This window comes from Adiantum capillus-veneris, chromosome 17, assembly GCF_014529385.1.
Source record: "Adiantum capillus-veneris isolate H3 chromosome 17, ASM1452938v2, whole genome shotgun sequence".
In the NCBI taxonomy this organism is placed as follows: Eukaryota; Viridiplantae; Streptophyta; class Polypodiopsida; order Polypodiales; family Pteridaceae; genus Adiantum; species Adiantum capillus-veneris.
In genome coordinates, this window is record NC_140947.1 from 12,491,780 (window position 1) to 12,562,500 (window position 70,721).

Below are 70,721 nucleotides of genomic sequence, written 5' to 3' on the forward strand. Positions count from 1 at the left end.
TTTGTTGCTTCTTTTTGGATAGATTCATCTTTAAGGGCCTTGAACTTCTTTTCCATGTTTCAGATTCTTCACTAGTACTAGTAGTTGCCTCATCTTCTATGGAAGAATCACACCTTTTGAACTTTGGGAAGGGGTATGGTTTATTCACCATATTATACATTTTTATGAAACTGTCATCGGAGAAAACAGACTCTTCTGTAGGTGTAGATTCTAAAGTAGAGTTTTCAGTAGAAGAGTCCGATTCATCAGAGTCATACAAGGTATACTGCCTAATTGGTTAATACTTTTTTAGTAGGACATTGCAGTAAACCACCTTATACTCATACCTATCTTTCAAAACAGCATTTCCAAACTTTTTCTTTCTTTTAGGGTAGTTAGGAGCAATATGACTAGGTTTTCCACATATATAGCATTTGAATTTCTATCTTTCTTCTTTTTGCTAAGCTTTCTCTTTTTCCTAACCACTTTGAATTGCTTACCATATTTGTTTATGTGTTGTTTTACCTTGCAGTGACATTTTTCAGCTTGCTTGCACCCAAACTGCTGGGCTTTAGTTTCCTTGGTGCAAAAGCTAGAATTGAAACCTTTAACCTGCTTGATATCTCGCTTTACTCTAAGCCGAGCACACTCCAAATCAGTAACTTCATTGATGAAGGAATTTATTTGAGCAATTGAAATGTTTTCATCAATGTGCAGACCAGCAGCTTTAATTCTTTTCTTTATCGAATTAGAAAAAGATTCTAGAAAGGAATTAGCATAATACCGTTTGTACTCAGTTTTGAAATATCCACCTGGAAACTGGTACATGAGTTGGGTCATGTGCTGCTGATAGAACCTAAGAACTGCATTACAAGGGCAGCAAAGAATAAGAAAATGACATTGTCAAGGTTCTCCCTGCCTTCAGGTCCTCCCTGCATGATGTATGTTTTACTTTCCACACTCAGATCATCCCACCATGCCCTAAGCATACCCTGCAATCCAGCTACAATCATTGGAATAGATTGCCTCTGTGTTAAATCTTTATATAGGATTCCATAATGTGCAAAGTTATATATGAATTCAAAAACTTTCCAAATTTCTTCTTGGGTGAGACCATCTATATCTAGTATGGTCATGTCACCAGTTTTACTTACCCCTTTGAGACTAGTAGAAGAAGAAGTGGGAGATTCAACCTTCACTTTACTTGTTTCTATGCTAACAGGGTTAATGATCCTAGCTTCTTCATCATTACTAATATCAGAGTCTTCTTCAGAGGATGCTGTCAAGTCTAGAAAGATTGGTGGTAGAAACACATCCATCTCATCTAACTCTTTTTCTTCATATCATACGCATGCATCATTCTGGAACACAATCCAGTCTATCTTCTCTGGCACTATGTTGTGTACCTTTCAGCCCAAGTCTTCTAGCTGCCTTTCAGCCCAAGTCTAGATATGTGCATTTTCCCCCCAGCGAAGATTAGGATTGACGCCGTCAGCCAAATATTCATCTGAGAAAGGAGACATATGGGCTGGAAATTGGTTGATAGATTCAATAACAGGTTCTTTCTGGACTGCAGAAAACATTCTAGGAAATGTTTTATCATGGCTGGCTCCTCCAAAAGTAATGACAGGTTGTTGTGTCATCTTAGATTCAGGAGTAAAAACTTGTCTGGCTAACAGAATTGGAGAAGGGAAAACTGCCAATTTGGATAAGATCTGATATTGTAGGACAGCCAATTCTTTAATAGCACTAGTATGCCAATTTGATGTAGCCTCAATTGGTTGTAGTCGTGAATTTGGAGAAGGAAGGATATAGGTTGACTGGTAGACATATCCTTATCGTTGATGGCTTCCTTTGTTAGACACTCGATTCCATTAATAGAATAATCAGTTGCTATTATTTGATTATAGAGTTTGTATCTAAAAAGACCTTCATAATATTTATAAGTTTCAGGATGTATACACATCATCTTAGGACAAGATTTACTTGAGGAGATCGAAAAGCTGGTTGATGCAGTATTATACTGTGGGGGCACCAGAACAGAATCAGGCTCCTTCTTTGACTTTGATCTTCCCAAAATTTTGTATTGATCAGTGGAGCCTCATCTTTCTATCTCATTGGCTCAAGGTGTTGTACTTTATTCATCAAGGTATTAGAAATATTTATTTTCCATTTTTCGAGAAACTAAACTTCCTTCCATTCTACCATCTCAGGTAGAGTCCCCATGGTTGTATCATCAACCCTCATCACTATATTTTGTCCCTTAGAGGAGTCACCATCCTTAAGATATCCAGCATTATAAACAGAAGGGATACATGTGTTTATGGTGCGGAAAATCATTCTATAGGCTATCTGTAAGTTGTCAAATATGTTCTTCATATCAAGTCCATTGGTCTTGATTAGTAAGGATACCACTTCATTAAAGTACCTATCAGTCAGACTACAAGGAAAGTTGGGGAAGCTTTCGATGTATATCGGTCCGTTGGACAGGCTTCCTTGGAGGATTCTAATAGCCTAATCATTAAGGTTATTTTGCCTAGTGTCCAGCAATGCTCCTATACATGACACATTGAGCCCTTTACAAAACAGAGGTATAATTCCCACGGCTATATACCCTATATGGACAAACTGATGCTTTCTCTTTAAAGACTTCTCTCTAAAGTCAGCTAGCTCTTTGAATAGATGGATTATGTACTGGTCGTCGTTATCACTATCTTTAATCCTGAGTTTACCATGGGTTTCATGGTACAAAGTGTTTGCAGATAAAGGAAAAATCTTGTTGTGCTTGTATACCTGATTAGTAGTCACTTTGGGTAAACACCATCTTGCTTGAGCGGTTTGTTCCTCAATCTCTATGCTATCTGTGAGAAGTTTCTTTAAGAAGAGATAATCATTGCCATTGCTGATAAAAGGTGGAACAGAAGAAGTTTCTCCTTAGGTGTAACTTTGTAGCTAAGTACGGATTGGAGTCCTTAGAGTAAGCTCCTTAAACGTCTATGTCTTAGTGGCACCTTGCCTGGGCAACTGCGAATGACTGAGCTTGAATGGCTCCAATAATTGATGCTTAAGCTAAAGGAATTAGTTACCAGTAATGAAGAGAAACTCTTAATGACAAACTTTTATACAACAAGGGAGACTACTTGTCTTTGATACCAAATTAGGATAGGATTGTTAAAAGTATTACAGATAGCAAGTTAAAGAGGAAAAATAACCTTTAGAAGCAAAATGAATCCTTTGCATCAATTACTCATACAATTTCTCAGAGTTACAAGGTAAAGGCTAGAGATAACGGAAAGAGAGCTTCATGGATACAACACATAGAAGGCTTTCTAGAGTGTGTCCTTTTACATACGTCTTCATTTCTTATTTACAAGAAGAGGGATATCCCTCCTTCGATGCATGGAAAAAGGGTAGCTAAGTGTAATAGGGCTGTATTCGGTGACACATAGTTGACTGTACAGTAAAAGGTTGTAGTATATGGAATACAGCTGTGATCGGTGAACACATAGTGGGCTGAATAGTAAAAAGTTGGTTTATTTATTCTTATTGGAGATATAAAAAGTAACAGTGATAGACTTTTTATTCTCCCCCCTTTTTGATGCAAGAGAGTAAATTAGTAATATTATTTTTGTGGCCTGGCACATATTTGTAGGAGATGTCGAAGTGACTGACCTTGTATGACCATCGGAAAATACGCGTATTTCCCACCTTGCGAGCATTCTTTTCTTCCAAGAATTTATTAAAATTCTTGAGTTCACTTCGAAGGGGGAAAGGTACTCCCATTAAAAACAAGCAAAAGGCCACCACAGAGTTGACACCTGCCAATAGCTCTCTCTAGATGGAATTGTATTTTACTTCAGGATCTTTAAAGGTACTCCCATTAAAAGCAAGCAAAAGGCCAACACAGAGTTGACACCTGCCAGTAGCTCTCTCTGGAGGGGATTGTATTTTACTTCAGGACCACTTTCAGTATCTTCGCATAGTATTCCTCCCCAGGCTTCTTCGGAGGCATCAAAGTAAACTACTAATGGTTTGTCGGATGGGATTTGCAAGGGTGGCAAATGATAGCAAACCAGCTTTATCTGTTTGTTAGCAGCGCGACACACCCTATGGAGCTCGGTGGAATATTATTTTTTGTAATTATTCATTTATTGAGAAAAATCGACATTTCACCTTTGTAAATAGTGGGGCTTACAAAAGCTTCTAGATTGTATCCCATTTTTGACATTTAGATTGAGTAGATGGTTAAATTGGAACATTAGGGTTTGAGATTGTAAGGTATTTATACCACTTTTTAACCTTAATGAAAAAAACCCTTTGTCATTTTTTTAAACGTTATGTCTGTGAGTGAGCGTACTGTGTACGAGAGAGAGTGAGAGTTTCATCTTGACGCTACGCGCGCACCGGTGGTCGGAATCGAGTGCTGAGAAGTGCAACGTGTTGCCCCCGACGAGAGCTACGTGACAGTACCTACATTGCAGGCGTACGGTCTGGTTTTGCGAGCTCGACCCGCGAGCTTCATCTGGTGATTCGGTGAGCATACATTATCCGTTTTCACATTTCAGCATATCCACGCGTTTGCATTGAGTAGAGCTACACATTAGGCACTTTAGTTTTCAGAAACGACGACCTGCAAATTTTGACCAGACATCCTACGTGATTTTGCACCAGGTGTTTAGGGTTGGGATTTTGGTTCATATACCTTAGGGAGAGCGATCTATTGGTGATAGTAGGGTCTCCTTCAAGTTCTGTGGCATTTCGAGAACATTTGATGGGTATTTGGCTCTTGGAAGCGTTGTAGGAAACCTCTTCTTATGCACTCCTGAAGGTTGTAGCTTAGACATTAAGTAGAGACCTCTGTAGGAATTAGTCGAGAGTCGGTCGAGTGTATATTGACACCCTATGCTTGCTTCCACGCACCTGCGGGTCGAGCTTCGTCCTTAGCTGAAAAATCTTGTTAGGTGAGTTCTCACTATGCCAACATTGGCGCAGCTGCCGGGGACGAAAAACCTAGGTAGGTGACTGAGGCTAGTCCTTGAGGATAGGGATTCTCTGACTTGCCAAATTCTCGTTTTACATTTAGATAGGATCAGAGGGTGGAGGACTCTCTAGGTCTTAGAGGGAGTCTAGGGAGCGTATGTCTGGCCTAGATCCTTCGACTTAGGTAGACTTAGATAGTTTTTAGGCCTTAGTTGAGTTGATGAGTAGGAGTTGGAGTGGTAGAAGCGGTGAAAGGAGAGCTTGAGAGTTCCGAGAGGCCAGGAAGCAACCGAAACACCAATATTACCATTTCACATGATGAGTAGGAGTAGGGTAAGTAGGACATCATGATTCATGATCTAGAGCACTTCATGCATGTTATACTTGCTGTTCGGTTCATCACAAGGTTGTAAAAGATGCAAAAGAGTGGTTGAAAGCTAAAGTGAAGTTCAAAAGTTGTTGTGAGTGTTTTTGAGAGAGCTACAGAGCATCAGGAGCATTTCTATCAGGAAAAAAATAAATTTTAAGCCAGGAGACATCCTACGCGTAGGATGTCTACAAGCTGATCTAGTGGGAATTTTTAAATTTTGAGTTGACGAGTGTGTTCAGAAGGTAGGTTTTACCCTACTTTCACCTGGAAAGTGGAAATTTGACCATATCTTGACAGGATAAGGCCAGATAGAAAAACATTGCCAGACATCCTACCCAAATTGTGCCAAGGCATTATTTTAAGACCAAAACCATAGGGTGGCTGCATGAGCCTGATCTGCATGATTTATTGAGTGCCTGAGAAGGGTTTCATCTAAATTGGGTGAGAAAATTGGGTTCTAAGCAGACTTTAGCATCTTTGACTGAAAAGGGATAGAACAGCTAAAATTGGGGTCTTTTGAAATCCAAACCAAAATCTAAGCATAGCACTGGGTTGTGACATCAAGGGGAAGCTGTGGCTCAAGTCTGGGGTCAAATAGGCCCAAAAGACATCCTACGCGTAGGATGTGTTCTGTCTGATTTGGCACTCCAAAGCCAGATTTGAGCATACCAAAATGATCAGCACCTCAAAAGGAGTCTATGCTTTGCATTTGAAGCCATTTTGAGCAATTAGACATGCTACGCTGTCGGGGGATAAGTGTTCGAAACTTGAGCCAGGTCAGCACCGGGCTGCTAGCTGTGGAAAAATTGAGTGTGCAAATTTATCGCGCTGCACAATACAACAGCAATTAATTACTCGGTAATACTATCGACTCACAAAACTTGCTTGAAAATTGGTAACACCAACGAAACTGATACGCAATTGAGAAGAAGTGTCGTTAACGACACCATTAAATAATGCTAATGATAGTTAAGGAGCTTAAACTCCCATTACAGATCACTTTGGGCCGTTAACGGCTCCACAATTCATCAAAAAGAGATAATTAGACTAATTTGCCTGCTGACGAGGAAAATCCTATTGTGTCGATTCTATCTGTTGGATTTGTCTTCAATCAATGTCCATGCCGAAAGTATTTCTTCTCCTATGGCTGCTTACAAGCCCTTGTTGATCTCTCCTTGCCTAAGCCGATGAGAAATAGTCTCCTTGGTTGCCTTGGTTGCAAAGCCCTGGCTTAAGCCTTGCCAAAATCGATAGAGAGAGAGCTCGCCCTTGCATGGCTTAGAGATTTAGAGAGAAAGATCGCCCTTGCTTTGGTTTTGAGATTGAGAGAGAGAGAGCTTGTTGTTGTTTGTGTGCCGAGGACGAGCCGAAGCACCTTCGGATTGGATCTCGAGAGAGGCTCGCCCTTCCTTAGCTTGGATTGCCGATCAAGAGAGAAGCTCGCCCTTGCTTCCTTGGCTTGGAGATTCCAAGAGAGAGCGTTCCTTCCTCCTCTCTTGCTTCAAATTTCTTCTTGCTCCACTCCTTGTTGCCTTGAATTCCCTTCTTGGCTCCTTCAAGCCATCCTAAAAAACTCTCGTTAAAAAATTGCCCCCACCACGCAGTCACGGCGCCGTGACTGACGTGGCGCGAGAAAAGCCGCTCAGTGATGTGGCAGGCAAAAGGGCTGACCATCATAAAATCTACCGACAATGGTCTCAAATGGAGCACCTTCACGAGCCCCGCAAAATTCGTTTCATCATCGAGCCCGTCAGAGCATGCATGCGCCCTGCGCGAGCATCCAAAGTTCATCCTGCTCTGCCGTTCGCTGCCGCATCTTTTCTTCTTCTTTTGCTTACCCACTTAAGCCCTATGGGCAGCCACTTCCTTACCCAATTAAGTGGCCACTAGTCGGGCGGCCTTCCTTGGGCACTTTGGCGGCCATTGAGATGCCTTTGGGCGGGCCTTGGTTGACTTGGGCGGGCTAGCCCATCTAAGGTGTGGCTTATGGGAGGCCTTTTGAGGGCACCACATTTGGAATACATTTCTACTAAAGCATCACCAAGATTATCCATTGGGTGGCTTCCTTGTGATATGTCTTGGGCGATCGACCTTCAGGCTCCACTTACATATTGGCCAAGGCACCGCCAAGCACTGCAACTCTCATCAGCAGCCTTGACTAACAATGCTCAAAAATTGTAATGCCTGCTCCTGCATTGGCCCACATTTGGTATACATTCAACATTGAACTTGGCATGTTACCAGGCCTTAATCTCTGTTGATTAAACATATAAGTGTCAAACAAACTTGATGTGCATTTTTCTAGCATCTTTCTTAGCATGGGAGCGGAGCTGCACGACATCCACCCCCTTTGAACCTGCACAGCCTCCGGTCTGTGCCAACCGTACTTATAAAGCATCTTCAAGAGTATCATCAGCCTCATCGTCTGATGCATACATAGCATTGTCTTCAGGAGGTTGATTTGTGTTGAAGTCTCCAATATTAATCTCACCATCTCATTGCTTAAACAACTTAACTCTTTTCGGCCCACAAACATCACTATGCACAAGCTGCAACCTGTATGTGGCCCGAACTGAACCATCCTTTGGAAATTTAGAACGCTGCATCTTACCCAAAATACAGCCTTCACAAACATGTTTGACAGGTGCTTCAAGAGGTGGCAAAGAAGCAACCATATCAGATTTCTGCAAACGCAGCAAACTAGCAAAATTCAGATGACCAAAACGTGCATGCCAAAGTTTTGCATCTGAAATAGCCCTTGAATCTGCAACAGCATTTGCAAAATTTTGTCCACACTTGTCATACAAAGTGAGCTTATACAGCCCACGGCACAAAAGCCCAGATGCAACAATTTCATCACCAAAACTGAGATCATGAACTGTACATCTGTCATCCACAAATTTGACTACAAGTCTAGCAAGTGTGGATACAGATAAGAGATTTTTCTTTATCCCAGGTACATAAAGTGCATCAACAAGTGTAAAGGAACTGCCATTAGCAGCAGTGAGCACAATCTTTCCAACTCCCTCAACTGGATAAGAGGCGTTGTTGGCACAAGTGATTGAATTCCCATGAGGGACAGACTCGAGAGAGGTAAACAATTCACGATGTGAGGTAATGTGCTTTGTAGCACCACTGTCGAAATACCATACATGTGAATCTGCAGCAACTGATAAGCATGCATCATGGACAGCAGGATTGTAAGTGCACTCTGCACTAAAAGCCCATTCTGCATCAACATCAGTAACACAGTCTCCTTTCACAGAAGACTCAACAATGGCTGCATTTGTAGTGGAACCAGCATTTGCAGTGGAACCACCCTCTTTCTTCTTAGCCTCTTTGGTCTTCAACTTAGGACACGACTTGATCAAGTGATCATTGGCTTTACAATAATGGCAACGCATTTTCTTTTTGCCCTTATCACCAGAATTTCCAGACGAATTGCTGCCAGCAGAAGCATTAGGAACAGAATTTTTCCCACTCGCAGCAGAACCATAAGAAGTGGCTGCATTGTTGTTACCACCCTTTCTTTGAGAAGCAATAAAAGCCTATTCAACTGCACACTGCCTAGTCCTGTTTTTTCTAGAAAGTGACTCTTGCAACAGCAATGTGCATAATGCATCAAACTTGACAACTTCAGGATTTCCTTGGGTCATCAGTCTCCAAGTACTAACAAAAGTCTGGTAGGAATCTGGTAAGGCATCAAGAATAGTCTGCACAAGGGAACTATCTGAAATGACTTCACCTGCAGAAATAAGTTGCTCATTGATATCCTTGACACTAGCAAGGAAATTTTCCATATCATCTTCCTCATGCATAATCTTCGACTCCAGCTCTTTACGTAGCAAAGCAATTTTAGTCTCATTGCGGCTTGCATAAAGACCTGCTAGAATATCACAAGCCTGTTTTGCAGATTTTTTTGAACGGATGTGAGGAACAATGGTGCGCTTCACAGACAACGCAATCAATGCATGCGCCTGCGCATCCTTAACATCCCAACAAGCTTGTTCTACCGTAGGCAAAACAACTCTAACAGCTGCAATCCTTGCAGCAAGACCTGCAACATCCTCAACATCGCCTACATCCTCAGAACCAGGACGTACACCAATGCCATGCACAATGTTCCAGACACCCTTTGACACAAGAACATGTTGCATCATATAAGCCCACATAGGGTAGTTGTCCCCATCCAACCTATCCTCAGTAGCAAACATCTTGAACACATTTGTGTTGTTGTTGTGAGCCATGGTAAATGCTGCACCTGATGTGAAAACTGCCCGAAAATAGGAGAAACGGAGCGGGAACAACCTGTGCTATATAGCACAAACCGTAGAAGACTATAAGGCACCTGTTATGCAGAAAATGGCACTGACATAAATTATGCACAAAATTATGAAATAGCCTGTGCAGTACTGCCTGTAGTGGAAACGGAGGTCGAAATGAGCCCAAATCAAAATTCTAAGCAGACGTGTGCTAGAGCAGCTGGCGACTAAGCCCGGGAGGACGTGACCTGCTCTGATACCAATTGTTGGAATTAGGGTTGCAGAGAAACACACACAGCTTGGAGAAGATGAAGGAAGCTCAAGGAACACAATAGAGAGTGTGTTACTTAGTGTGCAATGGAAAGATTGATAGCCCTAGAGTGATGGGCGTATATACAATGCACGGGGGAAGAAACCTCCTAAAGAGGGAAAAAATGCCCTGGCGGTCCTAGTGTGTTTACACACATCACTACCACATGTATATGGTAACAATATCTGGGATTATGGTCTTTACTTCTAATCCCCATTTGCCTATCACATCAGGGTTTTCAACTTGTAAATACTGAGTTCCATTTCTGTCCATGTACATTTTTCCTTGTTTGTTTGCTCTGATTTCTTCTTTGAACTCAATACCATGGTCATCAATTCGAATAGCATACCTCGTTAGGATCCAGGTAAACCTGAGCTCCATGGCAATTAGTCTTAGAAAAAAAGAGTATATGCTTATAGCGCATTGTCGCTGCGGTTTTCGAGTGAATCGAATAGGAAGAAATTTCAGATGTTGAATCTGAAAAAGTGTCTGAGACTTCTTCAAGAATAGTGTGCAAGAAATTGCCTTGATTCACGCTTTCTTCAGTGGATACTCTACTGGAGGTTTCTCCGAGTATGCCCTGATTTCCTAGTACACAACCAGATCTAAGATTCTTATAGACTTATGAAGCCATGGATAGAGTACTTACCTTTGGATTGACTTGTTGTCAATTTCCACAACTTTCTTTCAAGCTACCGATTCTTTTTTTGCAACCTGATTCCTATATAAATTTGATAAATTTAGCTATCCTTTCACAAAGACTGTATAATTTTTGCTAACTATTGTGATTGGTCTGTGTGCATCACTCCAAATCAAGCTATGGGAATCAACAAATGACTTTCAAGTTCGACTTTGGCAAAAAATCAAAGGCTTAATCTGCAACTTGGAAACTGAGTGAACATGTACGAATCTGGATCCGATTGAACACAAAATTGCCTGGTGGCTTTGTATTATGCTAGTTTAACACTTTACAAGTTCAAAAGTCAAAACTGGTGTCCCTGTGTAGTAGTAGTAGATAATTGTGATTATTTACTTTTGCTAGTTTTTTGCACTTTTTTTCTTGATTTGGCAAGTATACATCTTGTTAAAGTCCCTAGACAAGTTTCAACAAGTTTGGACAAAATTTGTTCAAGTTTATCACTGGTTTGTGTCCGCAGACCCTGATTTCAAGAATCTGGCTTAAGTCTCACTTTTGTGATCCAAATTTCACCAAAATTGATTTGTAGGGTGTACTTGACATGCTTGACCTTCTGGTATACTCAAATTTGCATATTTGTCAATTTTTGAAGCAGATGTAAATAATCGTGATTAGTTACTCCAGCTATATTTTTGCAATTTTTTGTCCCAACTTTGACACAAATCTGTTAAGCACCTCAAGTTAAGGTCTCTAGCCAAGTTTCATCAAGTTTGGACAAGTTTTGATCAAATGGTCATCAATTTTCTGTCCGCAGACTAACTTTGCAAATTTGGTCACAATTTTCAATCCAATGATCCAAATCTTACCAAATTTGGTTTATGAGCTTATTACAACATGGTAAAACTAGTGGTATGCAAACTTGGTCAAAAAAGTTGAAAAATAGGGTAGATATAAATAATCACGATTATTTACAACTGGTAACTTTTTACATCTTTTTGATCAATTGAGCATGTACACATGTTTATCACATCAATATAAGCCTATAAATCAAATTGCATCAAGTTTGGGCAAATTTTTTTCCAATTTACACTCAAGATTCAGAAAGTCAGTACAAACTTTAGTTTTTACCCAGTTTTTTGCCAATTTGGTGATCCAAATCTTTTGTGCCTTTACAAAAGTTGTTTGTACACATGCAATGAGTCAATGGTATGAACCTTGGTCAAATTTGAGCTGAAAGTTTATATTCGTGATTATTAACTTCAAGCTTGAAATGAACCAATTTTTGTGCTTTTTCAAGGACAGTCTCTTTATGATCTATTTTAAGCCTATGAATCAAGTCAAAACTTAATTTGGCTTAAAATGTCAAGAAAAAGTAAATAATCTGAGTTTTGGTCAACTCTTGAAATTTTTACCTCGAAGTGTCCTTGAGCTTACCCACTGGTTCAGACAAATTTTAAGAGTGACTCTCCAGTTAGATTGGAGTCTTTTTGTGCTATTTCTAGCCGTAGACCTGAAATTCTGCAACTTCCAATAGCAACTTACAATGATTATTTCAGAGAGAGAAATGTTCTGAAATCCACCTCGGATCCTACTTACTGTACTCATAGATTCTCATGCAATGGGGTTGTGGAAATTGTCCACAAACACTCGTTTTCTTGTCTTTATGGTTTTCTGCACATTGATCTTAAGACTTGTCTCGTCTATCAATCATCCTCAAAATCCTAATCTATTTCTACAATCCTAAAATCTTAAAGGCACTCGACAAGTGCAATTACTTCCAAGCTACCTCTACACAGCAAAAGACGATAATCTTAGGCTATGCTGTTTCTAAAAGAAAGTTTTAAACTCTAGGCGATCCTAGAGGAAGTTAAAGGATAACTTCATAAGACGCTCGTGTTTTTCTCTAGTTTAGGTCTCTTCAATCCCCGGTAGCGGCACCAAATGTGGGACATGTGTCTAACCTCGCTATCCTATCTTATTGCAGTATTAGCAAGAACCTCGCTATCCTATCTTATTGCAGTATTAGCAAGAACCACGATTAAATTGTCAATCCATGGGATGACGCTAACTCAACTAGTGCATAGAGGCTACAAGAGGTTATCATCTCTTGGATAACAACTAACAACTCGCATCTAACTCAAGTGACAGAAATCACTAAAAGCCAATCGCTCATCGGCAAACAAATCACATCCGTTGCAACATCAAATGAAATCCAAACGTAACGAAACTTCTAGGACATGTTTATAAGACCTGAGCGCACATGCTTATGGTCTCAAACCCCACTTTAGGTCAAGTGCCAAAATTGCGATTATTAACAGGAGTGGATTTTTGACCTAGTCGTTTTCAACCCAGAATGCATCTAAATGCTTAGCAATGATGTCCCAATACCCCACCTATGCTTAGTGTTTTATTTTGAAGTGTAAATTTCTAGTTATGATGAAATTAGGCCGCGGTTCGGCGACGCCAAAAGCTACGAATTACTATGATGTGCTTACGTAAATGCGTAGAGCTCTTACCTACGGTTGTAATGCAACAAACACGACTGCAATGTGACAACTGGGGAGGGAGTAGGAAGCGCGAGAAGGAGAGAGGTGAGTGCCGTTAGCTCACACTGTGTATTTCATTATCCAAAACTTGATAATAACTTACAAAAATTGGCTTTTATACCTTAGCCAAGGTTTTTGGTGGTCAAAACTAATAATTTCGGAGTTCTACCAAAGATGGGTAATGACAGGTTGATACAATCTGAAAGCTTATAGCCCCGGCTCATCAATTACAAGGTTTATCCGAAAACTAGGAGTTACAATATTCTCGATTTATCAAAATAATAAGTATTTTTACAATGAGAACTCCAAAAAATGGTATCCATGGTATCTGTGTTAGTTTGCTGCTAACAAGCATCTATTACCTGTTCCAATTATTTAGCTTTGGTACTGCAGCTAAGAACTATTGTTCGCATCTTTTCTATCATTAGCTACATCTACTTTGCATAGTCTCATCCGTGGTTTTTCATTCTTTAGGTTCTACCTAAGGCTACTTAGAAGTCTCAGCAGATTTGGTTTGTGGCATTGTAGCTGGTTTAAATGAATCTTCTTGACGCTTTGTGGATGTTACAGGTGATTCTTCTTGAGACTTTGTGGTTGCTTCAACTGATTCTACTTGGGTTGTTGTAGAAGGTCCAGCTTTAGCTTTTTCTGTTTCCTTGGACTATTCAAGACTGGACTCTTCTTGTTGTTTCTCTTTTCCCTTTGCTTCCTCGCCTTCATTGGATTTAGCAGTTGGTGAAGGACTTGGACTCAGCATGGGATGGCCTTCTTGTTCTTTAGTGGGTGAAGTGGCTCTTGGAGACATCTTTCCTTGTTCATGATGTGGTTCACTTTGTTGTGCAGCCGACTCTTCTCTTGCTTTCCTTTGTGCTTCTAGAGTTTCTTGTATCTTCAAGGCTTCAGCTTCTGCAAACATTAGCTCAAGAAAATCCTTTGGATCTTCTGGGACCTTCTTCGCATGTTTCTTGGTCCTTGGACCCTTGATCTCTCTCGGACTCCATGATTCCGGGTTTTCACTTGCAGCATGGTGGCTTCTTTCGTACGATTCCTTCTCTCTTTCAAACCCTGCCCTTCTTTGCTGAGGTTCTTCTTGATGGGCTACCACTACTTTCTTCTTCATTTCTTCTCTCCTTGCCCTCATTTGTGCATTGTCTGAGATTTCATTGTTGTGGGCTTCAGATGAGCTTTCTGTTGATTCCTAGTCTGATTCTTATACCCTTTTCTTCTTTGATCTAGTGGTTCATAGAGAAGGTTGAGCTTAGACTATCCAGGTATTTTGATCTGGGGTCAGTGGCAAGTTGACAACCATTCCAATAGCATGGTATGTGATTCATGTTAGAACTTCTGGAGCACCCAGATATGTTACCTTTCCTTCCTCCTTTGTGTTCTTCAGTGGTGAATCACATATTGAGCATCATCTATTGTCTGCCTTGTTGTTGACTTCAACACTTGTGTAAAAGTGGTTGCAACCGCATGATTTAGAGTTGTATATCTTGGTGGTCTCTTTGAGAGGAAGTGGAAGTGTTGATGATAAAGACGGGATGGATCCTCCACTTGCTTTAGAATGAGGTCGGAGAAGGTGGCGACAGTGGTATCCTTGGTAAAAGTACCTATTGTCTTTCTATCTCTCGCTCTCATTGCCATATCTTCTATTGGAAGCCTTAGTGCCTCAGCCACTATGGCTATCCAAGTTTTTTTTGTATAATAAACCTTGTATTTATCTGGGTACCTTGGTCTTTGAACATGTATATGTTCGTTTGTGGGCAATAAAAGTAAATACCTAAAACACACACACACACACTTGTGCACCTTGTTGTTGTTACCTTATCCTTATTGATCCTAGTGGTTCTTTGCAACTAGGTCGACCTTGGCAGCCTATCTCAAGATTGATTTTTTCTCGGCACTTATTACCTCTGCTCATCTCTGAACATACGCATTGAGAAGAATGTCTACAACAAACACACACCCTTTTGCTCACACATAAACACACACACTCACACATATGCACAAGCTCATGCACACACACATGCAACATTAATATGAAGGTGTAGAGTATATACAAAAGTCTTTCAAAGCGACATGGATGCATCCAAAAATGAATGGTGGCATGTCACATTCTGAAACCCTCTCGTCGCAGCTTCGATCTGAAATTTGACAGCAATGATCTTGATGATCACATTGGGATACATATCAGGTAGGTGCATTTACAACTACTTAGAATTGGTCACGGGATGTCATTATATTTTGATTTTCATAAAGACTATCATCTGGCTAGGTCCATTTGGTAAACTTTAAACTTTGAGTCGTAGTTCTGAGATATTATAGGAACTTGACTTCTTGAATAAATATCCAAATAATCGTGAAACAATGCACGTGTTTGATAATGTGATTTTTTTGGTATGTCGTGTCAAAATCAAGCACTTCTCACTTTGAGAGGAAGGTGTAAGAAATGTGGAATACAATAAGGATCTAGTAGAGGGAGAGTAGAGCGAGATACGATGCAAAGTAGATTATTGGTAAATCAAAAACTTTAGATTAGCACACTATTACAAAGTGAGGGCTTCATCCACCCATGCGCTCTCAAGGTAGAGATTAGATAGCAATTTAGACAACGAGAGCAAGTAGGAATACAAGGGACTAACAATTCTTACACAAGGATGTGTTGTGTGCGTCAAGTGTGCACACCATTCTACCGAATTACTCATGAGAAGGCCTCCTTATATAGATGTAAGGGAGCATCTAAACGCCCATGTGCAGCTACCCTAAGATAGCCAAGTCCAAGTACGACTCTCCCATGCACCCATGTGTAGCCGCTTTTGGGTATACAAGTCCTCCTAGAAATCGGCCACCAGCCAAGGAAATCTGGCCACTGGCCAAAGAACACAGACCACAGACCACAGGCCACTGGCCACCGAACGGCCATTTTCCGATTGTCTTTCGGTCGTTGTCCAGCCAAGATATTCCTACAAAAAGGAATATTCCGATGAAGGGGGAAAAAAAAGTATGTGCACCATTGGCTTCTCCTCATATGGGGGCCTTACAAACTGTGCAGCATATATTGTGGTGGAAAAACTGAGAGAGGTGGGCATTGCAAGTATACCAATACCCCCCATCAATGAAGACCCAAAGATGCTCTATGTTGGTCATGTGCCAACTCCAAGTTGATAAAGATGTCAAAGTAGCTGGTCTTTCCCTAGAGCTTTGGTGAAGATATCTGCACAATTATCTTCAGTAGAACAATACTCTAGCTCCACAATTCATCCCCAATTAGCTCTCGAACATAAGGATATTGAAACTCAATATGCTTTGTGCGTGCATGGAAGACGGGGTTCTTGGTTGTCACATTGAAGTGTTGTTGCTGAATGAAGAGAAACACCTAAGTCCATGAGGACTCGCCTTAGCCAAACTGCTTCAGAAGCTGCAAAACAAGCAGCTTTATGCTCAACTTCCATTGAAGAAAGAGCGACAGTTGGCTGCTTCTTGTTGATCCAAGAAAACACTCCAGAACCAGGTGAGAAACAAAATCCAAAAACCGACTTTTTAGAGTCACAATCTCCTACCCAATCAGAGTCACAATACCCAATAAGAGTATTTGTGCCAATGCCATAGGCAATACCATGGCCCAAAGTACCTTTGATGTACTTAAGAACTCGTATACCTGCCTTCCAGTGAGATTCTCTTGGTTGGTTGAAAAACCTGCTTAAAACACCTACTGCAAAAGAAGTATACGGCCTAGTGTTTCACAAGAAAATTAATCTTCCCACAAGTTTTCTGTACTTTTTAATGTCAACTAAGGGAGAAGAATCTTCCATGGAGAGTTTTGCATTTACCTCCATTGGAGTACTCACAGGTTTGCAATCCATCATGCCAAAAGCTTTTAGGATCTCTGTTGCATACTTTTGTTGAGAGATGAAGATGCCTTTTGAGGATTGCCAAACCTCAAACAGCCTGTTGGAACTATGGAGGGTAATATAAACCTAGGATGCACGTGGATGATAACCACCAAATGCACTATTGATTGGGAGACAGGGGGTGTCACAACACAGAAACCAATTGTTAGCACTGCCACTCAAGCCATAGTCCCTGAGATATTGCCTCTTAAGCAAATAAAACCCAAAACATTGCATGTCCAAGAGGTTGAACCATATGTCTCCAGAGCCCAACTCTCTAGAGCTTCAACTAATGTAGTTGAAATAAAGCTTGAGACACACAAGACCCATCCCAATATAACAAAGAAAACATACAAGTGGATCCCTAAAGCTTCTTTAGCGACCATAGCCAGTGCTAAAAGACAGGAGCCTGGTAAGAGACGTCCCATTCTCCCCAAGAAATGTAAAGAAACGTTGCGTTGGATTCCTAAAATACTATTGGAAGCCCAAGGCTACTATAAAGGAAATGATCAAGTCTGGGTGCCAAAACGTAAATTGTGCTCTTACTTGTCACTGGGCCCATGTGAGCTCAATCTTGTGACTCCAAAACAAATTGAAGATCGTAAAAAGGAAAAAATCGCGGAATGCTACACACCTGCTCCAGAGCTAGTTTGGGTACCGAAGAAAGAACGATTTGTTCCACCTTGCTCAGGAATAGGGAAATCAAATAAAGCTTCTTGCTCTTCGTGTAGTTCCTATATAGAAATAAAATCTTTGACACAACCTCCACCTACCATTGTACATATCCATACAAGCAAGAAAGAGTTTGCACCTCCCGTTGTAAGTTCACCACCTACAACAACGTTGCAAATAAAATCATGGGAGAGTACCTTACCACCCTTGTAGCTAGATGAAACGCATAGGGCGGTCGAAAACTGTTGGTTAAAACCTTCACCCATAACAACTTGGAACAATTGGTTTCAAAAGGTGACGACATCATTCCAAAAGGTATGATCTACCCAAGGAAGGGGGGAGTGTTTGCTGACATCCATCATTCACTTGCTTCCCTCTCAACCTTTCTCCCTGACCTCTCAATCTCCAATCTTAGGGAATGTATATATAAGGCCTTATACTCACAAAAACAAGATACAAAAGTAAAAGAGCAAGAGCCATAACACAAAATCATAAAAACACATTATGCACAAGAACATGACCCTTGTAATGTTTGCACTCTAACCATCATCTATTTGCGTGTCCAGATATGGCTAGTACACTAGAGTCATCCACTCCTGCCTTGGGTGAGAGGTACCCTCGTTACTTTTCACATGGCCTTTCCGCTGCTTGTCTGTGAATGGGATTTGGTAGGTACGCTAACATGTGAGAGGAATTTCGAGGAGTTAGAATGGCTGATACGTCTCTTGACAACGACTAATCCATACTTAGTAGAGAGTGTATCTCCCATTGCACAAGCCTTTCCTTTTGACCAAGATGACTATAGGCATCCAGTGACCTTCTTAGTAAACATTGGTGCCTTTGATGATAAAGCAGATTTACATGATTATACGGATGACACATATGGTCTCTCGGATGATGACTTTGTTTTTCTCGACGACGAGGATAGGGGTTTAGCCTTAGGGTTTCCCCCAATCTCTACAATATCCTATTCCCTTGACTCTCTAGGGGGGAGTGAAAATAATTAGGTTAGGGTTCCTTATGTTTTTTAATTGTGTTCACTAAGTGTTGGTACCTTTTCCCACTGATGTGCCTCCTAGAGGTATTCTTTGTGTTTCCTAGTGTGTACAGGAACGTATTGTTGTTGTTAGGACTTGGACCTTCATGGAATCTTTCTCTCGTTCACACTTCAAATCAAGCGCGACCATCAACACAAACAGGTGTTTCTTGTCCATTAACATTGCCCCTTATCTTTTTGCATCCATGTTTGTCTGCTTTAATTGTGATTGGTAGTATAATATCCAGCACATTTACTTAGTATCAAACATTAAATCCAATATAGTTTTTTGTCATAATCACTTGTCTAGGTTTAAAAATCAAGGAGTCCGAATAAGCTAGTTTGACCAAGCTAGGCGCTAGAGATCTTCTCTTAATACCATGGGGAATGCCTTCCTAATAATCAATGGTTACTAAGGTTCTTAATCTGATTTAGGCAGCATTGTGTGAAATGTACTAAGGCTTTCTAGTGGGCTTAGTCCCTATTGACTTTTAGCTTAAGTAATATAAAGGGCATTTACTAATGTAATGAGCCTAGGAAGGGTAACAGTGTTATATGGCCCCCCAAAGTTACAAAATTAAAGTGCTAAAAACGTACAAAAAGAATAAAAAATCAAAGTGCCACAATGGAAAATCTTAAGCTGGAAGAGAAATCTTAGATTGATTTGGTACTTCATTCACATGTATCACCTATGGTACTAGAGCCCTAGAGATTCCCAATGTGGGCACTTTTCCTTGAAAAGCAAAAAACCCAAGGCATACAAAATAAGCACACACATCAAAATTGAAACAATGTGAAAAGACTTTGGGGGGTCAAAGAGAAGGAAATAAGTCAGGCGATGATTTCATGATCAATTCCTTTTATCGTAGCTTAACTACAAGGTCTTCTAGGTATAGCCTCTAGTCAGCCCTCGCACATGAAATACTTGGCTCTCACGATTAAACAACTTAATTGACCATAGAAAATTGAGAAGCTTGCCCATGGTATTAATAGTTGATCTTTAGTGCCTTTCGATCATTAAATTAGCGACCCCATACTTGTTTAATTGTTTATGCGTTTGATTATATTGCAATTTAAAGTTTATTACTGACGAATGGTTTAAAATTCTGTTACCAATCAAATTGTCTGCCTACTACTGTATATGCTTTTTAATTGTATATGAAAATGAAATTACTGTGCCAATGTTGTTTGATTTTGCACTGACTGAAGAAGGCTAAGGACATTCATCTCAAATTCTCTTCCAACTTGGCGAACGAGCTTCAACTCAATAGCTTCCGAGGACGGAATCTACATCAGGAAGGGGGGCATCTTAACCCTCAGCACATTCCTATCACCTAAGACGGATGCCGTATTATATATTTGGTAGAGTCAAGTACCGGGCTTGTCGGTCAAATAGGAAAAGGGTAAGAATGATCGTCGATGGAAGGCGCACTCTAACTGGAACATTCAAGGGATTAGTTGTCTAAGCATGGGCGCCCAAGTGTGAATGGGGCGAGCTCGTATAAAAGTCAATTAAACCTAAAATTCACTCATTCTTCCATTTGTGCAATTGAAGAGTGCTCTTGCTCCATCTCCATCTTCTTCTTCTTCATCTCCTTGTGTGTGTGTATGCGTGATAGAGAGAGAGAGTGTGTGTGTGATCGATGAAGGGGATCGGGGAGCACCACAGACGGAGAGTGAGCGAGAGAGAGGGAGACACACGACACGATGTGGGTGGGGAGACTCCAAGAGTGAGAAGCCCCCTATACACTTATGCTATGTATAGGTATACAAGTCAGTGGGCGCCCAGACTCTGGGCGGCCGGGCAAGGCACAGACGCCTATACCCCAACAACCTCCCACTTAAAGGCGACTGTGCCTTAAGCAAGAGAACCTAGTCTAAAGACTACAAAAGGCGAGAGAAAACCGCTCTCAACCGATGCCCACTGGCTGGCTGTGATCATGTGCATCCTGCTGTCCTGCTCCCGTGTAAGTCCATACACCACCAGACGTACCACACACGTACTGCAAGTATGTATGCAATACCTACATATCTCCCTCCTGCACTATGCCATCATCAGTCAACAAACGACTGACAACCCCAACTGCAAATGCTCCCACTACAGCTGCGATATCTGGTCTCAAGATCAACATCTCATACATGAGACCACCGAATGCCGATGCAATGCTAGCGGGCCCTGCTAGCTCTACAGAGCATGCATCAACATATATATCCCTGGCAATAGGCATCTCTGACTGACAAGGCGTGTCAGCCACATGCATCTCCTGACTGTCCACAAAAGACGCATCAACCTGTCGTGCAACCTCAGAGCAAACCAGCTGCTCTAGGTGTCTGCTGGAAGACATATCCTGCACAACTATATCCCCATGCTCACTGTCGATCATAGAAAGGAATGACTGCATAATCGCTGACATCTGAGCCTCCTCTGCAATCATCCACTGCAAACATGACCACTCAATCTGCTGTGACTCACTAGAGCAAGACCGCTCTACCTGTCTATCCTGCATAGAAGTATCTCGCACAACTGACTCTCTGCTTTGCTCAGTCACTAGCAAAGCATGCATGTCTGACTCTCTCACCTCTCTGTGTGACTGCTCAAGTCGTGCCCCCACTGTGTGCACAACGAGCTCACTACTCTGCACTCCATGCAAAGCATCCTGCAACCCACAAGCAAAAGAGACTCGCCTGCTCTCTCGCTCTCTACCTGGTTGCGTGATCACAGAGACAACACCGTCTCTCTCGTGATCCACATGCAATGGGTAACCTGTACCACTCCTGGCACCTCTCGCAATCACTAGCGAACCCAAATGCATCACAAAATCTCGCTCTCGTAGCGAAATCTGACATCCACAATCTCTAAGCTGACCAATTGAGATCAAACTCACTGTCAAATCTGGTACATAGCGCACATGTCGTAACAAGTAAGATGCACCACTCGGTAATGACAGTCTCACATCTCCTGCACCTGCTATCGCATGCACCGATCCATCGGTCAAACGTACACTGCCAAGCATCCCGCTAGAATAGCTACAAAACCATGCACGATGCGACGTGACATGAAACATAGCATCTGCGTCTAGCAACCACTGCGAAGGGAGTGCACTATCCACATGTATAGCATCTCGTGCATAGCTCGAGGTAAAAGTGACATCCCCGTCACTAGTATACTCCGACACTACATGTGCCTCAACTGTCAAAGCAACTGAGTCCATGGCATCACTACATACATCTCTGAGACTGCCATGTCTCCTACGATGTCGCATACAACGAAAACAGCGCCGTCTAACGTGTCCAGAATGACCACAATACCAACATGTCACCTGTCGGTGTGCTCGTGAATGTACATGTCTCACACGAGTCCGTGATGACTCAGATCTATCATACATATCATGTAATCTGCGCCAAAGTGCTCTCGAAGTAGTCTCATACATAACAAGAGCATATAAAGATTCCGCAAGGTGCAAAGAGAGCGTAGATAGTGACATCTCCTCTAGCTCCTGCCACTGATCGTCAGACATGTTTGAAGGTCTACCTGCATCACCACTCAATGGTCGATGCAACCCTCGCTGTGTCAATGCATCAAGCATACACTCTCTCCATGCCACAAAGTCTGACCCATCAAACATGCGCATCTGTGAGAGGTCACAATCTGATCGATCACCTGTCTCTGCCATGAGCACAATGTAGCAAACTAGAAAGCAAAACCACCTCACCAACAACACCTGGAAACTGTCTACCAATATGGCCAGAAACACAATGTAAAACCTGTGAGACACACTCCAAAATAGAGCTCCCGCAATGTCAACCAAATCAGCCCTAAACTGGCTCGAATCGCATCAACAAAAGTCTGTAAATATGGCTGTAAAATCTGATGCAAAGTTGCACCAATAACCGTGCAAAGCCTTGCACAAAATCACAAGTCAATATGACTCAATCGCGCATAAATATCTGACAAAATTTTGGCAGAGTCTCCTTTGTAACTGGAGTAAAATCTCAACAGTAAACCTCAAAGAGACAATAATATATGCCACAATGGCCAACCCGGGAATAAACTCGACCGGAATCACCTCACAAAGTCATACATATGAGCATACCCGCTCTTGTCGGAGTACCACTCAACGGCACCTCAAATGACATACATGTGAGTGATGATTGCCGCCAAAATACCTTTCAATCAATGACCAAATGTCTGCCAGATAACTATAGCAACATTTCGCAAAACCTTGCAAGATCTGTCGCTATGCGCAATGCGAAATACGGCACACAAGGGCATACACAAGTGACTCCAAACTCCAACCAAATGATGACTGAAAATCACATGTCAAAGTGGGAGTAAACTCAACCACTAAACTGTCAAAGAGCAACCTACGGATACGTAGAAGCTATGGCGAGAACCTGGATAAAATCCAACAGAGTTTCTTCTATAAATTGAGCCAAATCTCAAATAATCTCAGCCACAAACAAATACACAAATCCATATATGGCATACATAAACCGCCAAGACCATGGCAACATAGCTCACTCTTGCATGAGTGGCTCTCTGGACAAATGCATATCCAAAAACCTGTGTACACCTATGAATTTGCTGGTTGCTGCAGAAAATACTCCGTGTGTGTGAGATATACCAAAAATAGTGTTTTTGGGACCCGAAAGTGCACAAATAAACCTGCTGCTGTACCTGCTATAATTCAAAGAATAATTTCAGCAAATAGACATCACCATCGCGTCCGGAGCGTGCCAAAACCCTGACCTAGACTTCTGGATCATGTAGATCTGACTCTGTATGACGGAGCTACGCAAAAAACTGCGTTTTAGAGCCCGAAAATGGCAAAAACGAGCTGCACACAGTCTTGAACTTGCTCCTGCTCCACTCTGCATGATGCAATGTCCTCTCAATGCAAGCTCCAACGCAAGAGCTCTGCCACAACAGCATCCAAACACTCGAATGTCAAGCTCTCCTCCGCCGAGCACTTCTCTAACGAGCTCCACTGAGCTCAACAGCTCCTCTCACCAAGGAAGCCGCAACCGCCTCCTCGACCAAGCTTGACCACACCAAGCTCTTAAGCTCCAAAGACAATGCTCCTCAAGCTAAAATCGCTCTCCGTGAAACTCCGCGATCGAACTCCACCGTCGAGAGCGAGCGAGCTATCGTCTCGAAGCTCTCAAAGCTATTGTGCTCTCCGCGGTCACCATAGCTCTGATACCAATTGAAGGGGATCGAGGAGCACCACAGACGGAGAGTGAGCGAGAGAGAGGGAGACACACGACACGATGTGGGTGGGGAGACTCCAAGAGTGAGCAGCCCCCTATACACTTATGCTATGTATAAGGTATACAAGTCAGTGGGCGCCCAGACTCTGGGCGGCCGGGCAAGGCACAAACGCCTATACCCCAACAATCGAGCATTGCGACGACGGCACGACGACGGCGAGGCGGTTGAGCGTGGCATAGTGGCGTCTCCCTCTTCTTCTTGGCGAGGAATCCTCCATGACAACAAGCGTAGAGCGGTGAGTGACACACCATTGCCATCTTTGAGCTTACTAATTTAGGCTAGTTGCGTACTTGGAGCCATTTGTGGCTCTCACAGAGTGTATCGGCAAGTCCCTTGCATTGACACGTGCGACAGACGCACACAGAGACCCCAAGGAAAATCTGTGTATCGATATTCACCTAACATGGGCCAAAAAACACAAAAGCCTCGCATGTCCATGGAGAGACCACAGCTCATACAAAGGTCCTTGCCTTGGAATGATGCCAAAAAATGGACCTCATGTATTTCACATCTAACAGGAAGGAAATGTACAAAGATTTGAGATTGCATATGTAAGGGGCTTAAAGGCTTGGAGTAGTGTACTTAGGTACCTTGGATTTGCTTTTAGAAACTACACTCTGCACACTCATATGTCTATCTAGATTATTTTTAGATCAAGAGACTGTGGATATTGCATCAAATTTTTGCAAATTTCAAGTCACCAAGTGGTGCTTATGTTAGGCTTATTTTGGGCCCAGCATGAAAATGAGTGCTTAGACTTTTTGGTTATTGGAAATTGATAGTACTTTAGGAAGCTATAGAGCCTTGACATTTTGTGGATCTTATAAAGTGATTCATTGATGGTCTTTCGGCTGTTTAGGAAGCCTTTATATCTTTCTTGTTTGGAATTCAATATGTAATGCATGAGAGGTTTTAGCTTCTTATTTTTTCTTTTCTCTCTCTACATATTTATGCAGGTTGTAAAAGAAGACCTAAGGTTCATCATAGATTAAGGAAAATTCTTGCATTCAACCACTTACCCGGATAAGCTTGTCAAAACATTTACTCATAGGTGGTAATTGAGCCTTAGAAAGTTAGGAGATGTGAAGAGGTATTTTGTAATCAAAATCTTATATAATTTCTTGAATCCTTGGAATCATTGATGTAATTAGATTCCCCAATTTTGTAAATAATGAAGATGACTTTTTGTGCCAAATCTCAATGTAGTCTTCAATGTATGAGGGTACCACCTTTCTATTCAGGGTACCACCTTTTACACTTTTTGGTGGTTCCTTTAATAGATTGTAGAGATCGGTAAACTTTTTTGTAAATACACTCAAAGTTTGTTGGAATGTATAGTTTTATATTCTACTTTCCAAAAGCTCTCCATTGAAACTCGAAACATGAAAATGGGGGACTATTCAAGGTGCCATTTTTGATCCCATCAATACCTACTTTGGCCCTTGTGTAATTCAATATGAGGGAGACTACAAGTATTTGTGTACTTCACGATTACCTATCAAGAATTTTGTGTTTCCCCATCCTCAATGTTTTGAGTGGGGTTCTATTGGATCCTGTGTGTATGCTTTTAGCTATTGTGCCAAGATACACTTTGGTGATACTATACGTTTAAATATTGAATTTTGAAATGTAGAAGTGTAATGTCTTGTGTTTTGAAGATGTGAATGTATGTCCCAAAGGGGGATGACCCAAGGAGAAGTTCATTGATATATTTACATGCTAGAAGAGCCACTTTGCAAGGGAAGCTTGCACAAGTGAAACTTCTTATCTCTCTAAGAAAAGAATTGTAGGCAAACCTTTCATTATGATGATCCATGAGGGATGTCAAAAAATTCAAATATTTAGCATGAAGAGATTTCAATAGAAAGGGAAGAGGAGATAGACAAGCCCAATAAACCAATTCAAAATGAAGAAAATCCTCCACAACCAATTTAGAATGAAGAAAGACCTACAAAATCAATTTATGTAGTAAGTCATGTATCCCTTCAAATAGTTTTGAGTACTTTATTTATAGCAAGAACTAGGAGGAAGTTGAAATCAAATCCTTTAGGCATTAGGCATAGAAGGCCATCAAGGATGCAAGGGAATCAATTAAAACAATTAATCCACCAAATTCACCAGCAAACATGATGGTTAAGGTAGAAAAATACAAGAGTAATCATGAGTAGGACCCTAACTTCCATGTGTATTAGAACCAAGCTAATTGAGCTACTATTGCCTACCATTTTTAGAGCCCAAGAGTTTTAATCTCAACTTTATTAATGAATGCAAATCTTATTGATTCCAAAACCTGTATATTTTTTCATTTATACAAAAATTTATAGTCATTAAATGGGGCCATGAGCTTCCAAATAGTAAGTGGGTGATCCAAATAGTAAGTGGTTATCACCCAGATGTGATCTTGAGTCCCATTTTACCCCAAGTGTGAGTCAAGTTGTCATTTATAAAATTTGGACAAGGTATGAAAGCTAATTTTTGTAAATACCTTTAAGTTTCTGGATAATGAATCATAAATCACTATTTCTAAGCATTGTGTAGTCTCCTCTACTACCTTCTGATGCTTGTACCTTCCTCGTGGATTGTCTGTTTAGAGTGTCGTCTGCTTCTACGCATTTAGAGGTGAAAGCTCTATGTGGCAGGAAAGGGGGTCAATATTGTGAACATTATCATAGAAACCCATCAAACAAAGAAACAACAACAATAAACATAGTCAACACCTTTCTAATTAGTTCCTCTAATAGTTAACCAATAGCTTTAGTTAAAGTAGTTACAAGGGCACAAGCCAAAAGACACAAACAAAATAGTGCAAATGAGTCAAAAAGTAGTAAAAAATCCTCTCAGGATTCCAAGAGAAGGAGATGCCAACATTGTAAAATTAGGAAACAAAAATAGAGAAGGAAAATTGAGAAAAAAATCTCAAAGTTTGTTTCAAAAAAGAACAAAGTCAACTTGAACAGAGTTCAAAGAACCAAAACCAAAACCAGGCGGTTTAGTACTTGTGGATAAAATCTATGAACCCACCAACTTGGAAGCCTTTCCAAGTAGGATTGAAAGCAGGTCAATTGAAACCAAATGGGAAAATTATCAAAAGTGGAAGTTTATCAAATCTGGTGAGAATCACACAAACAATGCTTGGAGCACAAAAATCAAAAGTTGAAATAATCAATAATTCTACAAAAGAAAACACAAAATTAGGGCCAATTGAGATGCTAGACACTAAAAGACTAGAAGGTCTTTAGTTGAAAAAGAAGAATCTAAAATCATAGTACGTGACAATGTAGATGGGTTAGAGAGAATCTCCCTAGTGGATGAAGATAGGCCTAAACACATATGAGAAAAAGTGAGACCATCCACCTATGGAATTGGAGGGATGATCTTTGTATAGAGATTGGGGATCACAATGGTCAAGTTTCTCCAAAGCCCAAACATTCAAAAATCTACCCTCACACCTAGGTGGAACAAAGAAAAATCGTTGGTATGGAAGACCATGAAGTTGATTTGAGTAAAGAAAACTTTAGAACTAGAAAATGTTGAATCAATAATATCAACACCCATCTAGTGTACTATTACATTGGGTGAACTATTGAAGATCGGATTATACTTATGGGAAGAATTTCAAAAACATTAGAAAGTGTAAATTACTAGGTTAACATAGGAAAAGGCTAAAGAGATACAACAATAAGAATCTTGAGATAAACTTGTCAGTTCTATTTCAATGAATAAGATAGGAGATTACTACAAAGATAACAAAGGAAATACAATACTTTGTGTGGAGTATAATGAAGTCAAATCCATGGCAACAATGGTTAGTGGGGCTAGCATTACCATAGCCACCAGACAGTATGGGAAGCCTGGGGGTAGACCAATAAATAAGGCAAACAAGAATGCAACTGCAGCTGGTAGATAACTACATTAAAAGACCAATGGGATTATTGGAAAATGTGTTGGGCAACTCTGGGACTGAGTACCAACATACCTTTTCTATTGCAGATTTTTGTAAAAGAAATTGAACTATTAGATCATTCTAGGATGAATTTTTATAAGAAAGGTTCAAACTCTATGATTGGAGGAATGATTACCTATATCTGAAATAAGTAGGATTAGTTACAAGGGTAAACCACACAAATCATTCTTACAAGGATGTCTTGAAAACATCCAATTGCAAAGCCTCACAGTTGAAACTAAAATACCATCATGGTGAAACAAAGAAACTCCTATTAGGATGTGTATGGATTTGGAGACTGGTAATTTAAATAAAAAAGATAGGTTCAAAGTCCAGGATTAGAGGAATGATTACCTATATTTGAAACGAGTAGGATCAGTTACAAGGGAAAACCTCAAAGATCATTCTTACAAGGATGTCTTGTAAACACCCATCCGAAAATTTGATTCCAAAACCTCAGATGAAACTGAAATACCATGTCATGGTTAAACAAAGAAACTCCTATTGGGATGTGTGGGCCTTTGGAAAATGGTAATTTAAATCAAACTCATACGCTCCACCAAAGCAATGGATGAAAGTGGGCAAATCACTAATATCCACCTCATGTCATCCATCACTATGCTAGAGCACTTGGCATGATCCTCAGACAATGCATTCCAAGTAGGTAAGCCATCAGATCCAATAATGATGTCACCTAAAAGTTATCTTAACTTTTTAGGCATGCAAAAAAAGAAGAAACAATACCAATGAGTGTAGGTTTGAAAGAAACCTGTAGGAAGATCTATCACACTTAAATCCACACTCCAAGCACATGGTTTGGAATTTTGTTTTTTTTAATCCCTTTCCAAGCTCATATAAAACTCACGCATCGTTGCAAAACACTCCTTGAAGTTCCCTTCAATGAACTCTTTTCCTAGCACAATAAAATCGTAGTTCCATACTTTTACTTCTTTCAATGAAGTCCTCTTATCAAATGAATGAAAATTAGCAAGTGGGATGTAGATTGGTGAGCACTTGCTAGTCTTCTTTGTGAAAATGCTTCCACCAACCAAAGATTTCATGTCTACACAAAAAAGATATTACACATTTTAACATACATTGTAAATAACTAAAAATCATAAAACACAATATGTAACATGTGCATGCTCAAAGCATAGATAGATACAATAGAACTTAATCATCATCTTTTTAGAATAGTTAGGAACTCACCATTCAAAGAACTTCTTACTTTGCTTGTGGATGGTGGACCACCACCCTTCTTTCCAATAGTTTGAGCATCTTTATCCTTGAGTGCTTTTACGTCCTCATCTACCTTTTTCCTTTGATCAAGAGTCATTTCTTCCATAGACTTGGAATATGATTTGCATTCCCCTTTCATATGTTTAAGATATGCCTCTTTCTCCTCTTCCGAATACTCTCCTTTTTTCAAGTCAAGCCACCAAGGACAGTGCTTACGCTCCCAAGCATCCACCAAGATAGCTCCATCAAGTGATCCATTCTTCCTAAATATGGTCGATGTAAACATACAATACGTGCGTGGAGAGATGATTGCCCAAGCTTTGCAAATGTGGTTTAGCAAGCATTGTATCTTTTTTGTAACCAAAACTTGCATCAAAAACCTACGAGTGACACCTACCAATCAAAATCTCAACAAAAATCACTTAAAGAAGCTTTGATATAAAGCTTAGACAAGTAAAACATACCTATAGACCAATCGATGTGAAGAGTTCTTCAAATCCACATGCTTACTTGGGCCGGTTTCTACATTCATCTCTTTTTGGAAGTCATAAAATAGCACACTTCGGTACCTACTCACAATGTCACTAAAATATGCTTGCAAGCTCACACCCATGGGAAGCTCTACTTTATTAGTGCCCGTAGTAGAATCCAAGACTTGTTTCAAAAGTCTAGTGGCATCTTCTAAAAGTTGATCCATCCATACCTCTTTGGCCAGCCAAGAAATGTATTGATGGTCTCTAAGTGGCATACCATAGCTTTGACAAAAAAATTCATCTTGGCCCAACATTTTTAGCATCCTCAATTTTAGCTCAATTGAACATGAGGCGGACGAAATGGAGTACAACTTTTCAATAGAAATTTTGAATCTCTCATCTTCAAAAGGAAGCTTTCAGAATATTTCAAACCATACTTTTCCATTAGCAAGATTAACCACTGAGAGATTCTACAACAAAAACAAAAAAATATTCTAATAAATTGAGAAACACATTCTTATCAAGTTTAAAACTTCAAAACTCACACATGTCATTTTTCTGTTGTAAGTCTTTATCACACTTTTTCGTGCTACAATAATTGCCCTCAAATGCTCATCCTTCGGTAAATTTGGAGGTATCTTGTTACAAACCAACTCATAATCTATTTCCCACTTTCCCTAGAATTAAAAACAAGGCATTAAATTTAACTCTCTAGATACAAAGATAATAATTCAATGCAAAACCAATAAAGCACATTAAATTTTATCCCATAAACCAAACGATCGAGAATTGGTTGAGTAAGAGGATATCAAACTCTCTTTCCACTAATAGCCTCTTGTGCTCTTGTCCTTACAATAGACTTCTTCTCACTTTCATCAAAATCTTGTGAAAATTTCTTTTCATCACAAGCACATAGTGTACTAGTATGGAATAAATAATCTTTCAAATCGGTTTTAATTATGGCTTCTTCATTCATTCTGAAAATAAAATACAACGTCATACTCATAGAAATCAATTTGAAAACCAAGAAGAGAAAGAGAAGGATAACTCACATGTTCAATCTTTGTAGAGTAGCCACTAACTTGAGTTCATCATTCGGAGAAGCTACTATGAATTGATCTTGAACTCATATATACATTCTTTTGTTGTTTTGATATATCTCATTTCAACATTACATCCAAGATGTTGTTCTATGGTTGCCTTCCCACACAAAGAACATTTTGTTGATGAGTTGTGACCATTTTTCATCCTTCTTGAGCTTCTCTTCAAACTCTTTGTTAACCAAGCTCCAATTTTTATCCCATGTTTCAACAATATTATCATCCACATCTTTCCTTGTTCCATCAGGCATATTAACATATAAAATAAAACTCCCTTTCATAACAAAGTACCTGTCATCTTCAAGAAATCGTTTAAGCAAAGAGAGGTCTTGTCTCGGCTCCCTCACCCTCTCATTGACCACACAACGACACAAAGGAACAAGTAACATCATGCCATGATTCATTGTTATACTCTCTAAAAACTCTGAACCTTGTGGCTTATTTAAGCACATGGTAATAACATCCTCTGCTTCTTCTTCTTTCTTAGAACCACATCCTTTGACATTGTAGGATCTTCATTTTCACCATCTTTGACTTGACTATCGGGCTCTATGATCTCCACTTCCTCCTCAATGTCGACATCAACATCTTTGTTTTTCTTTTTTGCTGCTCCTTTGTTTGAGGTTCTACTTGCACTCTTTCTTTTTCCTAATGGACTTGACTATAAACAAGAAAAAAATTAAAACAAATATTGATAGTTTTATATGTTCTTTGAAATGCATTTTATGATGACCCCAATTTTCAAGAGAATTTTACCAGCAAAACCCTCAAGGACTACCATTACCACAACATTAAAACATTAAAAGTCATCAAAACAACCAAAAACTTGAGCACAATTGAGAAAAATTAGTGTTGAATTATTGGTTTCGCTAGCGAAACCCACTAGGCAGGGCATCTAAATTGGGTTGTCGAAGTCAGAGTCAGAGCTAGAGTCAATCATTGGAGACGGGGTCACCTTGGAATGTGTCAGGCATTCAACAATGCAATCACTATTCAACAACGCAGACACTATTCAACGCAATGCTTCTATAAGTGATGGTGCAAGTGAACTCATTTGCACTTGAACTCTCTCTTTGTTGGGATTTCCTGAGCTCTTGCCAGCAAAACCCTCACAATCAATACAAAAACAAGCTTCACTAAATTTTATCAAAAAAGTTATATAACATTTCACTACAAAAGCACACTACCTCAAAAACTTCTAGAAGAACTTTGTCATTAGGTCCATACTCATGGAATAAAAAAAGAATCGATGATTGGTTTGGACTTAACCCACTCAAACGTCGGATATGTGCGTTGTAAAACACAAAGAGAGTCCAATGGGATCTACAAAATATCCAATTAGCACTTGTAAACCAAAACATATTCATGAGCTGAAAATGGTACTCTTAAGTTGCTAAAATAAGATACATACTCATGAACTATGGGAAAGAAGGAGAGCATAGCAGTTCCAAGATCCTTTCTTCCAAAATAATTAGTGAATCTCTTCGCATTTGGCCTTCAATGCAAATGCATACCACAAACTATCAACAAAGTGAATCTGCTCCAAGATTTCAGGTGCAAGAGTATTCTCCTTCCATCTTTAATACATTCATGGATTGCAACCTCATTATATAATTACATACACTTGTATAATACACAATTGCACAATGAATTTATACTCACATACAGATTCATTAAATTGCTAGAAGCTTCACTTTGCAAGAGATCATCCACAATTTCCACGGGGTAGTCCAGACCGAGTCTTTTTGAATAAATGTGACAAACTAACCCCTCTTGTAAGCTACACAAAACATAAAACGCTTACTCATGACTTGTCTTTTTGAGCAAGAACATAAGATCTATGCATGAAAGATGTACCTCTCAACGACCGCATCAACACCTTTACTAGTTGAACTTTTATAGTTGATCTTTTGGGTACCCACATCAATGAAGATTGCTCTTGAGGCACTACTATGCGGAGAGATGATGTTTATGGGAGAGTGTATCAGATTTGAAGCTCTTAACTTAGGCTTCATACCAACAAAGTCAACAGATCGTAGCTCTCTAATAGAAGTCGACTTCAACAAGAGAAAAAAAATTAAACTGACCTGACGCATTTGATCAAATCCCTTAGGAGTAGAGGGCCCCCTCCTAGTTCTCAACTTACGAGGAGCGTTTGGGTCTTTAAACTCCCCACTCTCATGATATTGATCCTAAGAAGGAATACCATATTACACATATGGTCACAACATATCAAACCACATATGCAATAATGCAGAAAGCGAAAGACTCACATGAGCTTCATTCTCATGTATATCTTTGTTTTTTCTTGACACTCTTCTTGGCATGCCCTTCACTCGTCGGCGCTCTCATCTACCTACATAAATGGAATTATCTATTGCCCAACCATAGAAACATTTGCAACAAAAACAATGCAAGGGTACATACCGAAGCCTTGTAGCCATGCTTCATCCTGTCTTTCGTCAAAGAAACGCGGTGTGGCATGCATCTTCCCATCGCTTCATTCCAACTTCCATGCAGCCTTGGAACCATGTGTCATATGAGAGAGCCTCCTTGTCCTGCACTTTGTCCCAACAAAGGGGAGCTCTCTCCTCAAGATCCTTTCTATGTTTCTTGCGAGCATTCTTAACTCTAATTTCAATATTGTTGAAATGTGTCTCACATTGTCGTGAGACCCAGTGAGGGGCATTGCTTGGCCTACATGAAACCTTAGGCCGCCCTGACAAACCTTTTGGAATGTCCACATGGATACCATGTACAAATTGAAGGTGTCGCACCATATCCATTCGCTTTTCAAAGGCCCGCTTTTTGTTTGGACATGTCTCTGAAGCGCGACAATAACGTATTACCTTGTTATCTCGATCGCGCTTCACCTCAATGTATGGCCCATTCACCTGCAGTAGCGATGAGAGATAACTTAGTAGCAAGAAAAAAGAGATGATATGTGAAGCCCCATCCATTGCCCTCTCTCCATTGGTTGTACCTATTGCTAAAGGTGTGCCTCAATCGACCCATCGGACTGCTGCTCTCCAGCCTCAGCACCATCCTCTTGTTCGGCTATACTTCAGCCTTGGTACAAGGCTCTCCAGCCTCATACAGCTTCTCTGGCTCGACGACCTGATGTTGCTCCACTGGCCCTGCCTCCCTATCCCCACTCACAAGCGCCCCCCCCATTGGCATCCAGATGTTGAACCCAACTGTGCTGGCTCCCTCTCCCTCTCTTGTGGCCCCCTCCCTCTCCCTTTCCCTGCGCGGAGAAACAACCTCAAGAAGGGCCTCGAAAACAAGCTAACCAGAAAAGAGCAAAAAGGTAACTTTTTAACTTACAGGCATCCGACGGCCCTGCTTGCTCGATCAATTACCACCTATGATCCCACCCCATAGCGCCCATGCCACTTAGTCCTGAGGCGCACCGAGAGGGGAAAAGTGTTGCAGAGTAATAACTTTGCATGGCTCGATCTCCACGCTCCGTTTTGGGCACTAAAACCTTGAACAATTTATTTACTCAATTATGTTAGCCTCAGCTTCTAGGGTCTGTTGATCTTGTAGAAGTTTTGAGAGATGAGGCAGCGCAAGGGGTCGCGGAGGTCAAAGCGCAATGGAGGATGGCTAATTCTCGAGCGACATACGAGGAGAGAAAAGTGGGATCAGAGGCAAAGAGGCAGCGGCTACCGTACCAACGATCAGTTTAGGGCAGAAGGATGAGAGCAAGGCTGCTTTTTGGACGAAGGCGCGATCAGAGTTGAATGGCTGTGAGCAGAGTGGTTTGCCTTCCCACCTCATTCTGCAACAGATCCTGCTACGGCTCTCCGTGCGGAAACTTTGTCAGCTGCGCTGTTACGCTTTGTAGCAGCCCCGGAGCCTCCACTGGGTTTAGAGGATGAATACTGGTTTGGGATGCGCTCGCCCTCTACTCGTCTCTTCACATTCTGCAGCAGCCTCGACAAGGGCCGCCTTTCTTTGCTGCCAGTGTGTGGTGACAGGTTGCTGCACTGTCTCGGTGGCTCATCTGCCGCCGAATTCGGTTTATCAGCGACGATCTTAGCTTGCTTTAAAACAGGGAGGTGGACAGAAATGGCCAAAACCAGCGTGAGTCATAAGTCTGGGTTGCTTTCCAATGATTTCTTCTTGGTGACCCGCAGAAGGTAGTGGCTTACCATGCGGCCCAAAATGCATGAAGCATCATGCAAGTGCCATGGAAGTCCAGTATTTTGTCAGAGAGTGCCCCTTTACCGGACCATCTAAAAGCTCAACTTGCACTCATGCAGCCTACCGGTGCACTCATTCATGCAAAGGGGCCCCTCTCTCTCACGAGGATGTGGAACAATGTGGGGTTTCTTTCACCTCTAGTGTATGATTTCTAACAACTTGTGGTATCTTCAGGGCCTACCGCTTGAAGGGTCGGACTCTGAGTTTCTCTTTGTGCACAGGACAAGGTTCTCATGGAGAATTAGGTATGCTCATTTGCTAATGAGTTTTATGCTTGTGAAAGGATACTGTCTTCTAATAAAAGTGAAGGCTTTTCTTGTGTAATTTGGTGTTTTGAATTGCACCATTGTGTACAATCTTGGCCCTCTTGAGGCACTGTAGAGTGAGGCCCTCTTGTCTGCAAAATTTTACTCTTTTGTCAAATGTATGCATAGCGGTCTTTGTTTGCACACTAGTAACGTAGAAGCACTCTCATTGCTGCGTGCATCCTTTTGTACATCATCATCCCTTTGAGTAGAACCTTGGCGTATTGTAGGCAACTTCCATTGAGTGTTTCTTTCTTGTGAATTTTCATGACTCTTGTTCTTGGATTGGTTGTCAAGGCTTTTAAGATAGAGCTCAAGGGTTCAATTTGAATATGCTGCAATACAGTTCATTGAATGTGCCCGCTAACTTTCCATTGTTTGAAGTGCATTGTGCGCTTTGGCCATGGGCATGGGGGTAGCCCGCATTGATCTCTCTCCTCTTCTTTTCTTTCCCCCCCCCTCTCTCTCTCTCTCTCTCTCTCTCTCTCTCTCTCTTCCCTCAACCATACACGTTTTGAGGTAACCTCATCAATCATATAGTTGAGGTTGGTATTAATTTAATACCCCTTGTCGGATAGATCTTTAAGTTCTCTTGGGATAGCTTCCTACGATGTTTAAACTCTCTCTCTCCTACTCTATTTGGTATGTATGTGGATGAGGTTTCTGACTACATTGAGAGAGATGGTGATAGAGGTGCATAGCTGGCAGGGACATGGATTCCACTATTGTTATATGCTGATGATATTGTGTTGATCTCCGACTCTCCGGAGGGGATGCAACGTCACTTGGATGCTTTGCATAGGTTTGCTCAAGAAAGTGGTTGGTCCACCAACCTTGGTAAAACCAAGGTCATGGTATTTAATACCACCCCACAGTGGATCAGGAGGTCAGCGCCAGCATTCACATACGGCCAGGAGACAGTGGAGTATACAGATGCTTACACTTACATCGGAGTGGTTTTTAGTGGGCCAGCATTTTTAATAAGGAGGGTGGTAGAGACTAGATTGACCAAAGACCATGCAGCATTGGGTAGATTGGAAAGGATGTGTTCATAGGTTCAATTTTAGGAGCCTCAGACGAAGCTCTAGCTCTTTGACACTTTGGTGGCTTCTGCATTGCTTTATGGAGCTGAGATTTGGGGACCTTCTTGGATCATCACGGGAGGACATGCCGCAGTGATGGATGGGGGGACATGGAGAAGCCTCTGGTCTCTATGATCTCGCGGCTCATTAGAGCCAAGGCTTCAGTACCACGTGCAATTGTCCGAGCAGATCTAGCCGCCCCCCCCCCCCAACAACTAGTGGTTGAGGCGCTCACCAGATCTGTCTCCTTCATACACAGCATGTAGGAACTACCCAGAGACAGATATGCCCGCCTTGCACTTGAGTCCTCTCGACAATTAGCCATGCAGGGAGATATAGCATGCTGAAATGGGGAGATGACAGGCGCATGGGTTCAGCATAGACAGATTGCCTCCCTTCCAGTACTCATTGGATACACCCTCTTTGACTCTTACACAGTCCGAGATCACCAGGCTCATCCGCTAGGAGGACATGGATACAGCCAGCACAGGAGCTGGGCACGAAGATGGCTTTCTACAGAGAGCATCTCCTCTAGCTTACAGTGGATGGTTTTGCTCGTAGACACAAAGAGAGCCTGATGCGAGGAGAGGCTAGCCAGTCTCAGAGACAGATCACAGACTTCTTTACAGCTGCCCATTGGACACCCGGAGGAGTTACTACCACAACAGAGCTCGTCGCCTCACACCAGAGGCACACTGATCGACCGAGCGATTGAGCTGGGGAGATCCAGACTCCCACGACTGCAGAGGACTACACAGCATCGACGGAGGTTGCATCAGAGGATTCGGATCACTTTGGCACGACATGCATGACACCTGATCAAACTACTGACCATGGAGGAGATTGATGAGATCCGCCAGCGATCGATGTTGGATCTCTTGTGATCTAGCTATCCTAGCTAGCTGCTTGGTTCACACCTAGCAGTTTAGGATTCCATAGTGTTTTACTTTGTCATTCCTTCATTTCATTTTTGTCATCTTGTTACTCTGACTTTGTATCAGATCCACCACATTGTAACTTTCTGGTCTCATAGGTCACCTTGGTCTTTTGAAGACGTTAATATAACATTTCATTTCTCTCTCTCTCTCTCTCTCTCTCTCTCTCTCTCTCTCTCTCTCTCTCTCTCTTAAAGTGACAAATTTATCCTTTTTTAAACGTGCTTAGTTGCCTTTTGATATTTTTGATAATTTCTTGTTTTTTATGTTGTCTCCTTGAGGAGCTCTTTGTAATCTTAAAATCCCCCCCCCTCTCTCTCTCTCTCTCTCTCTCTCTCTCCCATAAGAAGGAAAGAAGAACCTACTAAGAAGTAATTTGGTTATGCCATTTCTCTCTTGAATAACAAGTTTTGAGTTCAACTCTCCTCGTTAGATAGACCTTTAAGATCTCTTGGGATAGTTTCCTACGACGTTAAAACTCTCTTCTTCTTCTTCTTCTCTTTGGGCATGGGAAGCTCATTGAGCCAAGGAAGGTGCTTGCTTTTGTTTTACAGTATTTTTTGAAGTTTTAAATGGCATCCTTGTGTTTGGTTTTTCATTATCCTTTGAATCATTTGAAAATAATACCTTGCACCTTATTGGCAAGCCCATCAAGAATGTGAACGTTATGAGCACAATTCTTTGGAAAATAGCGTAATTTGAGGTTGAGACCCTTTGCTCGTGTCAATTGTATGGATAGTAAGAGCTATGCTATTCGTGATAAGAAATTGCTCGGTGTGTGCATCTACATCTTTCTATTTTTTTTGCATAAGAGGTATGAGACTAGTAACACTGGACCACACTCTTTACAGAGCTGGTAGAATGACTTCTAACATCTTAGGTCTCTTTCTTGTGAATGTCCACAACTCTTGTACTTGGCTTGGTTGGTAAGGCTTGTCACTATGTAGATACAACACAATAGGCAAGAGTTAGCACAGCAAAAAGGTTTCAATTACATTGCATTGAATGTGCAGCAATAATAGCCAGCTAGCTCTTTTCACAGGAAGCATGCAAGATCGCATTGTTTGGAGTTCCTAGCTAGTCATTAGGTGGACAATAGTTATTGGAAGCCGTTGGCGAGCGTCACCATACGACTTTTCTCCTACATCCATGTCGCCAAACTACATCACCAATGTGTGAAGAATGAGTAGGACAACTTTGACAGGATATTCTCTTGGTTAGAGACGAATGTAGAAAGGGCAAATAAAAGATGGCCCTGCAGAAAATAGTGTTTTAAGTACACTGCACAATTCATCTCTCTCTCTCTCATTCTCATTATGCTGTTCCATAGCCTGACTTTGGAGAGAATAGAGGAACCTTTCAAATCCTGACACTTATATATACTGATCACCTAATTATACTTTTTGCTGATACAATCATGTGAAACATATTGATATGCAACTCAACGCAGGCACAAAATCAAGCACACATTAAACGGCTTCCACACCTTGTCTGCCTTGCATGCAGACAAAACACACACACACACATTAAATGGCTTCCAAGTGAATCCTTGCACAGTTCTTAAGTACCATACCTGTAAAAAAGAGATAAAATACCTCAACAGAGTTGATTGCAACCAACACCAAGGGTATCACAAACTGCAGAGATGTTTCCTCGTGCACATGCTATACCGACATAGATACAATGGCGCAAAAGAAATTGGCTGCGTGAAGCCTACACAAATTTGCCAAAAAGCTGTCCACCTTTGACAGTGTAGCACCATGTAGTCTAGTGCTATACAAAAAATGATCTCAAGTATCTACCGTAAAAACCATCTTGTCGCAGCACATAAGAACCATGGGGTTAGAAGCCTCTATGCCGTGCCTCAAGGATCATCGCCATCCAATCTCTATGTGATACATTAAGGTAGGATATGGATCTCTTATGAAGCCGCACTATTAGATTAATGGGAGAAATCCAATCATGAAGACCAAGGGAGCCAAGAACTCTCTGACCATAGTAGCTCCCGAAGGCATCCCTTAATCTTGCACTCATTAGCCTCCACCAACTTCTACTCTGTAAAACATCAAAACCAGTAAACCTTTGTTAAGGGAAGCTCATCTAAACTCTCTATGGACCTAAAAAAATCCTCCCCATGAAGAAGAATATGCAGGAAGAAGATATCCACACACAGAGGCCCGGCCCTCAAAGGAGTGACAACAGCTCTCCATGGGTCTAAAGCATAAGAACAAGCAGACAATCACACAGATAGAGAAATATCTGAAGGTGATGCAAAACCCGTAGAATAGTCAAACTCCTCCTCTAATGGAGGAGGCTTTGCATCCTGCTGTCTCCCAGTGGTCCCAACAGTGAGAGTCACCTGTGATAGGATCTCCAAGAGTCGATAGAATGCTGAAGTAGACATCCCAAGGGCACCTCAAGTTCATCTTGACGTGCCTGCAATTGTCTATCCTCATACTCTGCCTACCTATCTAGCTCCTCTGTACAACTCTCTTGCTTATGGATTGGCAGCCTCTCATTAGTAGGCCTATCTGTAGGCCAAGCTCCATCCTCAACAGGCTGTCTGATTACCCATCTGTAAACATGGCCAGGCACTAGTTAGGTCTGCTCATGTGTGAGAAAGAAGCACACCCTACGAGTCATAGGTAACAGCCACTTGAAACTCCATGACAGGGGTGACAACCACCTTGATAGATTGCAAAAATGTCTCATGCCATGCTTAATGATTAAAGAAAGCCGAAGATTGCTGCCATTTGCCTCAAAATACCTGGCAATCTAAAATATGCAAGCAACTCGAACAAAGCAATCTTTACTAGATATTTGGGTTTTGTTTTAACTGTCCAGAAAAGCAGCTTAAAAAAATTCCTGATACCATCTAATTGTTTGTGGCCATTTAAATTGCGCGGAGCAGAGACAAAAAGAGAGTTCCCTCAAGGTCTATAAGAGAGAGAGAGAGAGAGAGAGAGAGAGAGAGATTGCCTTTATTGCATGCCCCTATTCTCAGTCCATAAAAGCCTCCAGCCTGTATATACAAGGAACAATATAAATGGTCACGAACAATCTCTCTCTCTCTCTCTCTCTCTCTCTCTCTCTCATATTTCACCGACCTCGCAGGAGATCTCTTTTGTCTCTCCTCCGACCTGCACCGCCACGTCCTTTGGAGCTCACCTCGTCTGCAAATGGCATATTAAATGTTATTAGTTTCTAAAATCATGAGCCCTCAAATTTCAGAAATTTCCAAAAATACCCTTCATTTTTTCAAAACTTCAGAAAACGTCCTATTATTTTCCAAAATACCCCTTGGTAATCTTACAAACATCTCATGAAGACTCTTTTTTGTTGCAACTCTTCATTCAAAGATTGGTTCCGTCAATAAGTCGCTCAGATATTATCAATACTTGATTCTCAATTAGATAGTGTGACAAGTTCTAGGGTTGGGATTCTTGCGTCTAGACAGGCAGCACAATTTGTCACCCCATACTTCCGTCGAGTCACATGATTCCACTTTCTATAAAGGTTGCCCCTCCCAATCTGATCAACATGGTAAGAACCTTTCAATCAGTGATTTCTTTCTTGGAATGACTTTGCTTTGCACATAGCCATGCTCACAAGCACGCATAATCACCTACGCCTCCTTTCAGTAGGCTCTACATGCCTGCTTTGAATTGCATGCTATCTGCATTAGCCTCCATTGGTTAAACCCTTTTGGTAAACAATACGGATTAAACGTTTTTGTAAACAATGTCTTTCCATGCAAATATTTCAAAATTTGCCTAACCATGGTAAAATCCGACCGCTAAATCCCACTCTTAAGAGAGCCTTTGAAAGATCATGTATCACTGCCTTCAAGAGGCCCACTATGCTCACTTCGAGCGGCACAATACTGATTATTCAATTGTTGCAAATTGCAGTAGGAGACAATGCTGATATTTTCAATCACTAATTCAAATTCCATGTGTGTCCATCAAGAGCTTCTGTCATGATGAAGTACAGCACAGACACGATAAGATAAACACTTTCAACACCAGTTTTACATGGGAATTGCACACAGGAAGAAGATACACACACAGACGCATGCACACATACAAAAGAAAAATATATATGTACCTCCTATGTCTCGAAGCTCTTTTCTCATCATGTCTATCAAGCTGATATCTCTCACTGGACTGCTCCCGCCTATAAATCAATATATAAAATTCACAATAATTATCTTAGCTTCCTACTTCAGCCCTGCACCTAATATTTCAACAATTCAAACAATGGATATTATGTGAAAGAATCTTGATTTCGTCCGAAATCACCCCTTAAATTAGTATTTCAGCTCACATGATGTCTATAGCTTGACTAGCTGATGCTTCGTTCTTTTGCACTTAATCCTTCCTCAGAGTCTTGGTTCCCTCTTGCCACCATTGTTCCCAATATGTAACCTTTTTTTCCTCCCTCCTTTATGAGCACTATTTGGAGATGAATTCTAGTACCATGATTGAAACAAAAAACATAGTTAACTACTCTCTCCTTCTCTATCTTCTCTCTCTTCGTAAGAAGGATTGGGGGAAAACTAGGCTTTGCATATCCAATCTCAAAAGAAACCTTACAAGTAGTAGAGTGCACCTTAATGTTATATTTGAATTCAACCAATGGTAATTATCATTCTCAATCTTATTGTCAACAAGAGACATGACTTTAACAGGTCTACGACCATGAAACTGGTGATTTTGCTTGGCCCAACAGTTTGCGGGTGAGAAGAAATAAAACTTACTATCTAGGTTCTCAAACAAGCCTCGCCAAAGCTCTACGAAGGGCTTAAAAGCGCAAAAACCATTTGCTGTCATAAGCTGGTTGCAGAGCAGTGTAGGAAGACCACATCACCATTTGTCCCGTCACCAAACCACCATGTCAACCCGTCTGTACACTCGCCAAGCCAGAAATCCGTACAATTCACGCCTTGCATTGTGAATCGCGCTATGTTTCACAGGTGCTAAAGCAAATTCAACAGCAGGTTTCTACTCCAGTCACAGCATCTTGGCTCTCCTTCTGATCTGCGTGGTCATAGCACCTCACTAAGCTATGACAACACCCCCCCCTCCCCTCCAGGCCGAGGTCAAAAACAGCTGTTTGGCTGGTGGAATGCTAACTTCATAACTTCCAATGAATTTTTAACTCTTGGCCTGTTTAGGTGTTGGATGCAAGACGTGATGCTTTGCCAAGCCCAATCACAATCAATCGCCGATTCTCTCTTCCCCCCTCCCTCTTTCCCACTCTTATACACAAACAAAACAGAATCCAACTCAGCGAGACTTCGGAATTTGATTGATTGTTGTAGATTTATAAGATATACCCCTTGACTTCAGAATCCAACTCTATGTGACTTCAGAATTTGATTGATTGTTCTAGATTATAACACTTGAGAATGGCTTTACTAGCATCCCGCAACTTCTCTTGCTGACATCCCATTCACCTTCCCCCTTCTGAGACTTTTGAAATTTGCTGTCCTCGTTACCAATTCCGTTATAGTTCTCTTTCCCGTCCTAAAGTTTCCCTCAACTTTGCCCCATACTCCCTGTCCCTGTCCCCGTTCCCATTCCCTTCCCCATTCCTTTAGTGTGTGCTACCAAGAGACCTTTACACGATGGAGCACGGGTTCTGAGAAAGACAACTTCAACACCATGAAGACATGGAAATTGTTCACATGTAGATACACTAACACACAAGCACACACACAAAAGAAAGAGTTATGTGTACCTCATATCCCTCACAGCTCTATTGTCGTCATCACTATCACACCGACCTCTTTCAATGAACCGCTCCTGCCTGTAAAGCAAAAAACAAAATGCACAATACTTATCTTAAATTCAGTTTTTGTAGCTATCTTTCTCACCCTTCCAACACTTCTCACTCTAATTTGAAAATCCTCTGTTTCCAACAATCCAAGAACAGATTTGACACCAACGGATTTTGATTTTGACCAGTCCAAAAATTAGGGCTTACGGCTTGGCTGGGTTTACTTGATGCTTCCTTCTTTTGCTCTTAAGACGTATCCCCTCTTGCCACCATTGCTCCCTGTCACCTTCGCCCCTCCCACTTGCCATCATTGCTCTTAATTTATCAACGTTGCCCCCCTCTCTACTGTGAGCACTATGGAAAAATACATTACGATTGATTCGTGAAAAAAAACTTGCCAAGTTTCCTTTCCCTACTTTGCCTTCTCTTTTGAAGTGCCTTTGCTTTTGCACCTAGCCATGCTGCTGTTTGGCTGGTGGAATGCTAACTTCATAACTTCCAATGAATTTTTAACTCTTGGCCTGTTTAGGTGTTGGACGCAAGACGTGATGCTTTGCCAAGCCCAAACACAATCAATCGCCAATTCTCTCTTCCCCCCCTCCCTCTTTCCCTCTCTTATACACAAACAAAACAGAATCCAACTCAGCGAGACTACGGAATTTGATTGATTATTCTAGATTTAAAAGATATATCCCTTGACTTCAGAATCCAACACGGTGTGAATTCAGAATTTGATTGATTGTTCTAGATTATAACACTTGAGAATGGCTTTACTAGCATCCCGCAACTTCTCTTGCTGACATCCCATTCACCTTCCCCCTTCTGAGACTTTTGAAATTTGCTGTCCTCATTACCAATTCCGTTATAGTTCTCTTTCCCATCCTAAAGTTTCCCTCAACTTTGCCCCATCCACTCCCTGTCCCTGTCCCCGTTCTCATTCCCTTCCCCATTCCTTTAGTGTGTGCTACCAAGAGACCTTTACACGATGGAGCACCGGTGCTGAGAAAGACAACTTCAACACCATGAAGACATGGAAATTGTACACAACATGTAGATAGACTAACACACAAGCACACACAAAAGAAAGAGTTATGTGTACCTCATATCCCTCACAGCTCTATTGTCGTCATCACTATCACACCGACCTCTTTCAATGAACCGCTCCTGCCTGTAAAGCAAAAAACAAAATACACAATACTTATCTTAAATTCAGTTTTTGTAGCTATCTTTCTCACCCTTTCAACGCTTCTCACTCTAATTTGAAAATCCTCTGTTTCCAACAATCCAAGAACAGATTTGACACCGACGGATTTTGATTTTGACTAGTCCAAAAATTAGGGCTTACGGCTTGGCTGGGTTTACTTGATGCTTCCTTCTTTTGCTCTTAAGACGTATCCCCTCTTGCCACCATTGCTCCCTCTCACCTTCGCCCCTCCCACTTGCCATCAGTGCTCTTAATTTATCAACGTTGCCCCCCTCTCTACTGTAAGCAATATGGAAAAATACATTACGATCGCTTCGTGAAAAAAAACTTGCCGAGTTTCCCTTCCCAACTTTGCCTTCTCTCTTAAAGTGCCTTTGCTTTTGCACCTAGCCATGCTCACAGGCACGCATAAGTACCTAATTCTCTTTCACATAGGCTCTACATGTCTCTGAATTAGTCTTCACTGGCAAAAACCCTTTATACACAATGTAACCTTTCATGCAAATACTTCAAAATTTCCCTATCCATGGTAAAATCCTACCCGAATATCCCACTCTTATGATACTTTTTAAAGAGATTGTACCAACTGCCTTCAAGAGGCCCAAGATGATTATTTTAAGTAGTGCAATACTGATTATTACAATGTTGCAGATACTCGTAGCATTTAATGCTGATTTATATAATCACTACTCCAGAGTGGCGGCTAAATCAATAGTGCAAGTCTACAAAGACGATGAAAAAGGTAAACCGAGAGACAATTTCAACACCTGGAGATCATACAAAGCAAGGTTATACGCACGTGCGCGCACGCACGCACACACACACACACACACACACAAAGAAAAAATTATTATGTGTACCTCATATGTCTAGAAGGACTTTTCTCATCATGCATATCAGGCCGACCTCTCTGAGTGGACTGATCCTGCCCTTAAATCACAAAACAAGCACTATCTTACATTCAGGTATTGTAGACTTTTTCCTTATCCTTCCAGAGCTTCTCACTCTAGCCCTACAGCTAATTTAAGAATCCTATGTTTCCAACAATTCAAAGAACAGATTTGACACCAACAAATTTTGATGTCGACTGACTCCAAAAATTAGGGTTTCAACTTATTGCCTTCGTTTAAAGATTTCTTCTTCAGCAATTACACCCAAAGTCTTGATTCCCCTCTTGCCACCATTGCTTCTAATTAGTCACCTAAATTTGAGCAATATCCAAAGATGATCTTCAGTACCATGATTGAAACAAAAACTTCCCAAATCACCCCTCCCTGCTATGCCCTCTCTCTTGGAATGACCTTGCATTTGCACGTAGCCATCCTCGCAACCACCGAAGTATCCTTCGGGTAAGCATGCCTATTTTGATTTGCATGCTACAGGTAATTAGCCTTCACTGTTAAACACGATGCCCTACCAAGCCATGGTAAAATCGTAACCCAATATCTCATTCTTATAAAACCTTGTAAAGAGATTGTATCACTTGCCGTGAGGAGGCCCATTATTCTCGTTTTTAGTTATGCAATATTTACTATTAGCTGTTGCAATTTTCACTAGCATATAACATCGATTGATCCAATAACTTCTCACAACCAAGACCCTTTTCCACGTTTGAGCATTGATGCAGACAGTTTCACCACTTTTCGAGCCTTTGAGAATTGCCGTCCCCGTTGCCAATTTCATTTTTCACTTCGTTCCCATTCTAAAGTTTTCCCATCCTTGTCCCTGTCCCTGTCCCTGTCCCCGTCCCCGTCCCTTGGTTTTATAATCCAATCACTAGTCCACAAACGTTAAAATTTTCATTATTTTACAAAACACAAGGTGAAGAGAAAGACAATTCTAACACCATAAAGACATGGTAATTGTACACATGTACACACACAAAAAAAGAGTTATGTGTACCTCATATCCCTCAAACCTCTTTTTTCATCACTGTCACGCTGACCTCTCTCAATGGACCGCTCCTGCCTGTAAACCAAAAAACAAAATGCACAATAATTATCCTAAATTCAGTTTTTGTAGCCATTTTTCTCACCCTTTCAAAGCTTCTCACGATGTAGCATGGGTGCATGACACTTTAAGAAGATACACACCATGTGAATATGCAAACTGTACATAAGAAAATGACATGCACACGTACTCACCAAAAAAAATGTATTTGTACCTCATATGTCTCGAAGCTGTTTTTTCATCATGTCTGTCAACCCAACCTCTCTCAATGGACCGCTCCCACCTGTACACCAAAAAAGCAAAAGGCACCTTAGTTATCTTATGATCGAGTATTATGGAGTTTCTTCTTATCCTTCAACCACTTCTCAATCTACTCATTTAAGGATTCTATGTTTCAACAATCCAAAGAACGACTTTGATTTCAACAGCTCTAGAAATTGGGTTTCAATTTACTTAATGCTTAATTCTTACCAATTTGATTGCTTTGCTTTATGCTTCCTTCTTGTGACTTACCCTCCTCAGCATTATGGTCCCCCTCTTGCCACCGTTGCTTCTAGCATTTCACCTTTGGCACTTCCTCTATTGTGAGCATTGTATGAAGAGTCAATTCAGTAGCCTAAACTTGCAAAATCACCCTTCCCTGGTTTCTCTATTTTTCATTTCCACCACCACCAAGAATTAGGGTTTTCGCTTACTTAATGTTACTGCTTGGCTGGCTTTAATTAATGCTTTCTTCTTTTGCACTTAAACACCTTCTCAAACCTTGGTTCCTCTCTTGCCACCATTGCTTCTAATCAATCACCTTTGCCCCTCCCTCTTTTGTCAACACTATTCAGAGATGATTTCTAGAGCCCTCATTGAAACAAAAACTTACACTTTTGTGCTTTGCCTTCTCTAACCATGCTACCCTCAATCAATCTTCATGGCTTGAATCTTTTTATAAACAATGTTCCGTGCATGCAGATATTTCAAAATTTGCCCAACCATGGAAACTCCTGGCCCAATATACAACTCTTTTATAATCTTCAAAAGAGATCTTATCAATTGCCCTGAAGAGGCCCGCTATGGACATTTCCAGTTGTGTAATACTAATGATTCAACAGTCACAATTTGTAGTAGCATACAGAGCTAATTTTTTGACTTGAGTACTACAGAGCCGTTACAATTTCATTAGCGTGAATCTAACAAGACCTTATTTCCCATTGGAATATGGGTGCACGACACTTCGTATTTTGACAGATAGTGTCGTATTTTTAAAGATAGTGCTAACAGCATGTAGACATGGAGATTGTACACAGCAAGTAGATACACACACACACACAAAAAAAATGTGTACCTCATATGTCTCAATGCTCGTTTTTCATCGTGCATGTGAGGTTGACCTCTCTCAATGGACCGCTCTCGCCTGTAAACCAAAAACCAAATGCAACAGTTACCTTACATTTAGATAATATAGAATTCTTTCTTACCGTTCTAGAGGTCTCACTCTACCCCTACCCACAATTTAAAATGTCTTTGTTTCCAACAATGCAAGTATGTGTTTGACTAAATAGATTGCCATTTTGACCACCTCCAAATAATAGGCTTTCAGCGTACTTAATGCTCATTACTAACGGCTTGGCTAGCTTTGCATAATCCTTTCTTTTTTTGTACCTAGCCCCTGCTCAAAAGCTTGGTTCTTCTCTTGCCTCCATTGCTATAAAGCTGTCGCCATTGCCTCTCATATTGTGAGCAATATTTGAGGATGAATTTCAATGCCCTATTGAAACAAAACTTGCCAAATTACCCTTCCGCGTTTTTGTTCTCTTTCTCTCTTGCAGTGGCCTTGCTTTTGGACCTAGCCATGCTCACAACCATACATAAGAACCTAAGTATCTTTCGGATAGGCTCTATATGCCTATTTTCAATCGCATGCTGCCCTCCTTTAGTAGTCTTCGTTGGTTAAACCCTTCTGTAAACATTGTGTCCTTCCATGCAAATATTTCAAAATTTGCCCAACAAAGGTAAAAAATCTTGGTCCAATATCCGACTTATGTAAACCCTATAGAAACTAATATCAAAACTTATGTAAACCCTAGCTTCCGATACTTTGTAGAATCAGCTACATCTGAGGGGTCAAATAGTTAAATCTTCTGGTTGGGATCCATAGGTGAAGAGATAGTTCTGCACTCAATTGTATCAAGGGCTCCCAACAACTCTCGGACATAGTGCTACTGACAGAGAAAGATGCCCCCCTCTATTTGCCATATCTCCAATCCAAGAAAGTACCAAGCAAGCCAAGATTTATCACCTCAGACTCCTTTGCTAAGGTCTCCATGGTCTTTCGAGTATGTTTGTCATGGCTACCAGTAACGACACCATCCACATAGAGGATAACAAGTATCACCAAGCCTCCCTCTCTCAAAAGATATAAATTTGGGTCTCCAGACGAACGATGAAATAAATGTTGTCGGAAGAACGAACCAATACAACCCTCAAGGACCTTGCTTCAAGGCATAGAGAGCCTTCCATACCTGTAAACCTTGACGTCTAATCCTGAATTGAGAGTTCTGGAGGTTGCTTCACATACACCTCCTCTAAACCCTTTAAATTGACAACTTCTCACATATTCTAAGAGCTCGAAATACGTGAGGTATTTAAAGGATCAACCAACTACATAATTTTTTGACAGTTTGATGGCAAAAGGTGTCGGTTCCTCATCAAATGGAACGGTATTGTTGCACATTACCTAAAGAGTTCCGACAATACTATTTGAAGCAAGAGTGTTCGAGTATTCAAAACCTGATGGAGCATGCAATCCATAGCTTTTCCATGTTTTCACACTCATTGACTTATGGCACGGACAAACCGTTGTCCAAGGCAAAAAGATTCTTCCATGAACAAGAATCAAAAGAATGAACGACTCATGCAACAAAAGAAGTCCATAGAGCCAAGACTTACTGCAGATCAACGCGCTGAATATCTTACGCAAGGCAGATGTTTTGGCGGTGATGAGATAGATATATCTATCCAAAATGCCCTAAGAGAGAACAGAAAGAGACACCTGAAGATAAACTAAGAGTACTAGAGCGGCTCGAGAGCAAGCAAAGAAAGGCAAGATGAAAGCTGGATTGGTAGCAGATTTAATTGGGACGCCCTTCGAATAAGCAGATGAAAGTACCGAGCTCTGCACAGCGTCAAGCAAAGTATGAAACGAAGAAGCGCTAATATTCTTTGATAATGGAGCTAAGGCCAATTTCATCTCACTCGATATGGCGGTTCAACTAGTAATCAAACCTGATGAAACGGGACCACGAAGAGATGCAACACTTAAAATATCAAAGCACAATGTACCAGTTACACCTATCATTGGCAAACTTTGGTTGCCTTGTTAGGAGTATGTAGGGTACAAAGATTTTACATTATGCTTCTTGAAGGGTGTGATGGCTTTTAGGAATGCCTTGGCATCATAAGCATAGTTACCAGGAACGGGAAACCGGAACGGGAACGCGGAACGGCAACTGCCACAAAATGACATTCCCTGTTACGGGTACTCACGTTTGAAACACGGAACAGGGATTCGAAACGGGAACTTAGAATGGGAACGGGGAACGGAGACCTGAAAACGGCCATTCCCTATTACTATGATCATAAGAACAATGTCATCGGCGACTACAGGGCTAGGAAATTTACCTAAAGAATGTTAGGGGCAAAGATGTCATTCTTGATGTAAAATTAAAGGGCGAGCCAGTCCCACTTGTACAAGGCTCGGCTGTTTAAAATCAATAAAATCAAGTCTTTGTTTACACGATTTGTTTGAGCCATATGGAATAAAGATTTGAATCTATCATAGTTAGAATCCGAACGCCACGAATTCTTGCAGAGTCGAGCTCAGAATGAAGAAATAATAAGCCGGTCAAAGAACTTTTTGGAGAAGGGATTAATCCAACCAAGCACCTCACCTTTTTGTTCACCAATACTTCTGATACTGAAGGATGGATCTTAAAGAATGTGCATTGACTAGAGAGTTTTCAATATGACTACTACTAAGAACATATTTCTAATACCTCAAATAGACGACATACTTGACACGTTACAAGGACCAAGGTTTTCCTTGTTATAGTCGAATCGACCTGAAAAGTGACTAATTATTAGATATGGATTGCGCTTGAAGATGTGTACAAAATAGCTTTCAGCATATCTTTTTTGGTTGTTTGAGTACTTGGTGATGCCTTCTGGTCTAACTAATGCTCTTGTAGCGCTCAATCGAATGATGGACATGATTTTCAGAGAGCACAAAGTTTATAGGAACTTTCGTTGATGCATTAAATTGTCTTCCAAAAATGAAGCAGATTATAGAAAGCATCTTTTACAACTCTTTGATGCTCTATGAAAGCATAGATTGGTGCTTAATGGAAAAACGAGCAAATTCTTTCTTCCTGACATACACTTTTTGGGGCCTTGTACGGGTACTTGCATCTAAAACACGGAACAGGGATTCGGAATGGGAAGTAAGAATGGGAATGGGAAACGGAGACCTGAAAATGACCATTCCCTGTGACTATGGCACATTGTATTTACAAGTGTGAAGATGAATAAAGCAAAGATCGCTACTATCAAAGTTTGGCCCGGATTGACAAATTTTCATGGAGTTTGGAGCTTCTTAGGATTGTGTTCCTAACATAAACGCTTCATTAGACAGTTTGTAGAGACTGCTTCACCTTTGCATGCTTTGACTCAGAAAGGTGTTCCATTCACTTGGGGCCCTTCACAGAGTGAAGCTTTTGAATGACGCAAGGAAAAGTTGACTACATGCGGAGTACTCATTTTGCCAGATTTGCAAAAACATCTTGAAGTTTACTGCGATGCTTGTGGCAGTAGTTTAGGAGCAATGTTAATGCAAGACACCCATGTAGTGGCTCTGAAAGTCGCATCTTTTCTTGGCCCGAGAGAATTGCGCAAATTTACGAAAAAGAACTTTCGAAAGTAATTCATGCCTTGACACAATGGCAACACTGTGAATGAAGGTGCTGAGACTGAGAGATAGAGAGAGAAGAATACGACACCAGACAAGTTGTCAAACCCTCCTCCAAGGGCCCCTCTCTCGATGGCGAGAGAGGTCTATGCTATTGATTGCACAATCTGGTACAAGACTCTGATGCAACTTGAGAGGCTATGATGCAATGAGTGTGGACGACGGTGACGACGACTTAAATCGCTATCTTTTGCTATCCATGCTACTGATAGAAAAACGCTGATCTTGCCGTCTTGAAAACGCTGGATGTGTTGTCCTTCAGTCGTTGAATTTCTGCTGATCAAAACGCTGGATCTGCTGCCCCTTTAATCGCTAGTTTGCTGCTGAAGAAAACCCTACCTTGAAAGGTTGAAACGCTGATCTGCAGGGGGGCTGTAATCGCTGAGGCTGAGTGTTGAAAACGCTGGTATGTTGTGCTGAAAATGCTGGTTGACCTTGAGGAGAAAACGCCAGGTTTTGCTGGTTCTTGCTTGAGAAGTTGCCTGTCGAGCAATGCTCCTTCTGCCAGAACTGCTAGCGCTAGGGTTCCTTATATATTTCACTACTCAATTTGCCCTACCCAGTTTCCCAACAAAAGTCACTTAATAAATAAGTGAAAAATGTCAAAAATAGGGAAAATAGGTTTAATGCACTGAAAATGCTCTTGATGGATTCTGATGGATTTGGATGGTAATGCTAATGATCATGCTGTGTGCAACCAGAGGATATGCATCTAATCTAAGTGTCTGGACATGCACGGTCTGCGAAGAGACTCACAAAAGTGCCAGATCACTTCCTATTCTAGACTGACTTGACTGAACTGAACCTTGGTCATGTTGTAGCTTGTCCACGGACACATAGGGTTGGATGTGTCACGTGACATCCCCTCCTTTTCAAAGTGAGGTACTGGTACCGAACTGTATGGCGTCAAGGGAGATCGCCAACAGAGTCTGGAATCCTAGAAAGGACTCTTTGCCGACCGACTCTAATGCGTTGGTCATGCAATACTTGAACTTCATAAAGGTCTGCAACGCTTGCTTCTTTGGGCCGCGCCGAAAGCGACAGAGTCTTTTGTGGCTCCCTCAATGCTTCAACTTTGTCCACAGTCATGCGTCTACCTTCTTCAAGAATCTCTGAGGCTGAAAATTCCTGAAACCACTTCCAACATAGAAACATGAACATACCCATTCCATGTAAAGTGACTGGAAAAATACTATTCCTTCGAAAAAACTGTGCGTGCAATGCAGATGAACAAAGTGACGGAGTGCCAAACCCGTTCATCAAACACACACAAACAATGGGGTCGAATCTTTACTTTTTCATCTAAATCAATCAATTGTGGCAAAACACAATGGAAATGCCGATGACTGATGCTCAATTCGTCTTGTGCTCTTTCTACGATTGTTGCATGCCAAGGAAGAGACATGGGACGTGACTTCCTTGAATGCAAACTTATCACCTTTTTATGAGAAATCCGCATACATCCGTGCTCATTCATGAGTGAATCGTGCTCAACGAACAATATGTCATGCCTAGGAAATGGGATCACATAAAGACGCTCACTAAAATACAGGAAACGATCACGAATGAAACACTTAAACAATGCGTGCTGACTAATCACTCGAACACATAATACTTCCTGTGGGGGTTCTTTGGACCTTGACTCAAGAGCCAAGATCGGCTCTTTGTGATCTATCGAATCTGCAATGAGGTTAACGTCACCAGAAAAAGAATCAACTAACCCATCATTCTTGTGAACAATCACATCATCATGCTCGTGAATAATTATATCATCTTCCTGCAAATCATCATGCTTGTGAGAAATTACATCTTGATCATGCTCATCATTATGCTCATCATCATGCTTGTCATTATCATGCAAATCATGTGAGTCATGCTTTGGAGAAGACGAGACTGAGAGAGTCTTCTTCTCTGAAATCCTTTCAATCTTCACTTGCACATTAGAAATGAGAGAAGAAGAATGAACAACTTGCTCTCCACAAATGACAAGGGGAGAGTCACTTTTGGCATTGAAAATGAATGTATTTTCCGCCCAATCAATGAGAGGGTTATGTTCACGAAAACATCGAATGCCCAAAAGCATATCACTTCCTGAAAGAGGAGAGACAACAAATTTTATGCGGAAGGACACTTGTTGAACAGTAAACAAAACATCAAGGCACTCTTGCGTAATGAGAGAGTCCATGCCGAGAGAGAAGCCAGACACCTCGAAAGGAGATATCTTGCGAACCTCCAAGCGGGCTCTTTCGACAAGAGAGTCACTAATCAAATCATGCATACTGCCTAGGTCAAACGATATGACAAAATGCTGACCATTCACATGACCATAACATTTAATGAGAGACTCATCAATGGGAGGATCATGAGAGACTTGGGTCACACTCGTATTTTCATTTAGTGCATTGACAGAGAAAGTGGATTCTGTGGGTTCTTTAAATTCATTCGATTCGAGCGACCTTCCTTAGAATAAGTGCTTTGCTCTTCCGACGTGATGTATCCTCCTAAAATTCCTTGTTCTACCTTTTCATTTGAAGTGAGCTTAGTTTTAGCAATTGTGTTAGCTTTACCCTTAGGTTCATTTCGAGAGTTCTTTTTTGAGAGACTAGAGAAAGATTGGTTAGAAGAGTTATCATTCTTACCATTCTTACCGTTCTTACCATTCTGCGGATTCTGAGAAGTCTGTGTGGTACTTGGAGAAGTCTTGTTTTCCTTAGGCTTTCCCTTGTTGTGCTTCATCTCTTGTGTGAGAGCAATCGCCACCACCTTGTTGAGATCGATTGGATCGAGCACCTCGACATCATACTTGATATACTCGTCCAAACCATAAAGGAATGCCTCCTTGCACTCCGCATCTGATTTACGTAATTGAGTGCCGAGCTGCCAAACACGATTAGAGAAAGACATAACTGGCATGCCATTTTGCTTGAGACCGTGCCAATCGTCTTTCAACCGTGCTAGATATTGTAAAGGCATAAACCGCGCCTTGAGCTTGTCTTGTGTTAGGTGCAACGGAATGAATGTTGTATTTTCTCAAGATTAGTGATCTTTATTGCTCAAGGTTCCTTTTAGTTCTTAGGGAAAGAGAGAGCTTTCCATCTTATGGAGAGTGATATGATCACGAACAAAGTGAGTGGATATTGTGCGTGCAAGTGAATGAGACTGAGAGAAGGAGAGAGAAGAGATACGACACCGAGAGGTTGTAAAACCCTCCTCCGAAGGCCCCACTCTCGTCGGCGACAGTGGTCTACTTTGATTGCACAAAGGTGTACAATGCGTATGCAATGGACTAATGCAATGGAACTATGCCGATGACGACGACGGTGATGACAACGGCGACTTGATGGCTGAAATCTGGGATCTTTTATCTGTTGTTTTTCATGGTCTTCTTGGTGGCTGAAAATGACTGTTTTGGCTGCGTTCAGATGGCTGAAAATGGGGGAGCATTTGCAACCAATCTGGGGGAAATCTGCTACTGTGCATAAGGCTGAAAATCTGTGTTTCTTCAAAGGCTGAACTGCAGATTCCCTAGCGTTAGTGTTTGGCTGAAAAATGCTGGAAAGGGCTGAAGTCCGCTGGCGTTAGTGATGTCCAAAACGCTGATGGTAGTCCTGAGGTATATGTTGGCGATGGCAAGAATCTGCAACCGCTATGGTGCTGGTGATCGATGGCGCAGGCCTGCTGCTATAGGAAACGCCAGAGATGAGGGGGAGAAGCAAAACGCTAGAGGGTCATGAGGGAGGGGGAGGTACTGTTGAGAAGTTGCCTGTTGAGCGGGAAGCTCCTGCTGCCTCTTCTGCCAGAAAGTGCTAACTTGGGTTTGCTTATATATTAACTTAGCAAAATTGTCCTACCTACTTTTGTTAGAAAGTCACTTAAAAATAATAAGTGAAAATCCCAATAAATAGGAAAATAGGCTAAATGCACTGGAAAATTCCCCTAACTGATGCTAATGGATTCTAATGGGAATTTCGATGATCATGCTGTGTGCAACCGGAGGATATGCATCTATGCTAAGTGTATGGGCATGCACGGTCTACGAATAGACTCACAAAAGTGCCAGATCACTGCTAATCTAAACTGACTGGACTGACTGAACCCTGCTGTGGTGTAGCTTGTCCACGGACACATAGGGTTAAGATGTGTCACGTGACATCTTGGAAGTTGGGCCAATTGAAGGAAAGGCGTGCGCCATCGTCGGCTTCCTCTAGGTGCGCGGCCAACTGTGCCTCTTGCCATGCGTGGTACCAATTGATGGCATCACCGGCAAGGTACATCGTTGCCGTCAAAACCTTGCTATTTCCTGTCTTCTTGGTTGTCGCAAAATAAGCATTAAATTGATGCAACCAAGAATGAATAATCGTAGCATCCATCTTACCATCATACTTAGTGAACTGGATCTTCTTTGTGATTGGGTTGTTGGAGTCCAAATCTCGGCTTGCGTCACTTGAGGAACTACTAACATCTTTGGCTGGCTCGGATTTTGAGGTGAGGACGTGTAGGACCAAGTCCTTCATGCGTTGTTCTCTCTGGGTCTCACGCTCTAACTCTAAGGCCACTTTTCTTTCGTTGCATGCGTCGCGCTCCAAGGCCACTCTTCTTTCTTCGCGTGCGTCTCGCTCGCACTCCAAGGCTGCCATTTTGTCTTTGTGTTTACGATCCAAGTCTTCCTTTTTCTTTTCAGCGGCCAAGCGCGCTTGTTCCAAGTTGGCATTTTTTCTACTTTTCTTGTTACTTTTCTTTCTTCTCGTTCATCACGCTCGCATTCCAAGGCAACGCGAGTCGCTTCCTATCGTGCCATAATGTCCATCATTGATTTGGCCAAATCCTCCATAGGATTCGGTACAACTCGTAGCGTAGTTGGAGAAGGAGGAGGGTCGGAAAAACCTCCTCATGGGGAAAATTCTTCTTTGCCTCTCTCATGCTCATCACCTCCATGCGAAGTATCCATTCCGCTTCGGGTGATGACCATCCGCTGAAGTCTTGGGTTCTTAAGTTCACGAGGAACTTGGGTTCCTGTGGGTCTTGGGTTCTTGAGGGTCTTGAGGTTCTTGGGTTCTTGAGGTTCTTGAGTTCTTGAGGTTCTTCTTTGGCTTGCAATCTGTGTTAGAGAAGGATCTTCTCTTCACCCGAGTTCTGCTCTTTTCCGCGGGCGCACCCCTTGGCGGCCTTGCGCTCACACCAAGGTTGATTTTTCCCACCTCACATCGATTGGCCGGGCGCTAAGTGCACGGTCCGCTCTCAATGAGTGAAAAGAGGCACAAGGGGAGGCTGGACAAGCCCTTCTTTCTTGGGTTTCTTGTCACTCTTCAAAAACACGATTAGGAATCGACACGCCCAAGAGGACTTGGGTTATGTGCGACCACAACAAGCAAAAGAAAAAAAATTGTGGTTCTTTCCTTGAGTGATACAGAACACTGTCAAAGCTCTGATACCAATGTAAGGTGCAGCGGAAGTGAATGTTGAACTTTGCTCAAGATGAGTGCTCCGAACTGTGCTCAAGGTTGCTTTCACTTACGGAAGGGAGAGTCTTCCGTTCCTTTAGTGGGAGAGTGCAATGGACACAAACAAAGTGGTGAACACTATGAATGAAGGTGCTAAGACTAAGAGATAGAGAGAGAAGAATACGACACCAGACAAGTTGTCAAACCCTCCTCCAAGGGCCCATCTCTCGATGGCCAGAGAGGTCTATGGTATTGATTGCACAATCTGGTACAAGACTCTCATGCAACTTGAGAGGCTATGATGCAATGAGTGTGGACGACGGTGACGACGACTTGAATCGCTATCTTCTGCTATCCATGCTGCTGATAGAAAAATGCTGATCTTGCCGTCTTGAAAACGCTGGATATTCTGTCCTTTAGTCGCTGAATTTCTGCTGATCAAAACGCTGGATCTGCTGCCCCTTTAATCATTGGTTTGCTGCTGAAGAAAACGCTGCCTTGAAAGGCTGAAACGCTGATCTGCAGGGGGGCTGTAATCGCTGATGCTGAGTGTTGAAAACGCTGGTATGCTGTGCTGAAAACGTTGGTTGACCTTGAGGGGAAAACGCCAGGTTTTGCTGGTTCTTGCTTGAGAGTTGCCTGTTGAGCAATGCTCCTGTTGCCTCTTCTGCCAGAACTGCTAGCACTAGGTTTCCTTATATATTTCACTACTCAATTTGCCCTACCCAGTTTCCCAACAAAAGTCGCTTAATAAATAAGTGAAAAATGTCAAAAATAGGGAAAATAGGTTTAATGCACTGGAAAATGCTCCTGATGGATTCTGATGGATTCTGATGAACTGAACCCTGGTCATGCTGTAGCTTGTCCACGGACACATAGGGTTGGATGTGTCACGTGACACCTTTGCACTAAAGACAAGATATTTGAAGTAGATTAGTACACTCAGGATGTAGAAACTGTTTTTGCCAAAGTCAGAGAGGCTTTGGAAAAATTTCAAGCACGACATAAGAAGGCAATTGACAAGCATAGACGTGACTTACAGCTAAAGGAGAAGAAACTGAAGAAATTCTTATACTAGAATTGATCCTCGTGCACAAAGCAAGAAAGGTAAAGGGCTGCTATTTGGTTAAGTTCAGAAATTACCCTACTCTTGATTTGATGCAAAGCAGATGGAGGAAGAGATACTCCTTCAACATTAGAGCTTTACCTTGAGGCTTTTGGTTTAGCACCGAATATCCCAAAAGATCACGTCAATTCAGCGAGTTGAATCTGGTGCACTATGTCTTGCAAGCACCACATAAGAAGGCAGCCGACAAGCATAGATGCAACTTACAACTGAAGGAGAATGATTGGGTAAGGAAAGGCTTTACCCAAAGCTCAACATGAGATATTCTGATCCTTTCCAGATCACAAAAAGATAAATGATGTTACTGTCAGACTGAAGCTGTCAGACACTAGGATTCATGCCATTGCCACTCGCTTGAGGCCTTTTAAAGGACAGGTGCCAGAGGACCAAGAACCAGAAAAAACAACCAGAGGTAGAAGAAACTGCAGAATTTCTTATACTAGAATTGATCCTGGCGCACAAAGAAAGAAGGGTAAAGGGCTGCTATTTGGTCAAGTTCAGAAATTACCCTACTCTTGATTTGATGCAAAGCGGATGGAGGAAGACTTTGCAAATACTCCTTAGAAACTAGAGCTTTACCTTGAGGCTTTTGGTTTAGCACTGACTATCCCAAAAGATCACCCAATTCAACGAGTTGAATCTAGTGCACTACGTCTTGCAAGCATGACATAAGAAGGCAGCCAATTAGCATAGAAGCGACTTACAGCTTAAGGAGAATGATTGGGTGTATCTTTGATTTGATAAAGCACACCTATGAAAGAAAAATGGAAAGGAAAGGCTTTACCCAAAGCTTAAGGAGAATGATTGGGTGTTTCTTTGATTTGATAAAGCACACCTATGAAAGAAAATGGAAAGGAAAGGCTTTACCCAAAGCTCAGCATGAGATATTATGATCCTTTCCAAATTACAAAAAAATAAATGATGCTACCGTCAGCAGACTAAAGCTATCAGACACTTGGAGGATTCACAAAGCATTTCATGCCAGCCTCTTGAGGCCTTTCGAAGGACACGTGCCGGACCAAGAACCAAAAGAACACCTAGAGGTAGAAGAAACTAAAGAAATTCTTATACTAGAATTGATCCTCGTGCACAAAGAAAGAAAGGTGAAGGCCTGCTATTTGATCAAGTTCAGAAAATACCCTACTCTTGATTTGATGCAAAGTGGATGGAGGAGGAGGACTTCACAGATACTCCTTAGATACTAGAGCTTTACCTTGAGGCTTTTGGTTTAGCACCGACTATCCCAAAAGATCGTGTTGATTCAATGAGTTGAATTTGGTGCACTACGTCTTGCAAAAGAGGAGAGCCACTCCACCCCTTTGTCACGGCTTACTCAAATCAGAATAAACTCACTAACCTCTCTTTGAGATTTTAGGGGTATCGATAGGCTGACAGTATTTTGTGGAACACCTAATGTATATTGATGAATGGAATTCCTGAAATGATTTAAGATCATGTACTCTTTTTATAATTGTTTAAGTATATATTGAGCGGATGGAATGATTTAAAAACATGTACTCTTTTTATGGTCGTTTAAATATATATATTATGGTTCCTAATGGGAGAACTGAATATGATAGTAACGAAATTTAGTATATCAAGACATCTGTGAAAAGATTCGTACGATCTAAATGTGATTGTTGAATTTTAAATAGAAATTATGATTTATAACTAAGAACCTGACAAGATGAATTTTTTGTTTATAAGTGTTTAGTGATATGGGTCTTTGTTTGTACATAAGTCAGTGTCTACTAAAGTATCTTTTGTTTCATATCTGTTTTTTTGCAAACGTGGAAATTATGTCGCGACGGAACAGCAAGTGATCGCAACAAGTTGGAGTATGTTGCTTTTTGGTACTAGGAGCGACAGGTGAAAGTTGTGTATACGCTCTACGATTCTTTGCTATTGTGTTTGTGCTTTTTACAGGTACTCCATCATGGAAGAGGAGCAAGGAGGCCTTGGCATATGCTCAGGGAATTCCGGAAACAGAATCCAAGACGGTTTACGGAGCTTTGACGGTCAGAGTGCAAACCAGAAGGAAAATGAAAATTGAGAGCTCATCCCTCGAGATTTTCCTAACGAGAAGGAAACAACCATCGAGTCTAAGATCTAGAACGGAGTGGTTTCTCCGATTCTTGTGCTTGTAAAAAGATTCTCCCCAAATAAAGATTCTCTTTGGGGGTGGGGGGTGGCCGGGGGGGGGGGGGGGGGGGGACCAATCCATCTTCAAGCCTTCAATACTGTGTCGATCTTCTCCCTCGTCTCTTTTGCTGAATGTTCCATTTATTTCCACTTATTGATTATTGGTATGCACTCCCATTTGTGACTTCTACCTTTCCCTCAGATAAGGAATTGAATGGCGACAACCATGCCATTTGAAAAGCAACCATGATGGCGGTCTTCGACTCTTACGATCTTGGAGGCTTTGTTTCGAGTAGCTTTCAAAAGACAAGAGATCCTGTGGGAGCGAAGTTATGGGAGTGTGCCAATCCTCGAATCCGATCATTTGTCATTCTCAATAGTACACCATCTATCAATAGCCACATCCGATTGATGAAGGATGCAAAGCCGATTTGGGAACGGCTTTCATCTTTATATGATCGAGTGCCAATAAGCAAATAGCTTTGGAAGTGCAATTCAGGACCCTGGATCCGAAGCACTCATTCATCCTCAACAAGATGCAGGAACTCCAGCAAGAGATACTTCATATGGGAAAATTGATCAGTTCAAAGGACATGACCACCCAGTTTTTGGCCAAGTTACCGCTTTGGTATTCCAATTTCCATTCTTCCCTCATTACAAGTGGCAAGTTGAACACTATTTCTTGGGACGAGATTGTTCTAATAGTGTTGGACCAAGAGGAGCGATTCAATATGAAAAAGAAGCTAGGCTCCAAAGCCTTGGCCGATTCTTCCAACAAAAACAATATGAAGCAAAAGGGTAAGAAGAAAAGTAGCAACAATCCAAAGACGAGCGATGCTGAAAAGGATGCCTTGAAGACAAATCGGCATTGCAGTTGTGGGAAAAAAGGATACTATTGTCGGAAATGCTTTGACTTTTAGCCTTTGTTCATTTAGAGATTCTACCCTTAAAGGATTCTCCGCGGACATCAGAGGCTGAGATAGTTCTTGCAATTTGAGATGGTCGTGATTGGATTCTTGATAGCGGTGCTTCACGACACATGATACCTTCAAAGGATCTTTTGTCCAACATGACAGCATTGTGGTACTATTTCTTTGTGCTCCGAAGCTAGGTTTTCATCTTATGTTTGTGCAATGAGGTGTGCATACTAGGCATGGAGGTGATTTTCACAGAGAATAGGATGTTCATTGGGGATCGAGACTCCTGCAAGGAGGTCAGAGGGAGCAGAGTAAAAAATAGTCTCTATAGGGTCCATGCTCTTTCGTCAGTGACTGGCACTCCCATAGGTGATCTATTGCATTACAGGTTTGGTCATTTGAACATTGATGCTCTTCGTCGTGCTTTTCATGAATAAATAATTGAAGGCTTACTAGATGTTGGGGGTACGCATGGGAAATACATTACTTACATCCATGGAAAGCAACATAGAGAGGCTATCCAGAAGCACCCGTCATGCCAAGCTACTACGGTATTGGAGTTGATTCACACCTACTTTCTGGAACTACGCAGACTCCTCCTTTGGGCGGAGCTCTTTACTTCATGTTGCTGCTGAATGATTTGAACGCTTTACTGGGTATAGTTTCTACAAGGTTAAATCAAAGGTATTTGATCTTCTCAAGAAATTGGTGTGCTCTTGTGGAGAAGGAAAGCAACGAAGTATTGAAGACACTTTGATCGGACAAAGGTGGGGAGTTTACCTCCAAAGTTGTTATTCACTTTTGTGCAGACCATGACATCAAGCGGGAGCTTGCGAATACCAAATCACCCTCCGTGAATGGAATTCTGAAGCGGAAGAATAGGACAATGGTTGAGATGGCGCACACTATGCTTGAGCATCGAGATTTGCCAAAGTCTTTGTGAACGGAGGAAATTGTGACGGCAATTCAGTCAATGTACCGAAGAAGCAGAGGGGCAAGTTTGCCTTGAAGTCCAACAAACTATTCTTTGTGGGCTACATAGTCTTTCCCAAGGATATCAACTCTATGATTCAACAAACAAGGACATTGTACTCAATCGTGATGTGGTCTTCGACGTGCATATTCCTTCACAGGAGCTTCTGCTCCCAAGTCTTCCACCTCAACCCCAGATTTACCCATTCTTGGAGATCTTGACACTGATATTCCTCTTAAGGTCAATCAACCCTATTCTCTAATTCTTGTCCCTCAGGTTCCGGAGGAGAATGCTCCAAATGATGCACATGATGGTGGTTCTCACCACAGTACAAGGATAGAGCCAGATGTCCCGGTAGCTCCCTCTTTCCGAGGGCAAGTCAAACAAGTTACCGAAGTGGCTATTGGAAACCTTGCGAGATACAACTACTTCAGATCCACCAAATTGACGTGATGCCGATACAACCCGACGTTTTCAACGACTTCAAATTGCTAAGACAAATGGGACTTTATTACACGTAAACTATGCTTTGATGTCTATAGTGATCAAGGACAGAGACCCTCTGACAGTTGAGAAGGATAACCATAACACTTGAAAGTTGGTTTTACGGCCTGCCATTGGTGGAATTTGCTTATGACGATACTATTTATACATCTATAGGGAAGGTGCCATTTGATAGTCGAGAGATTTCACCAACTATGTGGAGTAAGAACAAGATTTTTGAAGCAAATTAGTACACTCAAGATATAGAGGCTGCTTTTGCCAAGGTGAAGAAGGCTCTGGAGAAGCCTCAAGCACACCATAAGAAGGTAACACATTGATACGACTTGCAATTGAAGGAGAATGATTGGGTGCTTCTTTAGTTTGATAAAGCACGCTTACAAAAAAAGGAAGGGTAAGAAGAGGTTTTTCCCAAAGCTAAGTATGCGATACTACAAGATTTTTGAAAGTACTAGAAAAGATAAATGATGTATTCTTCATGCTGAAGTTGCCAGATACTTGGGGAAATCCACGATGCATTTTGAGTGAGTCTTTGGAGACTTTTCAAAGAAAAAAATAACAAAGGACATGGAGCCAAAGGAGCAACTAGAGGTAGAAAAAACTAAGGAGATTCTGATACCGGAATGAGTCCTAGCGCACAAGCAAAAGTAAAGTGAAGGGTAAGCTGTGAAGGAGTACGAGCGGAAGTGCGACGCGAGAGAGAGTGCGAGAAGAAGAGCACGACGATATGGTGAACTCGCTCTACTGTAATGTGTAGAGCATAGTGAGTTCTTATTAGGTTTTTACAAAAGAATATGTGTACATACCTGGCGGCCCGCCCACTTACCTGGGCGACCACATTGGGCTTTATACCCCAACAACCTCCCACTTAAAGTCCAATGTGGTACTTTAAGTGTGAGAGAAGCTACTATACAAGCTAATATACAAGAGATGTAGAGAAGTGATGTACTACCCTACACCTAACTGCTTGCGAAAATGCGCAAAGCTCTCTGAGGGAAGTCCTTTTGTAAGTAGATCAGCAAGATTTTCTGTGGTGTGAACTTTGACAAGCTGAAGTTGCTTATCCTCGAGCATTTCCCTGATGAAATGATACTTCACATCCACATGCTTTGTCTTTGAGTGATAAACTGGATTGCGAGCCAATTGTATAGCACTTTGACTATCACAATATAACACAGGCATCTCTTCTTTGATTCCCAAATCTGTTACTAGTCGATTAAGCCAAATTGATTCTTTGCATGCCTCTGATGCTGCAACATATTCAGCCTCTATAGTAGACTGAGTAACACAATCTTGTAATCTAGAACGCCATAATACTGCTCCACCAGCCAATGTAAAGACATACCCTGACGTAGACCTTCGGTTGTCTAAGTCACCTGCATAATCTGAGTCTGTAAAACCCTTTACACTTAGCTCCTGACTCCCATAGCATATACACATACTCTTTGTAGCTTTCAGGTATCTCAATACTCCTTTCACTGCCTCCCAATGTTTCTTGCCTGGGTTTGACATGTATCGACTTACTACTCCCACTGCAAATGCAATGTATGGACGAGTAGCAATCATTGCATACATCAAACTACCCACTGCAGACGCATATGGAATCTTATCCATTTCAGCCTGTTCTTCCTCAGACACAGGACAATCTTGTTTGCTAAGTTTCACATATGGTGGCAATGGAACACTCAGTGCCTTTCCTTTCTCCATATTGAAACGTTGCAAAACCTTGTCAATATACTCTGTTTGAGATAACCAAATCAACTTCTTTGATCTATCTCTCTCAATGCGCATACCAAGTATATGACTTGCCTCACCCATGTCTTTCATGTCAAACGATTTTGCCATCTTTGACTTCAAAGCTGAAATTTCTTCCAAGTGCTTGCCAGCAATCAACATGTCATCCACATACAAAATAAGGATCAGCCAACTACCATCCTTAGCCTTCTTTGTATATAGAGAGTGATCGAACTCACTACGTTTGTAGCCTTGAGAAAGCATAAACTTGTGGAATTTATGGTACCATGCCCTCGGTGATTGTTTTAAGCCATAAAGACTCTTTAACAACTGGTATACCCAATCTTCCTTGCCTTTCTCAACAAACCCTTCTGGCTGCTGCACGTAAATTTCCACATCTAAATCACCATGCAAGAACGCTGTCTTGACATCCATTTGGTGCAACACCAAATCTAATATGGCAACCAATGCAAGAAAGCATCTCAATGTAGTCATCTTCACCACCGGAGAGAAGACTTCATCAAAGTCAATGCCTTGTTCTTGCTTAAAGCCCTTGGCAACAAGCCTTGCTTTGTACTTTGGCTGACTATCATGAGCGGTGATCTTACACCTGTAAACCCATTTACAAGGTAGAGCCTTTTTGCCCTGTGGTAATTTAACTAGCTTCCATGTCTTGTTTTTATGCAGAGCTGTCATCTCTGACTGCATGGCCAATTGCCAATTCCCGGAGTCCTTCATTTGAACTGCTTCCTTGTAACATGAAGGCTCATTGCAATCAGTCAACATGACATAGTTCATAGATGGAACAAACCTATCAGGAGGTCGCGTGACACGTCCAGATCTACGCACAATAGGTGGCTCAGGCTCAGCCACAACCTGTGTTTCCACTCTATCCTGTCCTTGCTCCTCTTGAGCCCTGACATTTTGTCTTGCACGTGCAGGTCCATCTTCTTGGAAGACAACTCTTCTAATCTCCTCAACCCTCTCTGGTTTAGAATGATATTTGGATTCATTAAAGTGAACATCATTGCTGCGGACAACCTTTCTGGATTCGGAATCCCAAAGTCTGTACCCCATCTCACCAGAATTACCATAGCCTAGAAAGATGCACTTTCTACTCTTTGGCTCAAGTTTGTTCCTAAATTCCTTTGGAACGTGAGTATATGCCTCACAGCCAAAGACTCTGAGATGCTTGTATGAGGGCATTTTGCCTGACCATACCATCTCTGGCACTGAATCCTTCTGCAAAACCTTGCTAGGAGATCTATTTACAAGATGAACAGCTGTTGATACAGCTTCAGCCCAAAACCCATTTGGCAGTTGTGCATTAGACAACATACTTCTGACCTTCTCTTGTATGGTCCTATTCATCCTCTCAGCAACACCATTTTGAGGAGGATTGTAAGGAGCAGTAAGTTCACGTTTTATACCTTTTGACTCACAAAAGTCCTGAAAGGCCTTTGAAACATACTCTCCACCATTGTCAGTGCGTAAGCATTTAAGCTTCTTGCCACTCTGATTCTCCACAAGTGTCACAAACGTTTTGAAAACACTAAACGCTTCATCCTTGTGCTTGAGAAAGTAAACCCATACTTTCCTCGAGTAATCATCTATAAATGTCATGAAGTAAGAAGCTCCCCCTAGAGATAGGTTAGGCATAGGTCCACACAAATCACTATGAACAAGTGCCAACTGTGTATCTCTTCTACTGCTTCTATGCTTATGTGGCTGCTGTGTTTGCTTACCATACAGACAATGTTCACAGAATTCAAAATCATTAAATGAAAAGCCAGGCAAATAACCAGAACGAGAAAAGATTTCCATTCCCTTCTTGGACATATGTCCTAACCGGCTATGCCACAAAGAAACGTTCGGCTGCTCGGTTACATTGATTACATTTTTAGAGACATTTGATACATAAATCATGTAAAGTCCTCCAGACTTTACTCCATGTGCTACTGTCATAGAACCCTTGGATATCTTCCACATGTTCTGTCCAAAAGTGGTGACGTAGCCAGCATCATCAAGTAAACCTGTGCTGATCAAGCTCTTTGTAATTGCAGGAACATGTCTCACATTCTTCAGCGTGAAAGAAGAGCCATTCTGAAACTTCAATTGAACATCTCCAACACCTAAGATCTCACATGTCTGCCCATTGCCTAGCCGAACATGATCTTTAGTGGTCACATAAGAGGTAAACCACTCCTTGTTTGGAGACACATGAAGTGATGCCCCTGAGTCTATAATCCAGTCACTCAGTGCATTTCCATCAGATGCTGTAAGAAGAGCTGAGTCCATTGTATTCTTCAAGAAGTAGATGTCTCCTGACACTAGACTGTCATCCTCTGCAACAGTGTTTGTCACATTTATTTCTTGAATCTTCACTGAGGACTTGTTCTTCTCACCATGGTCTTCAGCTTTCTCTTTGCCTTTTTCTGCTTTCCATTCTCTGCAGTCTCTTTTCATGTGACCCTTCTTGCCACAATGGTAGCATTCTATGTCACTCTTGCCTTTAGCACTGCGGGACTTGCTACGAGACTGATTCCTCTTTCCACCTTTGTACTTTTCTTTGGTCCTTCCCCTGACAACTAAGGCTGTTCCTTTGCCTTTGTCCATTGTCTTTCTATTGGTTTCTTCAGTAAGCAGACTTCCTTCTACACCTGCTATGTTCAAACCATCTGGAGGTGCAGAATTACTCAAAGCTGTGCGAAAAGTGTCCCAACTTTCCGGCAATGTGATCAACAGGAACATAGCTCTAACAGGTTCATCAAACTTGACACCTTGAGCTGACAACTGACTATAGATTGTGTTGAATTCATTCAGATGATTGGACATAGGTGTCCCTTCTTTCATCTTCAAGTCAACAAGCTTCTTAAGCCAGTATACCTGTGAAGCTGCACTCTGCTTCTCATAAAGATCACTCAGCTTTAACCATGCTTGATAAGCCGACATCTCGTCTGCTACATTGAAGTAAACGCTTTCTGCCAAAGTCAGCATAATGGTAGAAAGTGCCAATTCATCCATTTCGCTCCATTCATCTTCGTCCATATCTTCTGGTTTTATCCCCTTGAGCTTTATAGGTTTTATTGCTTCTTTTGTACCAACACGTGCCAAATCTGCTTCTTCCACAATGGGAAATTGGTTCCATCCAGCTTCTTGATATTGTAAAGAGCAGTGTCCTGTGATCCAGCCATAGCTACGCTTCACAGTAGTTTACTTTCCTGGGAAAAATTCGGCAGAGTTTCCCCTGTAAACTGACCTCTGAACCAATATCAACCTGTCAAATGAACCAAGAAAGCTTCAGATTCTGCATAAATTTCGGCAGAGTCTCCTTTGTAAAATGGCTCTGGTGTACTCAAAAACAGACCAAAAAACAGCTCAAAAAACACTGTCTCTCTGACACTGTAAGCTGTGGGTAAACCTATCCTGCACCTGTACTGTCTCTAACTGTCCTGTCACTGTCTTGTAAGCATAGAGTGCGACAATGCCTCAACGGCAATAAAGCAAAGATGCAATCCCAACTGTCTAACTCACAATCAATACATCCTAGCTGCCTATCTAAGGGTGCTCGAGGGATCGCTCCAAGACCTGTATCACCGAAAGGATCTCAACATTCGAGAATCCCCCAGCTCAATAAAACCTCACTCGACCCTCAACAAAGGCTGCAGTAAATCTGACATTACATAGACTTCCCACAAAGTCATACATTCACAAATTTCCCACTGTATGCTATAACCGTTGTGGCGGTTGTTTGCTGCGTGACTCACAGCCAGCAAACCCTCAACAGACATACATCATCTCTGACAATACATCCCATGTGGAAGTACCTGCAATGTCAGGATGAAATCTGGAATATCAAGCAACAAACACAAGTTACCTGATGAGCTAGTGGATGTCGCCTATAATCTGTGTGTAGATGCGCCCGTGTCGTATGTGACACGCCTCCAAGAACTGTGAGCCGTCCTTCGATGTGTAAACAGCCACAAATCAACACTCTGGGAGTGTCGATATCCTCAGCACCTACAGTCGTAGGCCGAAAACCCCAAATTTGCAGAGTCGGATCTGCACCCGCTGAGACCACGTAGTCGAAAATGGCCTGCGCAGAACTTTGTCGAAGCCGAACGGTGACCGAGATGACCTCAGAATGAAATTCTAAGCACACCAAGCCCTACAGATTACCCACAAGATTTGGGGCCGTGTCTTTGCCTGTCGAATTTCACTCCACTCTGAGCTGGTGACTCTAGCCTCCTGCAGTGCTGCCCCGAGCCTCGATCTGAGCTCTAATACCAGTTGAAGGAGTACGAGCGGAGGTGCAACGCGAGAGAGTGCGAGAAGAAGAGCACGACGATATGGTGAACTCGCTCTACTGTAATGTGTAGAGCATAGTGAGTTCTTATTAGGTTTTTACAAAAGAATATGTGTACATACCTGGCGGCCCGCCCACTTACCTGGGCGACCACATTGGGCTTTATACCCCAACAAGCGGGTCCGCGGTTATTTAATCAAGTTCAAGAATTACCCTACTCTTGTTGCAAAGTGGATTGGGAGGAGGACTTCGTAGGTACTTCTCAATCACTAGAGTTGTACCTTGAGGTAGCTTCGACTAATTCAAAGGTGCACGAAAATTCAGCAATTGAAAATGGTGCAGTGCATGTTATAGAAGTGGGGAGCCATTCCACTCTTTTGTCACAAATTGCTCACGTGGAGAAAAGGTCGCTAATTTTTTTGTGAGATTGTAGGGACACTAGTAGGCTAACAATTGCGGAATGACTTTACGATAATTATACATTGAAAATTGGAATTCTTAAAATGATTTTTGATTTATGTAATCTCTAAAATGTGTCTGTCTGCATGTCTTGAAAAGATGCAATGATTGCAACATTTCGTGTTTTCACCTGATGGGTGATGTAAATATGGTAGCAAAGCTAAGCACAATTAGGAAACTCAATATTCAATAGAGATGAACACAAACTCGATCGATTATTAAGCTAAAAGGCTAGTACAAGTAGAGGAAGCTCCAGATGACATCATAAATGAGGCAAATGGATAGGGATTAGCCCATAAGCCTTCTTGATTGTCCATACTCCTCCATGTGTGTGTGTGTGTGTGTGTGTGTGTGTGTGTGTGTGTGTGTGTGTGGCATAGGAACGTAACGCAAGCATCTACTATAAGTGGTAGGCAAGTCTCATAGGCAAATACAATATATCTGGTCAAGTGTGCTAAGAGGAGAGCTCCATGATGTAAGCTAGGCACAAAACCTAGCAATCCTCCCCTTTTGTGTCTAAGAACACAAAAAGGTCAAAATTATTCTAGTGGGGTCTTAGTATCTCTCATTTAGATAGGTATACAAAAAAATTGCATCCCCTAGAGAGTTGTGACAGTAGGGTGTAGACCAAAGGCTCCTTCCCCTGAGAGTAGTAGGTAAAAAGGATGTAGGAACGAGCAAAACAGAGTGTGTCTCGAAGTACATCTACGAAGGATACTGCTCCGTTGTCTTCATCACTTGATTCTTCAACTATGTCTTTATTTTTGTCTTTATCTTTGTACAAACACCAATTAGAGCCATGGTTATTTTTACTACAATGCACACAAGGATTAATTTTGTAGCATTTGTCAGATGAGTGGTTGGTGTTGTCGTAGTGCTCGGGTCTCTTCTTTGTTGGGCTCCTATATGATGTAACAACAAAATCTTCTCCTGAGGTCCTCGTGTCCTTGATCTTCTTCTCGTGATCCTCAAGTGAGTTGATGACGTTCTCGACATTGGGTATAGCCTTACAAACTCCTTTTCTTCGAGTACGGTGACAGATTGACCGTAGTCTGCATTAGGTACAGCTTTAAGTTAAACAACGACTTGGTCTTCATTTTCTATTAGACACTTTATGTATGTTGATTGAGTACAAATTCTCTTTATTTGATTCACAAGAGAAGGAAGGTCCTCTCCTGCTTCCATGGTCAGACCATAGAGATACATTTATAGAGATATTTTGGAGTCAAGGAGGAGACACAAAGACCAAAGATTCATGGTACATTCTACAAAAAAAAAAACCTAGAACGTATTTGTATAATTACTGTCATACGATTGTATACCATATGATTGTATGGCATGAACATTCATACAACGTAAAAAAAGTTCTATGTTTGGCGTGTTTAGCTATGGCTCCCGAGTGTCCAAACCAAGCATGCACGGGCTCATATGAAAGCTCTATGCAAGAGCATTCTTTACTCACAAGTAATTGTTTGAAATATAAGTTGAATGGCTCGCGATTGTGTAGCTCAATGACACACACATACAAGTAGTCAAACCAATCCAATTTTATTCTACTACACCTAAATGCAATGCAAGAGATGTATAAATAGCAACCAATTCAGACAAAGAGAGTGGCTCGAATGACCTAGCATAGAGAGTGTATGCACATACAATTGGCCTTCAATATCCAAACCTAAACTAATGGAGATAGTCTAGCTTTGTAGCTCTAATACCACATGCTAAGTAAGAGGATTATGGAGGGTAGATTAGGCTTGCATCCAAGATGATAGGGAGAGCATCATGTGCAGCCAAGCTAAGCACAATTAGGAGACTCAATACACAATTAAGATGAACAAAAAAAAAACTCCATTAATTATTAAGCCGAAAGACTAGCACGTAGTGAGCCATTATATAGGCAAGTAGGGGAAGCTACAGATGACATCATAGGTGA

At 41.5% G+C, this 70,721-nt stretch overlaps 1 protein-coding gene and 1 pseudogene across 4 annotated transcripts; both read right to left on the bottom strand.

Moving 5' to 3' along the window:
* Positions 1–28,914: 28,914 nt before the first annotated feature.
* Positions 28,915–29,923, bottom strand: LOC147436816 (uncharacterized; annotated as a pseudogene).
* A 7,681-nt stretch (positions 29,924–37,604) lies between these two features.
* On the bottom strand, positions 37,605–48,909 carry LOC147436817 (uncharacterized). 4 transcript variants are annotated; one of them, XR_015184765.1, is made up of 10 exons: positions 47,512–48,085; positions 46,390–46,458; positions 46,128–46,193; positions 44,121–44,189; positions 42,983–43,051; positions 41,348–41,416; positions 40,348–40,413; positions 40,220–40,262; positions 39,600–39,815; positions 37,616–39,295 (listed from the first exon to the last, which is right to left on the bottom strand). XR_015184765.1 is itself a non-coding variant. In XM_086486225.1 (9 exons), exons 1-8 carry the CDS (start codon positions 47,544–47,546, stop codon positions 40,241–40,243), a joined length of 465 nt encoding a protein of 154 aa, XP_086342351.1. In that variant the 5' UTR covers positions 47,547–48,068; the 3' UTR covers positions 37,629–39,295; positions 40,220–40,240. The 4 variants fall into 4 exon arrangements, 2 of the variants coding, with proteins under 2 accessions (XP_086342352.1, XP_086342351.1); XR_015184766.1 differs by lacking the exon at positions 41,348–41,416 and having other exon boundaries at positions 37,605–39,295; positions 47,512–48,909; XM_086486225.1 differs by lacking the exon at positions 39,600–39,815 and having other exon boundaries at positions 37,629–39,295; positions 47,512–48,068.
* Positions 48,910–70,721: the final 21,812 nt, after the last annotated feature.

What these genes read in the sequence shown, in the direction of transcription:
- LOC147436817 (XM_086486225.1), bottom strand. Translation starts at nt 47,546, where the DNA reads ATGCACGATGAAAAACGAGCATTGAGACATATGAG. An exon ending in ACAGCTTCGAGACATATGAG is followed by an intron (nt 46,194 to 46,389) that starts GTACAAATACAT and finishes TTTGGTTTACAG; the next exon opens with GCAGGAGCGGTCCATTGAGA. An exon ending in AGAGCTTCGAGACATAGGAG is followed by an intron (nt 40,414 to 41,347) that starts GTACATATATAT and finishes TGCCATTTGCAG; the next exon opens with ACGAGGTGAGCTCCAAAGGA.